Source organism: Coregonus lavaretus (assembly GCF_964263955.1).
Source record: "Coregonus lavaretus genome assembly, chromosome: 1".
Lineage (NCBI taxonomy): Eukaryota > Metazoa > Chordata > Actinopteri > Salmoniformes > Salmonidae > Coregonus > Coregonus lavaretus.
Window position 1 is genome coordinate 16,018,165 of NC_139988.1, and position 68,539 is coordinate 16,086,703.

General features: G+C 40.3%; 6 protein-coding genes across 6 annotated transcripts; all 6 read right to left on the reverse strand.

The window, feature by feature from the left end:
• Positions 1–3,026: 3,026 nt before the first annotated feature.
• LOC311130826 (hemoglobin subunit alpha-2-like) lies at positions 3,027–3,781 on the reverse strand (the record flags this gene model as incomplete). Its single annotated transcript, XM_084163627.1, has 3 exons — positions 3,027–3,155; positions 3,319–3,526; positions 3,687–3,781. The coding sequence occupies 3 exons, from the start codon at positions 3,779–3,781 to the stop codon at positions 3,027–3,029; spliced, it is 432 nt and encodes a 143-aa protein (XP_084019753.1).
• Positions 3,782–5,705: 1,924 nt separating this feature from the next.
• On the reverse strand, positions 5,706–6,407 carry LOC311135648 (hemoglobin subunit beta-2-like; the record flags this gene model as incomplete). The annotated part of the gene is made up of 3 exons (XM_084169674.1): positions 5,706–5,834; positions 5,977–6,199; positions 6,316–6,407. The coding sequence occupies 3 exons, from the start codon at positions 6,405–6,407 to the stop codon at positions 5,706–5,708; spliced, it is 444 nt and encodes a 147-aa protein (XP_084025800.1).
• Positions 6,408–13,218: 6,811 nt separating this feature from the next.
• Positions 13,219–13,974, reverse strand: LOC311098604 (hemoglobin subunit alpha-2-like; the record flags this gene model as incomplete). The annotated part of the gene is made up of 3 exons (XM_084139136.1): positions 13,219–13,347; positions 13,512–13,719; positions 13,880–13,974. 3 exons carry the CDS (start codon positions 13,972–13,974, stop codon positions 13,219–13,221), a joined length of 432 nt encoding a protein of 143 aa, XP_083995262.1.
• Positions 13,975–15,956: 1,982 nt separating this feature from the next.
• LOC311139480 (hemoglobin subunit beta-2-like) lies at positions 15,957–16,658 on the reverse strand (the record flags this gene model as incomplete). The annotated part of the gene is made up of 3 exons (XM_084174363.1): positions 15,957–16,085; positions 16,228–16,450; positions 16,567–16,658. 3 exons carry the CDS (start codon positions 16,656–16,658, stop codon positions 15,957–15,959), a joined length of 444 nt encoding a protein of 147 aa, XP_084030489.1.
• A 6,866-nt stretch (positions 16,659–23,524) lies between these two features.
• Positions 23,525–24,280, reverse strand: LOC311110237 (hemoglobin subunit alpha-2-like; the record flags this gene model as incomplete). The annotated part of the gene is made up of 3 exons (XM_084152985.1): positions 23,525–23,653; positions 23,818–24,025; positions 24,186–24,280. 3 exons carry the CDS (start codon positions 24,278–24,280, stop codon positions 23,525–23,527), a joined length of 432 nt encoding a protein of 143 aa, XP_084009111.1.
• Positions 24,281–26,153: 1,873 nt separating this feature from the next.
• LOC311139571 (hemoglobin subunit beta-2-like) lies at positions 26,154–26,855 on the reverse strand (the record flags this gene model as incomplete). The annotated part of the gene is made up of 3 exons (XM_084174471.1): positions 26,154–26,282; positions 26,424–26,646; positions 26,764–26,855. The coding sequence occupies 3 exons, from the start codon at positions 26,853–26,855 to the stop codon at positions 26,154–26,156; spliced, it is 444 nt and encodes a 147-aa protein (XP_084030597.1).
• Positions 26,856–68,539: the final 41,684 nt, after the last annotated feature.

Genomic DNA, 68,539 nt, shown 5'->3' on the forward strand with positions numbered 1-68,539 from the left:
CGCCCGGGCAACGAAGGAGTGGCTTCGTAAGAAGCATTTCAAGGTCCTGCAGTGGCCTAGCCAGTCTCCAGATCTCAACCCCATAGAAAATCTTTGGAGGGAGTTAAAAGTCTGTGTTGCCCAGCGACAGCCCCAAAACATCACTGCTCTAGAGGAGATCTGCATGGAGGAATGGGCCAAAATACCAGCAACAGTGTGTGAAAACCTTGTGAAGACTTACAGAAAACGTATGACCTGTGTCATTGCCAACAAAGGGTATATAACAAAGTATTGAGAAACTTTTGTTATTGACCAAATACTTATATTCCACCATAATTTGCAAATAAATTCATTACAAATCCTACAATGTAATTTCCTGGATTTTTTTTCTTCTCAATTTGTCTGTCATAGTTGACGTGTACCTATGATGAAAATTACAGGCCTCTCTCATCTTTTTAAGTGGGAGAACTTGCACAATTGGTGGCTGACTAAATACTTTTATCCCCCACTGTATATCATGGGCCTACATTCCACATTATGTCATTTGGTCCTATTGTTCAGGAGAATAAGACTTTTGAAGTATTTATAGCATATTTGAGCATACTAGCATATGTGGGAAAAACATACAAACATAAATTCAAAGCCCCATCAACTCAGATAAAAAGAAGAAAAAAAAAGAATCTCTGATGTGCTAATATGCATCTACTGGTGGCCATCTTTGAATGCATCAACATAATCTTCAAAATTTGGAGTGAATCTGACTTTTAGTCCATGAGATGATTTGTTATGATTATTTTAAGCATTAGCATTACATAGTCAAAAAAGTTCATTGTTAATCGTTTCCTTGTTTTTTAAGATATCAATGCCAAATGTATGGTCATGTCTTTGATGACTGTAAAAAGTTTCAGGTTGATAAGCCATGGTGGAGTGGATTCACAACAGATTTAAATAGACACCTAAAATCAGATTTCCTGATGTATCAATAACTCAGCCATCTCTTAACAAATCCCTTAGCTTTTCTCAAACTAAGTTAAGAGATGTACCATTGGCCTACATGGTTCATGAGAATACGTTTTTCAAATGTTTAGCAACATTTCCAAGATGGAGGAAAGTCTATGCTGACAGACGTTATGGGTCCATCTGGCAAATTTGTTCAGCATGAGGAAAGACCACTTGCATACAAAGTTTCAATTCTCTAGGTCAAACCGGGCGATGGCTACGAGGGTTTAAGTGAGACTACTTATAACAGTGCCACCTATAGGCTAATCAGTGTTAATTAACTTGGGCCAATCAGTGTAATTTTGTATATGCCGGATCTCTATGGTAAGACGCATCATACACCCAAGTTTGGTTAATATCGGGCCAGTGCTGTCTGAGATATTGGGTGTGGCTAACTAATGAACGAACGCACTAACGTGCTAATGGACGGAGACAGATCCACAGTCCCGTTCCCGGTTTCAACCTGGGGGACAATAATAGTAAGAATTCAGAGAATAACAATTTAACCGTTTTGCTGTGAACCCCTAATAACAAATTATAGGTTTTTCGTTTTAATAAACTGTTATTTAATAGGGAATCATATTACTGCAAAACATTTGTTTTTATAAATTGTACAAAAATACTGGGGGTAGCAATTCATCGGGGCATGGATTCTACAAGGTGTCGGAAGCGTTCCAAAGGGACGCTGGCCCATTTTGACTCCAATGCTTCCCACAGTTGTGTCAAGTTGGCTGGATGTCCTTTGGGTGGTGGCCCATTCTTGATTCACATAGAAAACTGTTGAGCATGAAAAACCCAGCAGTGTTGTAGTTCTTGACACAAACCGGTGAGCCTGGGGCCTGTTACCTACTACCATACCTGTTCAAAGGCACTTAAATATTTTGTCTTGCCCATTCACCCTCTGAATGGCACACATAAACAATCCACGTCTCAATTGTCTCAAGGCTTAAAAATCATTCTTTAACCTGTCTCCTCCCCTTCATCTATACTGATTTAAGTGGATTTAACAAGTGACATCAATAAGGGATCAAATCTTTCACCTGGATTCACCTGGTCAGTCTATGTCATGGAAAGAGCAGGTGTTCTTAATGTTTTGTGCACTCAGTGTATGTACTGAATAGATAAACAAAAATTATTACAAAATATTTTAAATAACTTAAAAGCTCAATTTCTTGTCATTGGTGTTTTCACTTCAAAGAAATTGCAGTTTTGAAAACATACAACCTTGTGAAGTACGTCCTGTGGCAAATGGCTCATTGGAGGAGCTGCATTAATGGAAGAACATGATGAGTCTGCACACTCTTTTAATATATTACTAATTTAAAAATATATTTTGGGTAATTTCATGTGTCTAAGTCCAATGTCATTGGTGTTCGTCATTCTTACGCAAAGGAAAATATAATTATGAACAAAACAATTAATGAAATCACACAATTCAAAGAAGTTTGTATGGTTGATGAACTCTGGTTTGAGTGACTGTGGCCTTTTTCTGTTCAGATTTTAAGCTGGTGTTACTGCTCCACACTTGTATTACTGCTCTAGCTAGTAACACCAGTGACTATCATTAACAGCACTTTCCTTTTTTGTCTATGTAAGTTATTATCAAAGTTCCTATAAATATGCTATCAACAAAAATAAGCATGAAGTATTGTTACAGTATCTTAACCAAATCCTTTTGTGTTACTTTTGTCAGGTGTGGCCAACTTAAGTGCAGCAGAGAAGCAGAAGCTATACAACAACCCTTTTTTATTTCAGTTGAGTGCTGGGAGAGAAAGTGTAACATATTAATTGGTTGAAGTTGCTTTGAATAATAATGTGTCAAGTCATTGTTGTTACATTATGTGCGGTGTAACAGCACAGGTTATTGGTGTTTTCTATGTTATGTTTTTTTTTTACCAACCTTATTACAACATTGAAAGTAAACATATTAAGGAGAGAATTATTACATTTTGATGTAACTTTTTATTTCTCAATGAAGAAGACAATTTATTTCCACACTGAGGACCACAGCATGTGTGAGTGCTGGCGTGTTGGTGCTGATTGGTACTTTAGCGGTACTTCTCGGACAGAGCCAGGGCCAGGAGGGCCAAGAACTTGTCCACGGCAACATGAATCTGAGGGGTGAACTCCTCGGCGAACAGCATGGACAAGACCACCAGGATGCAGTGGGACAGGATCTGACGAGGGACAAACAGAGCTAAGAGTCAGTACTTTGATTATCCTGAAAAAGTGCAATGGCGCCTTCTGCAAACGCTTAGTATAGGCATAGGCCACTACTACATTGCCCATACGCCTATAGCGCATTATGGGAACATTGGCTATAGTTGTGGTGATAATTACTTTGAAGTTGACGGGGTCAACTCTAAGCATGAAGGCGTGCAGCTCGCTCAGGGTCAGGAGACCACCAGCTAGGTCATCGATCTTGCTCACGGCCTCGTACACGCCACCCATGACGGTGATGCCGTGCTTCCTAACCGGAGCGCCTTTGGGGCTCAGGTCCTTCCAGTGGGCGAAGTAGGACTTGGTCTGGGGGTACACCACGATCAGCCTGAATGGAGGAACGAGAGAAATGATTGGTTAGTGGTAATTGCTCTGTCGAGCATATAAATTACTCAGTATCAATAACATTCTGTATCTGATAAGTGATGCATTTCATCCTCAATTATGCAGTACAGCCTAACTGATGATAAAGTCTCTTGGATCTTTACCTGGCGAGAGCCTCGGCGCCGATCTCGTCAGACCTGGTGGAGACCTTCTCAAAGAAGTCCTTGACGATTACTTTTTCCTTAGCTGACAGGCTCATTTTGACTAAAGGCTCTGTTGTACCACACAAGCTATTTAGAGGGTAAATTAAGCTTTAGAAGGGTCTGAATCTAGACGGACCCTGACACCTCTTTTATGGTTCAAGACATGTCACCAAACCCCACCTCTACTTGTTTTCTATTGGCTATGAGGAGATAATTGAGTAAAATTATCAGTGAGATAGAGCATCAGTTCTGTGAATTTTAGGGTGTTGTCTTGTGTTATCTCTTTCGGCTATATATGGTAGCACAGCAAATCTATATGCATTTGCATAGACTTCTAAGAGCAACCATTGCTAGGCATGGCCGCCATATCTATTAGAGATAAATATAGCCTAGAAACAATTCTCTAAAAACGTCCTTATATTGAAAAGAGGGACTAATATCTTACTATGAAACAGGTATGATCTGTTATGGATATATAATGCAATTATATATTTTACACAATGATGATGAAGACTTATTGCTTGCTATTTGACAATGAGTTAAATATGACAGCTGGGCTGTTCTTATTCAAATAAATCCTACTTTGCACCAATTTCTACTTATAAAAATAGTGCACAATGAAGAAAAAAGGAAAGTGACCGTTTCATAATTGATTGAGTTGCTAACAGCGGAGTTGTGACTTGATATTAGCAGATGGGGGAAAGACAGAATGACAACCAACATTCGATAGATTCTCAACGAATACAATGATTTCTAGAATGAAGAACCTGATATTGCGATACCGAGGAAATGGTATGTCACTTTCTTCATGAAGGTGTTATGTATGTGGCAGCAAATATATGACTTCTCCTACAGCATCCTGGGGGATGATGAGCAATCATCTAATAGGGAAGAGTATAGACACACTGGAGAGACCTATGGTTATACATGCTATTAGGACGCTTTCATTAAATAAATGTAAAGGCATAGATATGCCTTTTACTCATAGATTTTCTCAGATAATGTGTGGGCCTACTTTATGTGGTTAAAGATAACACTAGGTGTTGCCATTTTTATATTCTGAAACCCCATGTAGGATCGTAGCTGGAGAGGCCAGCTGCTGCAGGGGCCTGCATGGACTAGGTTGCTGTGGTTCATGTCATATAGGCTACTGTAATGATATAGCTCATGTAGGGTTCTGGTGTTGGAAACTTGAATCTCATCCCCTTACAAAAAATGGGACCACTATGTCAACAACAACAAATTATGAATATGGGGCAGTTTCCTGCACCAAACAAACTAGCTTTTTCTAAATGTACAAGTGGAGGTCAATTGCATCAAACAAAACGGAAAACAATCTTAGCAGGGGATTCAACATTTCTGGAATTATGTTTTACATTTGGATATCAATAGCACAACAGCTACAGTAAACTCGTGTCAATATAAGGGCAATACTTTTGACAAATGCATATTAACTGTTAAAGACTCAAACGACAATAATGATATTTATTTAAAAAAAATGAATTAGCGCATTTCATCCATGATGCTTTGATGTTCGTTTTATGACCCACTTTTTCTTATTAGTCAATAAATACAGTGGTCACTTCATAGTTTTGTTTTTGTACCTTTTATGTGTTAATAGTCATATGAATGTGTGTCACGTGTTTTACAGCCAGCAACAGTATACAATTCAGCTGGGTCAACTCTGTAGGCTTTTAGACAATGTGCATCCATTCACCAACTTGTTCATGTTGGCTAATGTATTATTTATAATGTGTAGATCTAACATCTATATATGAAATAACCATTGAAACCTTTAAAGTTGTCTTATTATATTAGCCATGCTTAAAGTGCAATTCGTCTAGGCATATATATATACGCACGCAATTACGCACGCATAAAATAAACAAACATAATCAACAAACAGATGCTTCTATACTTCTTTTATTTTTTCATTGAGGAGTGAAACACGTCTCCTCTGTCAGGTATGGAGGACTGACTCTAGTGGTACTGCTTGCCCAGAGCAGAAACCACCACAGACAAGAACTTCTGGAAGGATGCCTGATACTCGGGGGTGAAGGTGGTGCCCATCTTAGCGGCGATGACGATGGTCAGACAGTCAGACAGCAGCTGTAAAAGTGAACAAACCAAAACAGAAGTGAGACGTTTAGAATGTCTTTGGGGGTAGCTTGATCGAGTGGTGTAATTACAAAGTATTGTATACCTTGCACGCACAAAAAAAAGTACACTTCAATGTTCTTTTGTATTTTACCTTGAAGTTGTCGGGATCCACGTGCAGTTTCTCGGAGTGCAGAACGCTCAGCTCCGCGTAGGTGTTCTTTATGTCGTCCATGTTATTCAGAGCTCTCTCCAGACCGCGCAACACCGTGGTGCCGTGCTTAGCGATCAGAGGGTTGTTCATGATGGCCTCTGCGTTGTACAGGTTGCCGAAGGCCCCGAAGTACCTCTGGGTCCAGGGGTACACGATCAGACACCTGAGGGGAGCGGAGAGAACAGTGTGAGGCTGAACATCAACATAAAATGATGAAGATGATGAAGATTAAGGGGACTAACACTCCAAATTAAATTAAAGCTAAGCTTATTGTCTTACCTTGACAGGCACTTTTGGCCAACTTCGTCATAGTCTAGCTTGGAGAAGATGTCGGAGATGGCTGCGCGCTCTTCATCTGTCCACTCAACCATGTTTGCTCGTGATGATTTAGCTAAGGTTCTAGTGATAATCAGAATCATGAACACATTTGTAAAACATCTTTCTTTTTATGGTATTTGTGCACTCCGCCCCCAAGACGAGAAAGTGCATTATGATTGGTTGGAGATAACCCAATACGAAAAAGTTAATGTGATTGGTTGGATATAGGTCATGTTTTAGATCATAAAGATCTTTGAATGGGTCCTCCTGTAGTTCTACTTACTATATGTGGTTTTCCGTGAAACAGCAGAAACCGTTGACCACAAATAGATTCTGAAGTGTCCATAAGGAGTAGCCTATTTAGTAACATACACTGCACTACATATGTATTTGGACAGTGAAGCTAGACATTGTAATGTGGCTCTACATTCCAGCATTTTGGATTTAAGATATCATGTTTCATATGAGGCAACAGTAGAATGACACATTTCATTTGAGGGTATTTTCATACATATCTGTTTAACCGAAATGAAGGCATATAGTCGTCGTCGTCGTCGTCCCCCCCCCCCCCAAATTCACTTAATGTGCACAGTCAAACTTTTTGTATTTTGTCCCATATTCCTTGCACGCAACGATTACATCAAACGTGTGACACTACAAACTCGTTGGATGCATTTGCAGTTTGTTTTGTTTGTGTTTTGGATTATGTTTTGCCCTATAGAAACTGAATGGTGAAAGATGACTGGAGTAATTGTATTTCGAAGTGAGTACATGAGATGTTTCTGAACACTTCTAAATTAATACGGATAATGAAATTATTAGGAAAAATCATGAATGAATCATGAATAATGACGAGTGAGATGCCATGCAGAGGCTGCAACAAGACATGCTAACCTCTCACTATTACCAATAACAGGGTAGGTTAGTATCTTTAGCGGGTATGAGATTTTTGCCCCTTTAACCCTCTCACTCATCATTATTCATGATTAATTCATGATTATCCATAATATTGGTAGCATCCACATGAATGTAGAATTGTTCAGAAACATCTATTTTTACTTACAATAAAAGGCACTTCAAAATGACACAATACATTATTCACCATTCAGGTCCAATTGGGCAAAACAAAATCCAAAACACAACCAAAACAAACTGCAAATGTATCCAACAAGGTTGTAGTCACGTTACGTGCTAGGAATATGGGACCAAATACTAAACTTTTAACTACTTTAATAATACGAATCTCCAATCTAAAATGTATGGCATTGGCATTGCATTAGTTTCATTCCAACACTGCCTCCTGAGGGTGCACTTGTGCCATAGTTGATGGGCTGTAATTTCAGATCAATTTGATGCCATAGTTTAAGATTTCATTAGGCCTAATTAAGCGTTTGAAATATACTTTTAGTTACAATCATAGAAATCGGGACCATGCTTTCCCACCCTCTGACGTGTTATCTGCAACAAACACGCATCTGTGTAATCTCCTACAACAAGACTCTCCACCCATTAGTGACTCTAAATTAAGCGCATTTGTATTAGGACACTTCTCGAATGTCATTCGTGCCGTGATATACATGCGTGCGTGTTCATTTTTTAAATTGATAGGACATTCATTTATTGAATCTGTTAATAATCAAAATGTAAATAAGCGTGAATAGAATACAATAAAATAAAAGGAAACACGAAAGGATATTAGGGTTATTTATACTTTGTAGCCTGTATTACATGCCTGGCCCAAATATATATATATATATAAATATATATCTTTAGATTTTTCACTTCGAGGTAAAACAAAAAATGTCCTGGACCAGATTATTCAGAATTTGGTTGGAGGCAGGGGATTCACGTTTACTGTGTAATTTGGGTCATGTGGGTAATTATTTAATTGTGGTGGAAATGCTGTCCATGGACTTTGGCACCATGTAAAACACGTTCAAATTACAAAAAAATATAGCTGCGAGAAGCAATGAACGGGTTCACAGGATGACAGAAAGAACAGAAGATCAGTTAGATAACAAAGCAAGTGTTCTATCATGAAGGAACTACACTATATATATAAAAGTATGTGGACACCCCTTCAAATGAGTGAATTCGGCTATTTCAGCGACACCCGTTGCTGACAGGTGTATAGAGTGTATGGCAGTAGAATGGCCTTACTGAAGAGCTCAGCGACTTTTAACGTGGCAACATAGGACGCCACCTTTCCAAGAAGTAAGTTCGTCAAATTGCTGCCCTGCTAGAGCTGACCCGGTCGACTGTAAATGCTGTTATGGTGAAGGGGAAACGTCTAGGAGCAACAATGGCTCAGCCGAGAAGTCGTAGGCCACACAAGCTCACAGAACTGGACCGTCAAGTGCTGAAGCATGTAGTGTGTAAAAATCGTCTGTCCTCGGTTGCAACACTCACTACCAAGTTCCAAACTGCCTCTGGAAGCAATGTCAGCACAATAACTGTTTGTCGGGAGCTTCATGAAATAGGTTTCCATGGCTGAGCAGCCGCACACAAGCCTAAGAAGTGGAAAAGCGTTCTCTGTAGTGATGAATCATGCTTCACCATCTGGTAGTCTGACAGACAAATCTGGGTTTGGCAGATGCCAGGAGAATGCTACCTGCCCCAATGCATAGTGCCAAATGTAAAGTTAGGTGGAGGAGGAATAATGGTCTGGTGTTGTTTTTCATGGTTCGGGCTAGGCCCCTTAGTTCCAGTGAAGGGAAATCTTAACGCTACAGCATACAATAATATTCTAGACGATTCTTTGTTTCCAACTTTGTGGCAACAGTTTTTGGGAAGGCCCTTTCCTGTTTAATGCTCTTGTGGCTGAATGGAAGCACGTCCCCACAGCAATGTTCCAATGTCTAGTGGAAAGCCTTCCCAGAAGAGTGGAGGCTGTTATAGCAGTAAAGGGGGGACCAACTCCATATTAATGCTCATGATTTTGGAATGAGATGTTCGACAAACAGGTGTCCACATACTTCTGGTCATGTAGTGTATCTTCCTTGATGTGCAATCAATGAAAGCATTACTATGTTTATCTCTCAATACCTCAAGTATGATGCAACTTAAGTTTAGTCTAGTGCTGTAAATTGGTTTTATTTTAATGCAACAGGTAATCATTCTTAAAGTCATTAATTAATATATTGAGTTTATATACCAATTCTGGGGTCAATTCGACTAATGGTTTATTTTAAGATTTGTGAAATATTTTCAGTGTTAGTGTATTGGTATATTGCAGTCATCTTTGAATCTGGGCCTTTATTTTGTGGAAATCTGTTTGTGTAAATGATTTAAATCTCAGTTAGTGCACTCCAGTGTTCCAAAATACTTCAATACACTCTCACAGCTGTAATACACTGACTGCCCAAGCAGCAGGACTTACGGTTTCACATTTTCCAGAATAAAATATCCACTTTTCACTACATTCAGACAACATAAGGGCAACAATATGTGATTATACAGCTATACTAAGCACGATATTTAACTTTGTTCGTCTGCATAATTTAAATCTAACATTAATTTGCATGAGACAAAGTCCACTTGATCAATAGTTATTGCTCTAGTATCCTATGGTGACACTGGTGCCAATGACATTTATAGTGCCATCAACTGGTCTGGTGCAGCCATCTAACTTTGCAGCGACTTTATATTCACACATCTTCTAAGGACACATATATAAGGTTTACATACCAGATTTCATGGCTCCATGTCCATCGGTTCAGTTCTTATGCCCTATTGTGATATGGTGCCTTCTTGTGGTGTGGCGTGGCTGACTTTAAATGCAGCAACTAATCATTCTCAAATTCATTAGAAGCTAATTCATTGAGTCTATATACCAAATCTGGAGTCAATCTGATTAATGGTTCATGAGAAGAAGATTTTTGAAGTATCTTTATCATTAGCATATGTGCTAACTTGCATCTATAGGTACAGTGCGGCCATATTTGAATGCAGCAACTATTCTTGCTCAAAACCCTTAAAGATGGATTTCATGATTCTAAATACAACATCTGGAGTGAATCGGACTTATGGTTTATGAGGAGAAGATGATTGCAGATGATTTTTAGCATTGGTGTTAAACATGCAAAGAATGAGTTGTTAATAGTTTCCTTGTTTTTTAAGATATCAATACCAACTTAAGTGTGGTTCTTCTTAGGGACGTCCATGAAAGCAATGACAATTGTCAAGTTGACCGGCCACTGTGGAGTGGATTTACAGTGGTTTAAATTGAGACTTAAAATCATATTTTTTATTTGTTGATAACTCAGCCATCTTTTGACCAATACCTTAGCTTTTCTAAAAACGATGTTAAGACATATATCATGGGCCTACATTCCACATGATGTCATTTGGTCCTATTGTTCAGGAGAATAAGACTTTTGATGTATTTCTAGCATATTTGAGCATACTAGCATATGTGGGAAAAACATACAAACATAAAATCAAAGCCCCATCAACTCAGATAAAAAGAAGAAAAAAAAGAATCTCTGATGTGCTAATATGCATCTACTGGTGGCCATCTTTGAATGCATCAACATAATCTTCCAAATTTGGAGTGAATCTGACTTTTAGTCTATGAGATGATTTGTTATGATTATTTTAAGCATTAGCATTACATAGTCAAAAAAGTTCATTGTTAATCGTTTCCTTGTTTTTTAAGATATCAATGCCAAATGTATGGTCATGTCTTTGATGACTGTAAAAAGTTTCAGGTTGATAAGCCATGGTGGAGTGGATTCACAACAGATTTAAATAGACACCTAAAATCAGATTTCCTGATGTATCAATAACTCAGCCATCTCTTAACAATCCCTTAGCTTTTCTCAAACTAAGTTAAGAGATATACCATTGGCCTACATACTGAATTGGTGTCATTTGGACTCATGGTTCATGAGAATACGTATTTCAAATGTTTAGCAACATTTCCAAGATGGAGGAAAGTCTATGCTGACAGACGTTATGGGTCCATCTGGCACATTTGTTCAGCATGAGGAAAGACCACTTGCATACAAAGTTTCAATTCTCTAGGTCAAACCGGGCGATGGCTATGAGGGTTTAAGTGAGACTGCTTATAACAGTGCCACCTATAGGCTAATCAGTGTTAATTAACTTGAGCCAATCAGTGTAATTTTGTATGTGCCGGATCTCTATGGTAAGACGCATCATACACCCAAGTTTGGTTAATATCGGGCCAGTGCTGTCTGAGATATCGGGTGTGGCTAACTAATGAACGAACGCACTAACGTGCTAATGGACGGAGACAGATCCACAGTCCCGTTCCCGGATTCAACCTGGGGGACAATAATAGTAAGAATTCAGAGAATAACAATTTAACAGTTTTGCTGTGAACCCCTAATAACAAATTATAGGTTTTTAGTTTTAATAAACTGTTATTTAATAGGGAATCATATTACTGCAAAACATTTGTTTTCATAAATTGTACAAAAATACTGGGGGTAGCAATTCATCGGGGCATGGATTCTACAAGGTGTCGGAAGCGTTCCAAAGGGACGCTGGCCCATTTTGACTCCAATGCTTCCCACAGTTGTGTCAAGTTGGCTGGATGTCCTTTGGGTGGTGGCCCATTCTTGATACACATAGAAAACTGTTGAGCATGAAAAACCAGCAGTGTTGTAGTTCTTGACACAAACCGGTGAGCCTGGGGCCTGTTACCTACTACCATACCCGTTCAAAGGCACTTAAATATTTTGTCTTGCCCATTCACCCTCTGAATGGCACACATAAACAATCCACATCTCAATTGTCTCAAGGCTTAAAAATCCTTCTTTAACCTGTCTCCTCCCCTTCATCTATACTGATTTAAGTGGATTTAACAGGTGACATCAATAAGGGATCAAATCTTTCACCTGGATTCACCTGGTCAGTCTATGTCATGGAAAGAGCAGGTGTTCTTAATGTTTTGTGCACTCAGTGTATGTACTGAATAGATAAACAAAAATGATTACAAAATATTTTTAATAACTTAAAAGCTCAATTTCTTGTCATTGGTGTTTTCACTTCAAAGAAATTGCAGTTTTGAAAACATACAACCTTGTGAAGTATGTCCTGTGGCAAATGGCTCATTGGAGGAGCAGCATTAATGGAAGAACATGATGAGTCTGCACACTCTTTTAATATATTACTAATTTAAATATATTTTGGGTAATTTCATGTGTCTAAGTCCAATGTCATTGGTGTTCGTCATTCTTACGCAAAGGAAAATATAATTATGAACAAACCAATTAATGAAATCACACAATTCAAAGAAGTTTGTATGGTTGATGAACTCTGGTTTGAGTGACTGTGGCCTTTTTCTGTTCAGATTTTAAGCTGGTGTTACTGCTCCACACTTGTATTACTGCTCTAGCTAGTAACACCAGTGACAATCAGTAACAGCACTTTCCTTTTTTGTCTATGTAAGTTATTATCAAAGTTCCTATAAATATGCTATCAACACAAATAAGCATGAAGTATTGTTACAGTATCTTAACCAAATCCTTTTGTGTTACCTTTGTCAGGTGTGGCCAACTTAAGTGCAGCAGAGAAGCAGAAGCTATACAACAACCCTTTTTTTATTTCAGTTGAGTGCTGGGAGAGAAAGTGTAACATATTCATTGGTTGAAGTTGCTTTGAATAATAATGTGTCAAGTCATTGTTGTTACATTATGTGCGGTTATTGGGGTTTTCCATCTTATGTTTTTTTTTTTTTACCAACCTTATTACAACATTATTGAAAAGTAAATATATTAAGGAGAGAATTATTACATTTTGATGTAACTTTTTATTTCTCAATGAAGAAGACAATTTATTTCCACACTGAGGACCACAGCATGTGTGAGTGCTGGCGTGTTGGTGCTGATTGTTCCTTTAGCGGTACTTCTCGGACAGAGCCAGGGCCAGGAGGGCCAAGAACTTGTCCACGGCAACATGAATCTGAGGGGTGAACTCCTCGGCGAACAGCATGGACAAGACCACCAGGATGCAGTGGGACAGGATCTGACGAGGGACAAACAGAGCTAAGAGTCAGTACTTTGATTATCCTGAAAAAAGTGCAATGGCGCCTTCTGCAAACGCTTAGAATAGGCATAGGCTACTACTACATTGCCCATACGCCTATAGCGCATTATGGGAACATTGGCTATAGTTGTGGTGATAATTACTTTGAAGTTGACGGGGTCAACTCTAAGCATGAAGGCGTGCAGCTCGCTCAGGGTCAGGAGACCACCAGCTAGGTCATCGATCTTGCTCACGGCCTCGTACACGCCACCCATGACGGTGATGCCGTGCTTCCTAACCGGAGCGCCTTTGGGGCTCAGGTCCTTCCAGTGGGCGAAGTAGGACTTGGTCTGGGGGTACACCACGATCAGCCTGAATGGAGGAACGAGAGAAATGATTGGTTAGTGGTAATTGCTCTGTCGAGCATATAAATTACTCAGTATCAATAACATTTTGTATTTAATAAGTGATGCATTTCATCCTCAATTATGCAGTACAGCCTAACTGATGATAAAGTCTCTTGCATCTTTACCTGGCGAGAGCCTCGGCGCCGATCTCGTCGGACCTGGTGGAGACCTTCTCAAAGAAGTCCTTGACGATGACTTTTTCCTTAGCTGACAGGCTCATTTTGACTAAAGGCTCTGTTGTACCACACAAGCTATTCAGAGGGTAAATTAAGCTTTAGAAGGGTCTGAATTTAGACGGACCCTGACACCTCTTTTATGGTTCAAGACATGTCACCAAACCCCACCTCTACTTGTTTTCTATTGGCTATGAGGAGATAATTGAGTAAAATTATCAGTGAGATAGAGCATCAGTTCTGTGAATTTTAGGGTGTTGTCTTGTGTTATCTCTTTCGGCTATATATGGTAGCACAGCAAATCTATATGCGTTTGCATAGACTTCTAAGAGCAACCATTGCTAGGCATGGCCGCCATATCTATTAGAGATAAATATAGCCTAGAAACAATTCTCTAAAAACGTCCTTATATTGAAAAGAGGGACTAATATCTTACTATGAAACAGGTATGATCTGTTATGGATATATAATGCAATTATTTATTTTACACAATGATGATGAAGACTTATTGCTTGCTATTTGACAATGAGTTAAATATGACAACTGGGCTGTTCTTATTCAAATAAATCCTACTTTGCACCAATTTCTACTTATAAAAATAGTGCACAATGAAGAAAAAAGGAAAGTGACCGTTTTATAATTGATTGAGTTGCTAACAGCGGAGTTGTGACTTGATATTAGCAGATGGGGGAAAGACAGAATGACAACCAACATTCGATAAGTTCTCAACGAATACAATGATTTCTAGAATGAAGAACCTGATATCGCGATACCGAGGAAATGGTATGTCACTTTCTTCATGAAGGTGTTATGTATGTGGCAGCAAATATATGACTTCTCCTACAGCATCCTGGGGGATGATGAGGAATCATCTAATAGGGAAGAGTATAGACACACTGGAGAGACCTATGGTTATACATGCTATTAGGACGCTTTCATTAAATAAATGTAAAGGCAAAGATATGCCTTTTACTCATAGATTTTCTCAGATAATGCGTGGGCCTACTGTATGTGGTTAAAGATAACACTAGGTGTTGCCATTTTTATATTCTAAAACCCCATGTAGGATCGTAGCTGGAGAGGCCAGCTGCTGCAGGGGCATGCATGGACTAGGTTGCTGTGGTTCATGTCATATAGGCTACTGAAATGATATAGCTCATGTAGGGTTCTGGTGTAGGAAACTTGAATCTCATCCCCTTATAATACAAAAAATGGGACCACTATGTCAACAACAACAAATTATGAATATGGGGCAGTTTCCTGCACCAAACAAACTAGCTTTTTCTAAATGTACAAGTGGAGGTCAATTGCATCAAACAAAACGGAAAACAATCTTATCAGGGGATTCAACATTTCTGGAATTATGTTTTACATTTGGATATCAATAGCACAACAGCTACAGTAAACTCGTGTCAATATAAGGTCAATACTTTTGACAAATGCATATTAACTGTTAAAGACTCAAACGACAATAATGATATTTATTTTAAAAAAATGAATTAGCGCATTCCATCCATGATGCTTTGATGTTCGTTTTATGACCCACTTTTTCTTATTAGTCAATAAATACAGTTGTCACTTCATAGTTTTGTTTTTGTACCTTTTATGTGTTAATAGTCATATGAATGTGTGTCACGTGTTTTACAGCCAGCAACAGTATACAATTCAGCTGGGTCAACTCTGTAGGCTTTTAGACAATGTGCATCCATTCACCAACTTGTTCATGTTGGCTAATGTATTATTTATAATGTGTAGATATGAAATAACCATTGAAACCTTTAAAGTTGTCTTATTATATTAGCCATGCTTAAAGTGCAATTCGTCTAGGCCTATATATATATATATATATATATATATATATATATATATATATATATATATATATATATATATATATATATATATATGGACACAATTACGCACGCATAAAATAAACAAACATAATCAACAAACAGATGCTTCTATACTTCTTTTATTTTTTCATTGAGGAGTGAAACACGTCTCCTCTGTCAGGTATGGAGGACTGACTCTAGTGGTACTGCTTGCCCAGAGCAGAAACCACCACAGACAAGAACTTCTGGAAGGATGCCTGATACTCGGGGGTGAAGGTGGTGCCCATCTTAGCGGCGATGACGATGGTCAGACAGTCAGACAGCAGCTGTAAAAGTGAACAAACCAAAACAGAAGTGAGACGTTTAGAATGTCTTTGGGGGTAGCTTGATCGAGTAGTGTAATTACAAAGTATTGTATACCTTGCACGCACAAAAAAAAGTACACTTCAATGTTCTTTTGTATTTTACCTTGAAGTTGTCGGGATCCACGTGCAGTTTCTCGGAGTGCAGAACGCTCAGCTCCGCGTAGGTGTTCTTTATGTCGTCCATGTTATTCAGAGCTCTCTCCAGACCGCGCAACACCGTGGTGCCGTGCTTAGCGATCAGAGGGTTGTTCATGATGGCCTCTGCGTTGTACAGGTTGCCGAAGGCCCCGAAGTACCTCTGGGTCCAGGGGTACACGATCAGACACCTGAGGGGAGCGGAGAGAACAGTGTGAGGCTGAACAACAACATAAAATGATGAAGATGATGAAGATTAAGGGGACTAACACTCCAAATTAAATTAAAGCTAAGCTTATTGTCTTACCTTGACAGGCACTTTTGGCCAACTTCGTCATAGTCTAGCTTGGAGAAGATGTCGGAGATGGCTGCGCGCTCTTCATCTGTCCACTCAACCATGTTTGCTCGTGATGATTTAGCTAAGGTTCTAGTGAGAATCAGAATCATGAACACATTTGTAAAACATCTTTCTTTTTATGGTATTTGTGCACTCCGCCCCCAAGACGAGAAAGTGCATTATGATTGGTTGGCGATAACCAAAGACGAAAAAGTTAATGTGATTGGTTGGATATAGGTCATGTTTTAGATCATAAAGATCTTTGAATGGGTCCTCCTGTAGTTCTACTTACTATATGTGGTTTTCCGTGAAACAGCAGAAACTGTTGACCACAAATAGATTCTGAAGTGTCCATAAGGAGTAGCCTATTTAGTAACATACACTGCACTACATATGTATTTGGACAGTGAAGCTAAACATTTTAATGTGGCTCTACATTCCAGCATTTTGGATTTAAGATATCATGTTTCATATGAGGCAACAGTAGAATGACACCTTTCATTTGAGGGTATTTTCATACATATCTGTTTAACCGAAATGAAGGCATATAGTCGTCGTCGTCGTCGTCGTCCCCCCCCCCCCCCCCCCCCCCCCCCAAATTCACTTAATGTGCACAGTCAAACTTTTTGTATTTTGTCCCATATTCCTTGCACGCAACGATTACATCAAACGTGTGACACTACAAACTCGTTGGATGCATTTGCAGTTTGTTTTGGTTGTGTTTTGGATTATGTTTTGCCCTATAGAAACTGAATGGTGAAAGATGACTGGAGTAATTGTATTTCGAAGTGAGTACATGAGATGTTTCTGAACACTTCTAAATTAATACGGATAATGAAATTATTAGGAAAAATCATGAATGAATCATGAATAATGACGAGTGAGATGCCATGCAGAGGCTGCAACAAGACATGCTAACCTCTCACTATTACCAATAACAGGGGAGGTTAGTATTTTTAGCGGGTATGATATTTTTGCCCCTTTAACCCTCTCACTCATCATTATTCATGATTAATTCATGATTATCCATAATATTGGTAGCATCCACATGAATGTAGAATTATTCAGAAACATCTATTTTTACTTACAATAAAAGGCACTTCAAAATGACACAATACATTATTCACCATTCAGGTCCAATTGGGCAAAACATAATCCAAAACACAACCAAAACAAACTGCAAATGTATCGAACAAGTTTGTAGTCACGTTACGTGCTAGGAATATGGGACCAAATACTAAACTTTTAACTACTTTAATAATACGAATCTCCAATCTTAAATGTATGGCATTGGCATTGCATTAGTTTCATTCCAACACTGCCTCCTGAGGGTGCACTTGTGCCATAGTTGATGGGCTGTAATTTCAGATCAATTTGATGCCATAGTTTAAGATTTCATTAGGCCTAATTAAGCTTTTGAAATATACTTTTAGTTACAATCATAGAAATCGGGACCATGCTTTCACACCCTCTGACGTGTTATCTGCAACAAACACGCATCTGTGTAATCTCCTACAACAAGACTCTCCACCCATTAGTGACTCTAAATGAAGCGCATTTGTATTAGGACACTTCTCGAATGTCATTCGTGCCGTGATATACATGCGTGCGTGTTCATTTTTTAAATTGATAGGACATTCATTTATTGAATCTGTCAATAATCAAAATGTAAATAAGCGTGAATAGAATACAATAAAATAAAAGGAAACACGAAAGGATATTAGGGTTATTTATACTTTGTAGCCTGTATTACATGCCTGGCCCAAATATATATATATATATATATATATCTATATATAAATATATATCTTTAGATTTTTCACTTCGAGGTAAAAAAAAAAAAAATGTCCTGGACCAGATTATTCAGAATTTGTTTGGAGGCAGGGGATTCTCGTTTACTGTGTAATTTGGGTCATGTGGGTAATTATTTAATTGTGGTGGAAATGCTGTCCCTGGACTTTGGCACCATGTAAAACACTTTCAAATTACAAAAAAATATAGCTGCGAGAAGCAATGAACGGGTTCACAGGATGACAGAAAGAACAGAAGATCAGTTAGATAACAAAGCAAGTGTTCTATCATGAAGGAACTACACTATATATACAAAAGTATGTGGACACCCCTTCAAATGAGTGAATTCGGATATTTCAGCGACACCCGTTGCTGACAGGTGTATAGAGTGTATGGCAGTAGAATGGCCTTACTGAAGAGCTCAGCGACTTTTAACGTGGCAACATAGGACGCCACCTTTCCAAGAAGTAAGTTCGTCAAATTGCTGCCCTGCTAGAGCTGCCCCGGTCGACTGTAAATGCTGTTATGGTGTAGTGGAAAAGTCTAGGAGCAACAATGGCTCAGCCGAGAAGTCGTAGGCCACACAAGCGCACAGAACTGGACCGCCAAGTGCTGAAGCATGTAGTGTGTAAAAATCGTCTGTCCTCGGTTGCAACACTCACTACCAAGTTCCAAACTGCCTCTGGAAGCAATGTCAGCACAATAACTGTTTGTCGGGAGCTTCATGAAATAGGTTTCCATGGCTGAGCAGCCCCACACAAGCCTAAGAAGTGGAAAAGCGTTCTCTGTAGTGATGAATCATGCTTCACCATCTGGTAGTCTGAAAGACAATTCTGGGTTTGGCAGATGCCAGGAGAATGCTACCTGCCCCTATGCATAGTGCCAACTGTAAAGTTTGGTGGAGGAGGAATAATGGTCTGGTGTTGTTTTTCATGGTTCGGGCTAGGCTTCCATGGCTGAGTTCCAGTGAAGGGAAATCTTAACGCTACAGCATACAATAATATTCTAGACGATTCTTTGTTTCCAACTTTGTGGCAACAGTTTGGGGAAGGCCCTTTCCTGTTTAATGCTCTTGTGGCTGAATGGAAGCACGTCCCCACAGCAATGTTCCAACGTCTAGTGGAAAGCCTTCCCAGAAGAGTGGAGGCTGTTATAGCAGCAAAGGGGGGACCAAATCCATATTAATGCCCATGATTTTGGAATGAGATGTTCGACAAGCAGGTGTCCACATACTTCTGGTCATGTAGTGTATCTTCCTTGATGTGCAATCAATGAAAGCATTACTATGTTTATCTCTCAATACCTCAAGTATGATGCAACTGAAGTTTAGTCTAGTGCTGTAAGTTGGTTTTATTTTAATGCAACAGGTAATCATTCTTAAAGTCATTAATTAATATATTGAGTTTATATACAAATTCTGGGGTCAATTCGACTAATGGTTTATTTTAAGATTTGTGAAATATTTTCAGTGTTAGTGTATTGGTATATTGCAGTCATCTTTGAATCTGGGCCTTTATTTTGTGGAAATCTGTTTGTGGAAATGATTTAAATCTCAGTTAGTGCACTCCAGTGTTCCAAAATACTTCAATACACTCTCACAGCTGTAATACACTGACTGCCCAAGCAGCAGGACTTACGGTTTCAAATTTTCCAGAATAAAATATCCACTTTTCACTACATTCAGACAACATAAGGGCAACAATATGTGATTATACAGCTATACTAAGCACGATATTTAACTTTGTTCGTCTGCATAATTTAAATCTAACACTAATTTGCATGAGACAAAGTTCACTTGATCAATAGTTATTGCTCTAGTATCCTATGGTGTCACTGGTGCCAATGACATTTATAGTGCCATCAACTGGTCTGGTGCAGCCATCTAAGTTTGCAGTGACTTTATATCCACACATCTTCTAAGGACACATATATAAGGTTTATATACCAGATTTCATGGCTCCATGTCCATCGGTTCAGTTCTTATGCCCTGTTGTGATATGGTGCCTTCTTGTGGTGTAGCGTGGCTGACTTTAAATGAAGCAACTAATCATTCTCAAATTCATTCGAAGCTAATTCATTGAGTCTATATACCAAATCTGGAGTCAATCTGATTAATGGTTCATGAGAAGAAGATTTTTGAAGTATCTTTATCATTAGCATATGTGCTAACTTGCATCTATAGGTACAGTGTGGCCATATTTGAATACAGCAACTATTCTTGCTCAAAACCATTAAAGATGGATTTCATGATTCTAAATGCAACATCTGGAGTGAATCGGACTTATGGTTTATGAGGAGAAGATGATTGCAGATGATTTTTAGCATTGGTGTTAAACATGCAAAGAATGAGTTGTTAATAGTTTCCTTGTTTTTTAAGATATCAATACCAACTTAAGTGTGGTTCTTCTTAGGGACGTCCATGAACGCAATTACAATTTTCACGTTGACCGGCCACTGTGGAGTGGATTTACAGTGGTTTGAATTGAGACTTAAAATCATATTTTTTATTTGTTAATAACTCAGCCATCTTTTGACCAATACCTGAGCTTTTCTAAAAACTATGTTAAGACATATATCATGGGCCTACATTCCACATGATGTCATTTTGTCCTATTGTTCAGGAGAATAAGACTTTTGATGTATTTCTAGCATATTTGAGCATACTAGCATATGTGGGAAAAACATACAAACATAAAATCAAAGCCCCATCAACTCAGATAAAAAGAAGAAAAAAAAGAATCTCTGATGTGCTAATATGCATCTACTGGTGGCCATCTTTGAATGCATCAACATAATCTTCCAAATTTGGAGTGAATCTGACTTTTAGTCCATGAGATGATTTGTTATGATTATTTTAAGCATTAGCATTACATAGTCAAAAAAGTTAATTGTTAATCGTTTCCTTGTTTTTTAAGATATCAATGCCAAATGTATGGTCATGTCTTTGATGACTGTAAAAAGTTTCAGGTTGATAAGCCATGGTGGAGTGGATTCACAACAGATTTAAATAGACACCTAAAATCAGATTTCCTGATGTATCAATAACTCAGCCATCTCTTAACAAATCCCTTAGCTTTTCTCAAACTAAGTTAAGAGATATACCATTGGCCTACATACCGAATTGGTGTCATTTGGACTCATGGTTCATGAGAATACGTTTTTCAAATGTTTAGCAACATTTCCAAGATGGAGGAAAGTCTATGCTGACAGACGTTATGGGTCCATCTGGCAAATTTGTTCAGCATGAGGAAAGACCACTTGCATACAAAGTTTCAATTCTCTAGGTCAAACCGGGCGATGGCTATGAGGGTTTAAGTGAGACTGCTTATAACAGTGCCACCTATAGGCTAATCAGTGTTAATTAACTTGGGCCAATCAGTGTAATTTTGTATATGCCGGATCTCTATGGTAAGACGCATCATACACCCAAGTTTGGTTAATATCGGGCCAGTGCTGTCTGAGATATTGGGTGTGGCTAACTAATGAACGAACGCACTAACGTGCTAATGGACGGAGACAGATCCACAGTCCCGTTCCCGGTTTCAACCTGGGGGACAATAATAGTAAGAATTCAGAGAATAACAATTTAACAGTTTTGCTGTGAACCCCTAATAACAAATTATAGGTTTTTCGTTTTAATAAACTGTTATTTAATAGGGAATCATATTACTGCAAAACATTTGTTTTCATAAATTGTACAAAAATACTGGGGGTAGCAATTCATCGGGGCATGGATTCTACAAGGTGTCGGAAGCGTTCCAAAGGGACGCTGGCCCATTTTGACTCCAATGCTTCCCACAGTTGTGTCAAGTTGGCTGGATGTCCTTTGGGTGGTGACCCATTCTTGATACACATAGAAAACTGTTGAGCATGAAAAACCCAGCAGTGTTGTAGTTCTTGACACAAACCGGTGAGCCTGGGGCCTGTTACCTACTACCATACCCGTTCAAAGGCACTTAAATATTTTGTCTTGCCCATTCACCCTCTGAATGGCACACATAAACAATCCACGTCTCAATTGTCTCAAGGCTTAAAAATCCTTCTTTAACCTGTCTCCTCCCCTTCATCTATACTGATTTAAGTGGATTTAACAGGTGACATCAATAAGGGATCAAATCTTTCACCTGGATTCACCTGGTCAGTCTATGTCATGGAAAGAGCAGGTGTTCTTAATGTTTTGTGCACTCAGTGTATGTACTGAATAGATAAGCAAAAATGATTACAAAATATTTTTAATAACTTAAAAGCTCAATTTCTTGTCATTGGTGTTTTCACTTCAAAGAAATTGCAGTTTTGAAAACATACAACTTTGTGAAGTATGTCCTGTGGCAAATGGCTCATTGGAGGAGCAGCATTAATGGAAGAACATGATGAGTCTGCACACTCTTTTAATATATTACTAATTTAAATATATTTTGGGTAATTTCATGTGTCTAAGTCCAATGTCATTGGTGTTCGTCATTCTTACGCAAAGGAAAATATAATTATGAACAAAACAATTAATGAAATCACACAATTCAAAGAAGTTTGTATGGTTGATGAACTCTGGTTTGAGTGACTGTGGCCTTTTTCTGTTCAGATTTTAAGCTGGTGTTACTGCTCCACACTTGTATTACTGCTCTAGCTAGTAACACCAGTGACAATCAGTAACAGCACTTTCCTTTTTTGTCTATGTAAGTTATTATCAAAGTTCCTATAAATATGCTATCAACAAAAATAAGCATGAAGTATTGTTACAGTATCTTAACCAAATCCTTTTGTGTTACTTTTGTCAGGTGTGGCCAACTTAAGTGCAGCAGAGAAGCAGAAGCTATACAACAACCCTTTTTTATTTCAGTTGAGTGCTGGGAGAGAAAGTGTAACATATTCATTGGTTGAAGTTGCTTTGAATAATAATGTGTCAAGTCATTGTTGTTACATTATGTGCGGTGTAACAGCACAGGTTATTGGTGTTTTCCATGTTATGTTTTTTTTTTTTAACCAACCTTATTACAACATTATTGAAAAGTAAACATATTAAGGAGAGAATTATTACATTTTGATGTAACTTTTTATTTCTCAATGAAGAAGACAATTTATTTCCACACTGAGGACCACAGCATGTGTGAGTGCTGGCGTGTTGGTGCTGATTGGTCCTTTAGCGGTACTTCTCGGACAGAGCCAGGGCCAGGAGGGCCAAGAACTTGTCCACGGCAACATGAATCTGAGGGGTGAACTCCTCGGCGAACAGCATGGACAAGACCACCAGGATGCAGTGGGACAGGATCTGACGAGGGACAAACAGAGCTAAGAGTCAGTACTTTGATTATCCTGAAAAAAGTGCAATGGCGCCTTCTGCAAACGCTTAGTATAGGCATAGGCTACTACTACATTGCCCATACGCCTATAGCGCATTATGGGAACATTGGCTATAGTTGTGGTGATAATTACTTTGAAGTTGACGGGGTCAACTCTAAGCATGAAGGCGTGCAGCTCGCTCAGGGTCAGGAGACCACCAGCTAGGTCATCGATCTTGCTCACGGCCTCGTACACGCCACCCATGACGGTGATGCCGTGCTTCCTAACCGGAGCGCCTTTGGGGCTCAGGTCCTTCCAGTGGGCGAAGTAGGACTTGGTCTGGGGGTACACCACGATCAGCCTGAATGGAGGAACGAGAGAAATGATTGGTTAGTGGTAATTGCTCTGTCGAGCATATAAATTACTCAGTATCAATAACATTTTGTATCTAATAAGTGACGCATTTCATCCTCAATTATGCAGTACAGCCTAACTGATGATAAAGTCTCTTGCATCTTTACCTAGCGAGAGCCTCGGCGCCGATCTCTTCTGACCTGCTGGAGACCTTCTCAAAGAAGTCCTTGACGATGACTTTTTCCTTAGCTGACAGGCTCATTTTGACTAAAGGCTCTGTTGTACCACACAAGCTATTCAGAGGGTAAATTAAGCTTTAGAAGGGTCTGAATTTAGACGGACCCTGACACCTCTTTTATGGTTCAAGACATGTCACCAAACCCCACCTCTACTTGTTTTCTATTGGCTATGAGGAGATAATTGAGTAAAATGATCAGTGAGATAGAGCATCAGTTCTGTGAATTTTAGGGTGTTGTCTTGTGTTATCTCTTTCGGCTATATATGGTAGCACAGCAAATCTATATGCGTTTGCATAGACTTCTAAGAGCAACCATTGCTAGGCATGGCCGCCATATCTATTAGAGATAAATATAGCCTAGAAACACTTCTATAAAAACGTCCTTATATTGAAAAGATGGACTAATATCTTACTATGAAACAGGTATGATCTGTTATGGATATATAATGCAATTATATATTTTACACAATGATGATGAAGACTTATTGCTTGCTATTTGACAATGAGTTAAATATGACAACTGGGCTGTTCTTATTCAAATAAATCCTACTTTGCACCAATTTCTACTTATAAAAATAGTGCACAATGACTTGTTGTGACTTGATATTAGCAGATGGGGGAAAGACAGAATGACAACCAACATTCGATAGGTTCTCAACGAATACAATGATTTCTAGAATGAAGAACCTGATATCGCGATACCGAGGAAATGGTATGTCACTTTCTTCATGAAGGTGTTATGTATGTGGCAGCAAATATATGGCTTCTCCTACAGCATCCTGGGGGATGATGAGGAATCATCTAATAGGGAAGAGTATAGACACACTGGAGAGACCTATGGTTATACATGCTATTAGGACGCTTTCATTAAATAAATGTAAAGGCATAGATATGCCTTTTACTCATAGATTTTCTCAGATAATGTGTGGGCCTACTTTATATGGTTAAAGATAACACTAGGTGTTGCCATTTTTATATTCTGAAACCCCATGTAGGATCGTAGCTGGAGAGGCCAGCTGCTGCAGGGGCATGCATGGACTAGGTTGCTGTGGTTCATGTCATATAGGCTACTGTAATGATATAGCTCATGTAGGGTTCTGGTGTTGGAAACTTGAATCTCATCCCCTTATAATACAAAAAATGGGACCACTATGTCAACAACAACAAATTATGAATATGGTGCAGTTTCCTGCACCAAACAAACTAGCTTTTGCTAAATGTACAAGTGGAGGTCAATTGCATCAAACAAAACGGAAAACAATCTGAACAGTGGATTCAACATTTCTGGAATTATGTTTTACATTTGGATATCAATAGGACAACAGCTACAGTAAACTCGTGTCAATATAATGTCAATACTTTTGACAAATGCATATTAACTGTTAAAGACTCAAACGACAATAATTATATGTATTTTTTATTTTTTTAATGAAATTGCGCATTCCAACCATGATGCTTTGATGTTTGTTTTATGACCCACTTTTTCGTATTAGTCAAAAAAGACAGTGGTCACTTCATAGTTTTGTTTTTGTACCTTTTATGTGTTAATAGTCATATGAATGTGTGTCACGTGTTTTACAGCCAGCAACAGTATACAATTCAGTCGGGTCAACTCTGTAGGCTTTTAGACAATGTGCATCCATTCACCAACTTGTTCATGTTGGCTAATGTATTATTTATAATGTGTAGATATGAAATAACCATTGAAACCTTTAAAGTTGTCTTATTATATTAGCCATGCTTAAAGTGCAATTCGTCTAGGCCTATATATAAATGGATACAATTACGCACACATAAAATAAACAAACATAATCAACAAACAGATGCTTCTATACTTCTTTTATTTTTTCATTGAGGAGTGAAACACGTCTCCTCTGTCAGGTATGGAGGACTGACTCTAGTGGTATTGCCTGCCCAGAGCAGAAACCACCACAGACAAGAACTTCTGTAAGGATGCCTGATACTCGGGGGTGAAGGCGGTGCCCATCTTTGCGGCGATGACGATGGTCAGACAGTCAGACAGCAGCTGTAAAAGTGAACAAACCAAAACAGAAGTGAGACGTTTAGAATGCCTTTGGGGGTAGCTTGATCGAGTGGTGTAATTACATAATATGTTATACTTTGCACGCATTAAAGAAGTGCACTTCAATGTTCATTTGTATCTTACCCTGAAGTTGCCGGGATCTACGCGAAGTTTCTCGGAGTGCAGAACGCTCAGTTCGGCGTAGGTGTTCCTGATGTCATCCATGTTCTTCAGAGCTCGTTCCAGACTTTGCATCACCGTGGTGCCGTGCTTAGCGATCATAGGGTTGTTCATGATGGCCTCTGCGTTGTACAGGTTGCCGAAGGCCCCGAAGTACCTCTGGGTCCAGGGGTAAACGATCAGACACCTGAGGGGAACGGAGAAAACAGTGTGAGGCTGAACAACAAGATAACATGACGAAGAAGATAGGAGATTAAGGGGACTAACACTCCAAATTAAAGTAAAGCTAAGCTTATTGTCTTACCTTGACAGGCACTTTTGGCCAACGTCGTCATAGTCTAGCTTGGAGAAGATGTCGGAGATGGCTGCGCGCTCTTTATCTGTCCACACAACCATGTTTGCTCGTGATGATTTAGCTTAGGTTCTAGTGAGAATCAGAATTATGAACATATTCGGAAAAATCTTTATTTTTATGGTATTTTTGCACTCCGCCCACAAGACGAAAAAGTGAATGTGATTGGTTGGAGATAACCCATATTTTAGATAAGACATTGTTGAACATTGTTGAACATTGTTGATTGAATGGGCCCTCCTTTAGGACTATAGGCCTACTATCAATTGGTTTACCGTGAAACCATTTCGGAAACCATAAATAGATCCTGACGGTAAACTGCGACATATCGGAGGTATACATATGCAGTAGCCTATTTAGTAATACAGTTCTACTCTCCATTAGTCTAATTTCACCATAATTTTGGTATTTTAAATAATTGTCATTGCATTTGAATGAATTCGCATTGCTAATCATTAATAAGTCACGATGTCTCTTATGATCGCAAAAGAAAAGTATGTATGGCACTGGCATGGCAATCCTGCCTCCTGATGGTGCACTTGTTCCATAGTTGAAATAACTTGTAAAGTTCTAGCAGGACAATAATAATTTTCGTTATTTCATTTCTATTAATCATTTTTTATATATGGTATTTCCTTACACTTTGATATTATTTTGTGTAGATTGTTGACAAAAAAAAATACAATTAAATGAAGTTTGAAATAAGGGCATGGGCTGTAATTTCAGATCAATTTGATGCCATCGTTTGAGATTTCAAAGAGTATTTTAAATAATCCCACAGCACCCTCCTCGCACCACTTTCCTGAACTAACACTCTCCCCCCACCCCTTTAGCACTAACCCTGCTGATATTATTGAGGAAAATGTACTTAATATGACTGTGATATGTGGCTGACCCACCTAGCTATCTTAAGATGAATGCACAAACTGTAAATCGCTCTGGATAAAAGCGTCTGCTAAATGACTAAAATGTAAAAATGTCAATTAAATGAAAAGCGTTACAAATAAAATGTTAGTTACAATCCCGAAAATCGGGACCAATCTTCTGACGCGTTATCTGCAACAAACATGCATCTGTGTAATGCATCATTAGTGACTCCACATTCAGCTCCTTTAGGGGGGAGTGGGGTAAATTGATCCATTTCTTTCCAAAAAAAAAGTGGTTTCTTGGCACAACTTACCCCGAGCATGGGACAGGTTAAATTAAGCCCCCTACACATTTCTGTACTGAATGAAATATTACCAATACCTTTCTAAAACCATGTCTATCTTTATTTCCCAATTAAAAGCATGAGCTGGCGCACACCCAGATAACATTATTTAGTGTAGAGATGCTGACTAACGGGGAATTAACTGGAAGTTATAAAAACAAAGAGAGTCGCACACTCCAGATGTATAACCTCCCATTAATTTATTGGGTAAAAAACAGTGATGCAGAAACGTTGGTGTTTTTGTACCCAATAAATTACTGGGAGGTTATACATCTGGAGTGTGTGACTCTTTGTTTTTATAGCTCAGTTGGTAGAGCATGACGCTTGCAACGCCAGGGTTGTGGGTTCGATTCCCACGGGGGGCCAGTATGAAAAAAATGTATGCACTCACTAACTGTAAGTTCTGCTAAATGACGTAAAATGTAAACGTAAAAAAACCCACAATCAAAATAGTTTTTTTGTCTTTGAATCATTTTAAGCATATTTTAACACAGGCTTAACACCTAACAAACACTTTGTACTTTTTAAAAATACTTTTAACATAGACCAGGCCCTGTTGTTACCTCATAATGTATTGCATTATGCCTGAGAAGAAAACACTTAAATATGCTTAGTTTGCGTTGGCTCAAACTTTGCCTCAATTTACCCATTGGCCATTGGCTCAACTTACTCCAAGGCAAACATTTTGTCTATATGCGGTCCCCTGTGGCTCAGTTGGTAGAGCACGGCGCTTGCAACGCCAGAGTTGTGGGTTCGTTTCCCACGGGGTGTTCAGTACGGGAAAAAAATTATGGAAATGTATGCATTCACTACTGTAACTCGCATTGGATAACAGTGCCTACTAAACTGTATAGGACCCCACACAGCTACAAGGATGCACTTTCATGCTAGGTTTAGGACCCCATTTTGAAGCTCATAGAGACGCCAACTGATGTACAGATCAATCTTAAAATGATCTACCTTGGTTTAGATACAAGCATCATAAAACCTCTAACACAATAAATGAAATTCACTTGGCGAAAATTAGTTTTTTGCCATAAATTACTTACCACTTTTTCCATGTGGTTTCTTCCTTCACAGACTCCATGAAATTATGATCTCTTCATAAATACACTGTAAGTGGTTAAATTATTAACAATCGTCATTCCTGCCATGATAAACATGCGTGCGTGTTCATTTCCCCCCTAAAATGTTAAGACATTCAATCAATTAATGTCGTATCAAAATGTAAATCAAATTTAAATCAAACTTTAAATCATTGGTGAATCAAAACATTTGCTGGAGCCACAAAATTATAACAAGGTTATAATTATTTATTATTTATTTATTTGTTAGGTTATTTATACTTTAGTAGCCCATAAAAATAGACTTATTGCAGGAAAATCAAAACTTCACTCTACGCAATGATAGTCAACTTGAAAACGCTTTAGGCACAGTATAATAATAATATAATATGCCATTTAGCAGTATGCGTGCATACATTTTTACGTATGGGTGGTCCCGGGGATCGAACCCACTACCTTGGCGTTACAAGCACCGTGCTCTACCAGCTGAGCTACAGAGGACCACAGCGCCAATTGCTCTCTGCCAGGCATTAACCCTGAGGTTATAGACTACATTTTCACCTCTTTCCGAAGTATACATACGCAATAGCCTATTTATTAATATACCTTCCATTACTTTCGCCATCATTTTGAGGTAGTGAATATGTTTAATTGCATTTGAATGATTTTGCATTGCTAATCTGGTATGCTGATCTAGTCAAGGGCATGGGCTGTAATTTCAGATCAATTTGATGCCATCGTTTATTGAAAGCTTTACAAACAAACCTTTAGTTACAATCCTTAAATTGGTACCAAGTTTCCCGATCCTCTGACGTGTCAGTAGTGACAGACTTGTTTAGTTAGAACCTACTCAAAAATACATTTTTAATACACTTTATACTTAATTGTGGCTTCAACAAATGATATCCATCTGTTGTCAATTAGAAATGTATGGTCCACCTTAGATGGTTTAGTTTATATCAGTATAGTTTGCAACTCTGTCACTACTGACGCTAGCAGGCTATACGCTACATCGACAGGATAGAACGGCAGACTCCGGTAAGACAAGGGGTGGCGGTCTCTGTATATTTGTAAACAACAGCTGGTGCACAAAATCAAATACTAAGGAAGTCTCGAGGTTTTGCTCGCCTGAGGTAGAGTATCTTATGATAAGCTGTAGACCACACTATTTACCAAGAGAGTTTTCATCTATATTTTTCATAGCTGTCTATTTACCACCACAAACCAATGCTGGCATTAAGATTGCACTGAATGAGTTGTACAAGGCCATTAATCAACAGGAAAACGCTCATCCAGATGCAGCGCTCCTAGTAGCCGGGGACTTTAATGCAGGGAAACTTAAATCCGTTCTACCTAATTTCTACCAGCATGTTAAATGTGCAACCAGAGGGAAAAAAACTCTAGACCACCTTTACTCCACACACAGAGACGCATACAAAGCTCTCCCTCGCCCTCCATTTGGCAAATCTGACCATAACTCTATCCTCCTGATTCCTGCTTATAAGCAAAAACTGAAGCAGGAAGCACCAGTGATTCGGTTAATAAAAAAGTGGTCAGATGACGCAGATGCTAAGCTACAGGACTGTTTTGCTAGCACAGACTGGAACATGTTCCGGGATTCTTCAGACAGCATTGAGGAGTACACCACATCAGTCACTGGCTTCATCAATAAGTGCATCGATGATGTCGTCCCCACAGTGACCGTACGTACATACCCCAACCAGAAGCCATGGATTACAGGAAACATCCGCACTGAGCTAAAGGGTAGAGCTGCCGCTTTCAAGGAACGGGACTCTAACCCGGACGCTTATAAGAAATCCCGCTATGACCTCTGACGAACCATCAAACAGGCAAAGAGTCAATACAGGTCTAAGATTGAATCATACTACACTGGCTCTGACGCTCGTCGGATGTGGCAGGGCTTGAAAACTATTACAGACTACAAAGGGAAGCACAGCCGCGAGCTGCCCAGTGACACAAGCCTACCAGACGAGCTAAACCACTTCTATGCTCGCTTCGAGGCAAGCAACACTGAAGCATGCATGAGAGCACCAGCTGTTCCGGACGACTATGTGATCACGCTCTCCGTAGCCGATGTGAGTAAGACTTTTAAGCAGGTCAACATTCACAAGGCCGCAGGGCCAGACGGATTACCAGGACGTGTACTCCGAGCATGTGCTGACCAACTGGCAAGTGTCTTCACTGACATTTTCAACATGTCCCTGACTGAGTCTGTAATACCAACATGTTTCAAGCAGACCACCATAGTCCCCGTGCCCAAGAACTCTAAGATAACCTGCCTAAATGACTACCGACCCGTAGCACTGACGTCTGTAGCCATGAAGTGCTTTGAAAGACTGGTCATGGCTCACATCAACAGCATAATCCCAGAAACCCTAGACCCACTCCAATTTGCATACCGCCCCAACAGATCCACAGATGATGCAATCTCTATCGCACTCCACACTGCCCTTTCCCACCTGGACAAGAGGAACACCTACGTGAGAATGCTATTCATTGACTACAGCTCAGCATTCAACACCATAGTGCCCTCTAAGCTCATCACTAAGCTAAGGATCCTGGGACTAAACACCTCCCTCTGCAACTGGATCCTGGACTTCCTGACGGGCCGCCCCCAGGTGGTAAGGGTAGGTAACAACACATCTGCCACACTGATCCTCAACACGGGGGCCCCTCAGGGGTGCGTGCTCAGTCCCCTCCTGTACTCTCTGTTCACCCATGACTGCATGGCCAGGCACGACTCCAACACCATCATTAAGTTTGCCGACGACACAACAGTGGTAGGCCTGATCACCGACAACGATGAGACAGCCTATAGGGAGGAGGTCAGAGATCTGGCCGTGTGGTGCCAGGACAACAACCTCTCCCTCAACGTGACCAAGACAAAGGAGATGATTGTGGACTACAGGAAAAAAAAGAGGACTGAGCACGCCCCCATTCTCATCGACGGGGCTGTAGTGGAACAGGTTGAGAGCTTCAAGTTCCTTGGTGTCCACATCACCAACGAACTATCATGGTCCAAACACACCAAGACAGTCGTGAAGAGGGCACGACAAAGCCTATTCCCCCTCAGGAGACTAAAAAGATTTGGCATGGGTCCTCAGATCCTCAAAAAATTCTACAGCTGCACCATCGAGAGCATCCTGACTGGTTGCATCACCGCCTGGTATGGCAACTGCTTGGCCTCTGACCGCAAGGCACTACAGAGGGTAGTGCGTACGGCCCAGTACATCACTGGGGCAAAGCTCCCTGCCATCCAGGACCTCTATACCAGGCGGTGTCAGAGGAAGGCCCTCAAAATTGTCAAAGACTCCAGCCACCCTAGTCATAGACTGTTCTCTCTGCTACCGCACGGCAAGCGGTACCGGAGTGCCAAGTCTAGGTCCAAAAGACTTCTCAACAGCTTCTACCCCCAAGCCATAAGACTCCTGAACAGCTAATCATGGCTACCCGGACTATTTGCACTGCCCCCCCACCCCATCCTTCTTACGCTGCTGCTACTCTGTTAAGTAAGTATTTATGCATAGTCACTTTAACTCTACCCACATGTACATATTACCTCAACTACCTCAACTAGCCGGTGCCCCCGCACATTGACTCTGCAACGGTACCCCCCTGTATATATAGCCTCCCTACTGTCACTTTATTTTACTGTATATATAGCCTCCCTACTGTCACTTTATTTTACTTCTGCTCTTTTTTTCTCAACACTTTTTTTGTTGTTGTTTTATTCTTACTTTTTTTGTTTAAAATAAATGCACTGTTGGTTAAGGGCTGTAAGTAAGCATTTAACTGTAATGTCTGCACCTGTTGTATTCGGCGCATGTGACCAATACAATTTGATTTGATTTGATTTGACTGACCGACATAATTTAATACAGCTGAACAAGTAACGCTTTCCTCCACATTATAGTGTTAGTGACATAAGAGAACTCATGAGGGTTTTTGTCATGTTTTATTAAAAACACACGAATAAAAGACTATATGTATAATAAACTACTGGAACGGTGTTACTACAACCTCCACTCTGTTGATGTACATGCGTAAACGTGGGTGGAGGAGGATGTTTGGAGTAGTGGACACGTTTTGGTAACGTGATATCCTCACCGGTCCCACTCCCATTCACAAGGGGGCGTAAGCAAAAGTATTTTCTTTTTGTATTTACATTTTGTGTAAACAAGGAAGAGTTGCCTTCCCTTGGTAGTAGTAGCAACATGGCAGCTTGGCTTTACCCTGGCTAAAAACATAGCAAGCTAGCTAGCCAGCCTTTTTAGCTTCCCACATCTCCATGTGAAATAATCAGATTTATAATTTTAAAAAATATGCCGGCAAATATTATTCGACTTGTCGGTGTAACCTAAAACATTATCCCAGTTTGATATGCTGCTTATGTATTCATTTCCATATCAGCTAAAAATAGAACGTCATGTTTTGGTCATGGAGAAAGAAAGCACATGGCTAGGTAGTTGGCTAGAGCAGGTTCTACCATTTCACAATAGCCTGTAATCACTACATTTCAGTCATTTAGCAGACGCTCTTATCCAGAGCGATTTACAGTTAGTGAGTGCATACATACATTTTTTATTTTTCATACTGGCCCCCACAACCCTGGCGTTGCAAACACCATGCCAACTGAGCTACATCCCTGCCGGCCATTCCCTCCCCTACCCTGGACGACTTGTGCGCTGCCCCATGGGTCTCCCGGTCGCGGCTGGCTACAACAGAGCCTGGATTCGAACCAGGATTACTAGTGGCACAGCTAGCACTGCGATGCAGTTAGACCACTGCGCCACTCGGGACTTCTAAACAAAATACCTTTTTGGGTGGATTCTTGGGTTTTCTTGTTGTCTTCTCATTTGTTGTGAAGAAGAGTCTCTTGTCTCCTGTAGCTCAGTTGGTAGAGCATGGCGCTTGCAACGCCAGGGTTGTTGGTTCGTTTCCCACGGGGGGGCCAGTATGAAAAAATGTATGCACTCACTAACTGTAAGTCGCTCTGGATAAGAGCTTCTGCTAAATGACAAAAAGGTCTTGTCTTCCCTTGCTAGCAAGTTGGCTAAACACTACAAGCTAGCTAGCTTTTGACATTTCCACTTGAAGTAATCAGATTTATAGTTAAATAATATTCCTTGGCAAATATTATTATACTTGCCAGTGTAACCTACAACATTATCCCAGTGTAACCTACAACATTATCCTAGTATAACCTACAACATTATCCTAATGTAATTTACAACATTATCCTAATTTGAAATGCTGCTTCAATGTATTGCTCTCATATCAGCTAAAAATAGAATGTCATCATTTTAGTCAGGGAGAAAAAAAAAGCACATGGCTATCTGTTTTAGCCTATAACAACATTATTTTTAACATTTACATTTAAGTCATTTAGCAGACGCTCTTATCCAGAGCTACATACAAATTGGTGCATTCAACTTAGGATAGCCAGTGGGACAACCACATCTTGATCACAGTAAGTACACTTCTTCAAACAAGCAGCTGTTGATCACAGTAAGTACACTTCTTCAAACAAGCAGCTGTGAGCAAAGTCAGCGCAATCACTTCTAAACAAAATAATTTTGGGGGGTATTGCTGTAGGAGATAGCACAGATGCTTGTTTTTTTTATAAAGGGATCTACAAAGAATACGCAAACGGAGCCGACAGAGTGTATAGCGCAGTGTCTCAATGTCGTTTTTCGGGGCTGCTCGTTGTAGTGCGCTCCGACATTCGACTTTTCCAGTGTCGCATGAAAATTGTAACGCGCTGTATCATCCCTTCCGTAGCAGTGGGGCAGTGTTGTATAGGCAATGAAGCTTGCTTAGTTCCTTGAACTGATCTATAGGCTATGCATCAAAGTAGCCTGTCTTGCATTGATAACCAAATATACTCTCAGCGGTTGTTCAAACAATAAACCAAACAAAATTGTAGCCTTATATTTTGTTTGGTTTATTGTTTGAACAACCGCTGAGAATATATTTGGTTATCAATGCAAAACAGGCTACTTTGGGGATGATACAGCGCGTTACAATTTTCATGCGACACTGGAAAAGTCGAATGTCGGAGCGCACTACAACGAGCAGCCCCTTTTGTGACGAAAAACGACATTGAGACACTGCGCTATACGCTCTGTCGGCTCCGTTTGCGTATTCTTTGTAGATCCCTTTATCTGCTGTCGTATCTGATGAATGGTGGTCATTATTGCTGTCAACAAAGAGTCCGTTTTATGCTGCATCGTGTTAGAGGCTTTTATTAAAATCACGAGGTTACAGCATAAATGACAGGTGACATGACACCCGGAGAACGGCTCCCCCGATTGCCATGGCCGTTCTGACGTCTTCCTCGCCTAACCCCCTTATTTATAAACAATGAAACTCCCTCTTCTGGCCAATCCCCAGTCTCCCCTGTCTACAAGACACTTCCGGTCTGTTGTATTTGGCGTCACACCCAAAACATTCCCTCTTGCTACTAACACAAACAACATTCAATTTCTTCATGAAAAACATTTAACAAAGGCATAATCTTCAGATACTATATTCCCCCCTTCGAGACGAACTAAACGTCTCGAAAACAAACAGAATAGGATTATGACTAGTAACAATTTATCTTATTGAGTATCTTTAACATTAAACCAAAAACATTCTTCTCTAGAGTGTAAATACCTTTCTATGCAATAACTGTTTATGAAGTGGGAATACATTACTATGACATATGAAGTGTGAATACATTACTATGACATATGAAGAAATCTCTATGGAGTGTAAGAGCGAAAAACTGTCCGGCAGCCATCCATCCATATCAATCAAGACAGTAAAATTCTCTCACGGTCCCTCTGCCCCAGGCAACCAACGTCGGTACTCCAGATAACCTCATTAACCATGTAAATGCATTTGAAACTATGATGCAATTAAATACACATGTAAGCCCCTGCAAACAAAATCCTATCCATAAACATCCACTCTAAAGGCTGGTCAACCCATTGGACCCCAAAAGTGGAACTCTCCCTACCTAGACTTTCTGTCCCTAAGCATTCAGCGAAATAAACAAAAACATCTAAGATCCTCACATGTATTCAATAACATCAAACATCATTCTACAAAAATTAATACCTGAGACTATTACACAATTATGTATTACACGTCTATATTTCATTGCAGACACTGGAATGTAGTCCACTACACTTCATCTCCCTGTAGTCTCGACTTCCAATGTATTGTTGATGATGGAATCGGCCACACCCTCCTTGTTTCATCTCCTCCAGTCATATTGTCCCTTCATATTGTCTTTGTTTGAGTATTTCAATCTCCACATGTTCTCCCAAATGCTTCTGGAATGAAAAGAAAAGAAACGACCAACCAGTATCTTTTGCAAAACAACCCTTTCAAATTAAACATCAATATCCACTAAGAATATAACAATGATATATAAATGATGCATGAATCACATAAACCTATTCCCCCCTTTGATTCATAAATCATACCAACATCACCCCAATATTGAAAAAAAAATTGAAAAATCATCAAATAATCAAAATGATATTTATCCATCAGTTCCACTTGTCCATTTTTATCCAGATCAGGAACAGTCACCACCGGCATCTGAGTGTTGTCTCCAGGCATCACTCTCCAACCTATCTCAATATCATAACTTTCTCAAAGGTCAGTAACAAATTACAAACATCACACAGTGTTATCAAAGCTGAAACTAAAATCTGACCCATCACTGCCCCTACTGGCCTAATTGATCTTGCAACCAAATCCTCTCAGATCTCCCAAACACATCCCTTATAATGCATCTATAACCCCAGTGATCTTATCTGAACTATCTGGACTCAAAGTATAACTAATATTTATCAATATGATCTTCCCAAATGTTACACCATACCATGAATAAAGTCCCCCCTTCTCCCTTAGACTTATCCTTCAATGATAGGCTTGAAGCCTATGACATGTCGCTTTTCATCCTATTTTGAACTCTAGTTTCAAATTGATCTGTGTTCGGTGCTACTCCTCTTTTAATAGTAAAAGCCTCATATGAAAGCTTCAACGTTGACATGTAACCAAATCCCTTCATCCATAATGTAAGAATATATATGCTTTATCACCCCAAACCCTCTAAATATCTCTTAAAATTCCCCATAGTCACATTGTCAGGCACAAGCTAATCTTTGAACCATCAAAGTCCTGCTTTCCTACTACCTGGTACATAAAAAGTAACCTTATATTTCTCATTACTACCCTTAATGTCATGCTTATCCAAAGTCATCATATAATCATCACAATCTGATATTCCCATAAACATACCCTTTACCTCATATGTTTTATTAGAACAAAAATAACTTTTAGCCCTCAATGTTTCCCCTGAATACTTCAGGGTTCCGTTGTTACCTGATTTCCTTTCCATCTAACAAATGCACCCAAATTAATTCACTTAACCCAATTCCACCTAACCCTAGGCTTAAACCACTGTTCTGACAACGACATTATTTTATCTGTCAATGACTGTTGCTGATACCACAGTCATGACAAAGCATAAGACTGACCCATACCTGATAGAGGCCGCGCGACCGTCTAACATGTTTGGTGCTGGAATCCTCAACAGACATGGACCCTCAAGATTCCTCACTGATCTTACAGAATGAGTTAATCTATCTCTAATTTCCACAACAGAAGAACAAGCGGTACTGATCAGATACCTCTCCTTGTCTGTCATCAAAATCAAAGATCTCATCCTGTCCTCCATGATGAATCTATATTCTCTCTACTACTATCTGTTCTCCTATTTTAACCCCATTCGTACTATCATTGACAGCACTCTCCATCCGTAACATAACCCATTTAATTTCAGAAAAGTTGTTGTCGATGTCATACTCCCTCTTTTGCTATTGCCATCGTATCACTAATCCCTTCCAAAGTTACCATTAAAGTAGTTGACTTAATTGCTGTATCAACCCTAATTACTTCTAGTGCAAAAGTTCCCATTATCCTCTGTGTATTATCTACTGTTGGAGTGACTACTGTAATCTACTCCTCCTGAACTCCTTCGGTGACTGCGGAAGCTTCAACAGATTTCAAATCTTCCATTATAGGCATCACTTTACGAATTACATAGCCTTTTAACCAATAATTCTTAACCGGAACAACTTCTAATGCTTGCCCTAGATAAGTATACATATCTTCTCCCTGACCTTTCTCTGTAACATTACGCCAAATAAGTGAACAGTCACTCCTAACCTCTTCCACTTCATATCGTTGTACAACCTATCCCTCCTTTGACTAGGTGCAACAGCTTCTACTCCTGGTCCTGATAACAATACTTATTCTCCATAATTATCTCTCCATATGGGAGGAACGTCCCCATCCTAACCCTAATAAGTATTCTTTCCCCTAAAATTGGTGCTGTATTGGTTCCCTTATAACCAAATGCGCTATATTTATGGCTTTAATACCTATCAATGTTGAAAGAGTTAAATTGCTTCTCACTGTTGTTATAATAGACTGAAGTGTTAATGTCCTTATTGTTGTTACTTTTAATTTCCCCAGTTTTCCCCTAAGACTTTGAACTCTTTACTTGTACTTCCCTCTATCACCACTAGTGTCACTTTTTCCCCAAATCTCAGTCCTTTCTCTAAATCCCTGACTTTCAAACTTTTGATTACACAAAATACACCTATAATTACCTTGATCTTCCTGCTGGGAACTGTAACTATAGATACTCAATCACCCTCAATCTTTTCTTATCATTCAGCAACACATACTTTCTCAATGCATCTGCCCCTAACAGATCTAACCTCCTACCATATCTTCCCACTAAACTTCTAAAAATGTCATTCACCACTGTTCTCTCTCTGTCTTACTACTAACTTTGAAACTTAGCTTACTGTCTCAGAGTTCCTTCAACCCTAATCTACTCCTAACTTATTTTAATCTAATCTTTTCTCTCATAACATTTACAACTTTTCCCCCTGATTTTTCACACAATCCCTTACCACCAAATGTTTAGAATATGTGATTGGGAAAGTTCCCCACCTGCCTTTGACTTTTTACACACACTTGGCAAACGACTAAACACCTTTTAGCCTAGCCTGAAATCTCTTAGTGTAAGAATGTAACCCAGAATAATAGTCACCCCTTTTAACTTTATTTTTCCAGACAGATTGTCTAATAGACAGAACAATAGATTATCATCCTTCCTATGATATTATCGTTTTTAAGCAAATGATTCCCAAAAACCCAGTCGTCTAGTGTACATCTTATTGTACAATTCAATTTAAACAATGCATCTCTTCCCAACACTGCCATAACAGTATCTTCTAATATTAGTATGTCTATTTTGATTTCTCTTTGATTTTTATAGCAGAGCTCCATTGATTCCCTAACTTCAATTGTTAGCTATTTTCTCTTCTTCTCTAATCGATTCTCTCAGCTGACACCCCCCTTCGTCTCTTCTAGACACTAACAGGTGATCTTCACTTGCTCCTTTATCTTCCTCTGTTGTTTTCTCCTGGCGCATTTCCATCCCAGGTAAAGTAACCAATCTGTCCACAATTATAACAGTCTTCTGAAAGTTGCTGAAAGTGTAGCTGAAATCTTCCTCCTCCTTCTATTTTTCTCGTCAATTCTGTGTCTGTCCAGAAACTGGCTTTGGATATGAATCACCTGGTACCCCCTTGGCTGGTACAATTGCATTTGATATTGTTCAGTTAAAGCTGTAACAGTGATTGTTGATTTGGTTCACTCTGATTCTTCATAACCAAAACTTATCTTCTCCACCCGTTGTATGATTGAGTTTTCAGAGTTTCTTCGTCCTGTTCTTTCTTCTTCTCCAATTCTTGGACTCCTCTCAGCAGTTTCTCCTCTTCTGTATCTTCAGCTGTGTTACTTCTAAACTATTTGCTTTATCCAGGCATGATAAGCATCGGTCTATATCTCCTATTTCTTCTTCGCCAGTCATTGGAGGATAAAATCCTCTTGAACATAAAGCACCCTTAATCTCCCTCTTTTCTTCATCTTCAACTTCCATCAGAGATCAAATCTCGTGTATCCTTCTTCCTTCAACTTCCATCTGATCACAGAGTCATATCCACCCATGCATGACCTCTTCATCATCACTCTCATCTTCATCCTCCTCGTCTTCTTTAACCTCACTCTTCTCTTCCATACATCACATTTTCTTCCTTCTGGAGTTTTGAATTCATCTTCATCGTCGTTTCTGCTTGTCCTCTATCTATTATTCGTCTTCATCTCTGATGCCATAATCACCCTGCTGGATGATCACTGAAAGCTGAGGATAAACATCCCTAAGCTGTACTTTTTGCTGAATCCGTATGTGAGAAAGGTGTACTAACTTCTGCCATTAGTTTTTCTAACCCTACTTTCTAACCCTACTTTAATTAAAGGATTACTATTTCACCCCTATATCAATCGGTGTAATCACCTTCCTCTAGCCTTGCTGTCCTTTCTCCCCCTTGTAACAACTCTTTTATATTCCTTTATTATGAATTAGCTTATTTTAGACTGTATAGCCTAAGGCTTCCCCCCTTAAATTATTAATATAAAACTAACAAATCCATAAAAAATCCTGAATAATTAAACCCAATTTTTATTCCTATGTCACCAATATCAATTAGTGTTGGCTATCTTACCACAACCCATCAAATGCAAGTAAATGAAGTTAGTCAACTTCAAAGCAATCCCCCAAAAACAAAGCCTCTAACCCTATCATTACTCCAATTCCCATAAACCCCTTACTCTATCAGCTCTAATTATCTTAAATTTACAGAACAATCCTCAATCCATCCTTGATTCCCAACACATCTGTAATCAAACCCCAGTGATACAGAGCTTCCAAAATGCAATTTTTAATGAAATAGTATTTGCCAAGCCTATGTAAAATTGTCATAACATCACATATCTTGTAACAGTCTCAAAACCTTATTTTTTGACTTGATCCTCTGCCGCGTCACGTGATCACTTCCTGTATCTCCTCGCTCCCCCTCTCTCCTGTCTCTCATGACAAGGGACAAAGACACAGAAACAGCTTTTAGTAGTTAATGCCATCACTGAGTATTTCCAACCATTCAATATTCCTTCGTTCACCCATTATTCACTCTAAGACTAAAATCAGAACTAAATAGATCGCTCAAAAACATTTTTATTTAATTTTAATCGTCTTTTAATTATTTAATTCAATTCCTTATACTTCGCCAACATATATTTAATGTATAAATTCAATAGGTCACAAAACAAGTTTCATCTTTAACCATCGCCGTTTAAACTAGAATATTCGTGTTAAAATCTCTCCTCTTTTGTCTGTGTCCATTTCCCCCTTGCAGGGTAACGCCAAATGGGACCTATGACCTGTACCCACCATTTTGTTTTGTAGGCTTAGCACAACCGCATGTCGTAGTTTTAGCCCCGTAAAATCAAGCACATGCGCACATCCATTCAAAAATACCTTTTCACCGTGAAAGGAAGATTCTCTACTCTCTCTCCCCAAACAGATAGAATAACACTCCAGCTGTAACTCCCGTTTCCCCCTTATAGTCAAACAACATTTAACAGCGCTCACAAAACATATAACCTGACTTACACACAGAGACACATTTAAGAGACTTTAATCCATCGCAATGGAGTCTCTAAGGATACGTTAGCATGTAGCACACAACACAATTAGCATTTAGCATTAGCCTCTAGCTAACTGCGGCCTACCCAGCCCTAAGTAACCTGCACTGCCCTATCAATTTTAAACATATTTATCCTACCGTTTTTGCTACCGGGACTAATGACCATTACACCGAGAAATCAGACCCAATCAAACACCCCGTCGGACGAGAGTCAAATCATAATCACAATCAGATAAACCTCCTTAATCCGAGCTCTCTTTAAAAAGAAAAAACCCACGGTCCACCCATTCTATCGTGTAAACGGATTGCCGGCCCAACATCTAAAATGGCCCCCCCTGGAGGTCTTAAATGGTACAGTGCCCTAAAGAATGTGCATATCTGCCTTAATCGTACACTTCAATACTTAAATCCTACCGTTTTATGCTCTACATTCCAATTATCTGCCGTTTCAATGGAATAACATTTTAGCAGACTCTAGTCAACAGCAACAACACCACCCGAGGCAAGGTCGAAATGGTACATCTCTCCAGTGTACACAAGTCGTATCCAATCTAACAAACTCCGAAGCGGTAAGAAACACTCACCATTTTTGGCCATGCTTCAAAGGGAGTTAGCCTGGCGGTTGACTGAAACAAGGAAGAGACGCAAACCCAGCCCCACGTTGGGCGCCATTATGTCGTATCTGATGAATGGTGGTCATTATTGCTGTCAACAAAGAGTCCGTTTTATGCTGCATCGTGTTAGAGGCTTTTATTAAAATCACGAGGTTACAGCATAAATGACAGGTGACATGACACCCGGAGAACGGCTCCCCCGATTGCCAAGGCCGTTCTGACGTCTTCCTCGCCTAACCCCCTTATTTATAAACAATGAAACTCCCTCTTCTGGCCAATCCCCAGTCTCCCCTGTCTACAAGACACTTCCGGTCTGTTGTATTTGGCGTCACACCCAAAACATTCCCTCTTGCTACTAACACAAACAACATTCCATTTCTTCATGAAAAACATTTAACAAAGGCATAATCTTCAGATACTATACTGCAAAAAAAAACAAGCATCTGTGCTATCTCCTACAGCAATACCTTCACCCATTAGCGACTCCAAATGAAGCTTATAAAGGAGAACTCTCGAACTTCATTCGTGCCATGATAAACATGCCTGAGTGTTCATTTAAAAAAGAATAATGATTGGACATTAATTTATTAAACGTGCCAATAATCACAATTTAAATTAGTGATGAATAAAACATTTGCCAAAAGGAGACACAAATTATAACAAGGTTATTTATAGTTTCAGATGGTATATGTTTACATACGTGATGGGCCTCACATTGGCCGGATGCGCCTCAGATAGGCCTAGTTGCGCTATAATATATTGGCACCCTTGCACGATTCATTATTTCCTAAATAAGTTGACGTTGAAAAAAACGTTTGGTGTTCACGCATGTATTTGTTTGATTTACAACAGCACAGGACAACAATAAAAAACACTGAGATTGAGATTTTCACTTCAAGTAAAAAAAATGGCCTGGACTAGGTGATTCTCCTTTACTGTGTAATTTATCAACTGTGGTAAATTGCAGGGGCATATAGGGTAAAAATAGCCATTCAACCAGAACATTCTGGTCCATTGCACTACATTGTAAAGTGCAAGGGTGCCAATATATTACCAGCAGGATAATCAAAACATCACTTTACGAAATGATAGCCCACTTTGAAACGTGTCCTTTACGCACGATGCCATTTGGCTTTCTACCTGGGGCATGGAGTGCCCATGCGCCACAATGATGTCAATAATGATTTGTTCAGTAAAAACCTAATTAAAATACATTTTTAATACACTTTATACTTAATTGGGGCTCCAACAAATGATATTATTCTGTTGTCAATTAGAAATGTATGGTCCACAGCAGATGGTTTAGTTTATATCAGTACAGTTGGCAACTCTGTCACTACTGACCGACAGAACTTAATACAGCTGAACAAGTAACGCTTTCCTCCACATTATAGTGTTATTGACACAAGATAAATCATAATGGTTTTTGTCATGTTTTATTACAAAATAAAAGCACACAAATAAAATACTATATGTATAATAAGTTAATGGAACAGCAACATTTGGTTTCTATGATTATCCTTATCGGTATTTCTCTGCCAGGACGGCTGCGAAGGCCGAGAGGTACTTGTCCATGGCTGCGTGCGCAACAGGTGTGAACTCATCACCCATGTGAGCCGCCAAAGTCAAGAGGATACAGTGAGAAAGAAGCTGTGAGAGAAATAAACAAAACACCAAGGTATGATGTGGGCCTGTGATTGAGCTATAAGAAGGAGGAGGAGCTATGGGCTGCATATTAACATTTTAGCTCAATATGTGAAAACAGTAATTTTCACTTTTTTTTGTAAGGGAAGTACTGAAATGTGTATGTATGTGGGTTTTAAGGTAAGTGGTATGCTGTTCAGCTAAAAATAGTGTACAAATATTTCATCAATGACAATATGATTACATTTGACATGATCACTAGTACTAACGTTTTCAATATGACCCCTACTGGAATTTGAACTCACAAACTCTGGATTTGCGGTACGCTGATCTTTCTGCTGCGCCATAAAGTCCGTAGCGTTCTCTGAAGTCCCCTAAACATTCATTACCTATAGTACATCTCTGCACTTAGCAACAGAGTACCATCTGACTGTTATTTTAGTTATCAGTTAATCTGACTATTCTCTCATCATTGATTTCATTGACTTATTTCAGCAATTTGAGGGTTTTCTGTATAGTTGTCTAATGTTGGTGGTGCATATTATTCTGTTTTAATGTTACTCCTGAATATGATAAATATAATAGTATTTCATGAGTTTATTTTTAACAAAGCTGAGATTCCTTTTGAAGTCTAATGAGTAGGAATACTGGTTAAATCAGATATTAACACAGGCGTGGTGGTATAGCAGAAATATCGGAATGCCGTGAACCAAGAATTTGTGAGTTCAAATCCCAGGTGAGGAAATGTTGAATAATAATTACTGTAGAAATGAACACATTGTAATCATGGGTGTCAAATATGTAAGTTGAAAACATTTTCGCTATTTCATGACGTTCTGGGAACATCCTAACGACTCATTTTTGTTTGCAGGGCATTATGTGAACATTTGAATCCACATATTGAAGTTTACGTGATCGCATGTGAAAATCCACATGTAAAACTTAATGTGAATTATCATCACATGGAAGTGCTCCAAAACCACATGGTTTCACACAATTTCACATGTGAAATCATGGGATTTTCCACATGTGAAATCATGTGTTTTTTTTCCTTAAGGGAGGGCAAATATCTGTTGGAACAGTTCATCAAAATAAATAGGGGAGGCACCTTGAAGTTGCAAGGGTCTATTCTCAGTTGGTAGGCATGCAGTGTTTGGAGCGGTGCCAGGGTGACCATCATCGAACTGATGTCTTTGGAACACTCTGCTATCGCAAGAACGATCGTCTTCCCATGTGACAGCAGGTGTGGGGACCGGGGTCTGATGTCCAGGTGGGCGAAGTATGTCTTTGTCCCGGGAAAAGTCGTCATCATCCTGTGATACAGTGGTAAAGTCAAGGTCTTGGATTGGGCATACTATTATACTAGGGCTGCATGCACATTATGGGCAAATAATCTAATTGTGATTTTTTTGTTGTTGTTTACAAATAATTGCTATTTTTATTTTATTTTTATTTTTATATTTAACCTTTATTTAACCAGGTAAGCCAGTTGAGGACACGTTGTCATTTACAACTGCGACCTGGCCAAGATAAAGCAAAGCAGTGCGATAAAAACAACAACAACACAGAGTTACATATGGGATAAACAAAACGTAGAGTCAATAACACAATAGAAAATCTATATACAGTGTGTGCAAATGTAGTAAGTTATGGAGGTAGGGCAATAAATAGGCCATAGTGCAAAATAATTACAATTTAGTATTAACACTGGAATGATAGATGTGCAGAAGATGATGTGCAAATAGAGATACTGGGGTGCAAATGAGCAAAATAAATAACAATATGGGGATGAGATAGTTGGGTGGGCTAATCACAGATGGGCTGTGTACAGGTGCAGTGATCGGTAAGCTGCTCTGACACCTGATGCTCAAAGTTAGTGAGGGAGATAAGAGTCTCCAGCTTCAGAGATTTTTGCAGTTCGTTCCAGTCATTGGCAGCAGAGAACTGGAAGGAATGGCGGCCAAAGGAGGTGTTGGTTTTGGGGATGACCAGTAAGATATACCTGCTGGAGCGCATATTACAGGTGGATGTTGCTATGGTGACCAATGAGCTAGAATAAGGCAGGGATTTGCCTAGCAGTGATTTATAGATGACCTGGAGCCAGTGGGTTCGGCGATGAATATGTAGTGAGGGCCAGCCAACGACAGCGTACAGGTCACAATGGTGGGTAGTACAGTGAGGGAAAAAGTATTTGATCCCCTGCTGATTTTGTACGTTACTGACAAAGACATGATCAGTCTATAATTTTAATGGTAGGTTTATTTGAACAGTGAGACACAGAATAACACAAAAAAATCCAGAAAAACATATGTCAGAAATGTTATGAATTGATTTGCATTTTAATGAGGAAAATAAGTATTTGACCTCTGCAAAACATGACAGTACTTGGTGGCAAAACCCTTGTTGGCAATCACAGAGGTCAGATGTTTCTTGTAGTTGGCCACCAGGTTTGCACACATCTCAGGAGGGATTTTGTCCCACTCCTCTTTGCAGATCTTCTCCAAGTCATTAAGGTTTCGAGGCTGACGTTTGGCAACTCGAACCTTCAGCTCCACAGATTTTCTATGTGATTAAGGTCTGGAGACTGGCTAGGCCACTCCAGGACCTTAATGTGCGTCTTCTTGAGCCACTCCTTTGTTGCCTTGGCCGTGTGTTTTGGGTCATTGTCATGCTGGAATACCCATCCATTACCCATTTTCAATGCCCTGGCTGAGGGAAGGAGGTTCTCACCCAAGATTTGACGGTACATGGCCCTGTCCATCGTCCCTTTGATGCGGTGAAGTTGTCCTGTCCCCTTAGCAGAAAACCCCCCCAAAGCATAATGTTTCCACCTCAATGTTTGACGGTGGGGATGGTGTTCTTGGGGTCATAGGCAGCATTCCTCCTCCTCCAAACACGGCGAGTTGAGTTGATGCCAAAGAGCTTGATTTGAGGTTATTTTGAGTTTCTTCCATTTGCGAATAATCGCACCAACTGTTTTCACCTTCTCACCAAGCTGCTTGGCGATGGTCTTGTAGCCCATTCCAGCCTTGGGTAGGTCTACAATCTTGTCCCTGACATCCTTGGAGAGCTCTTTGGTCTTGGCCATGGTGGAGAGTTTGGAATCTGATTGATTGATTGCTTCTGTGGACAGGTGTCTTTTATACAGGTAACAAGCTGAGATTAGGAGCACTCCCTTTAAGAGTGTGCTCCTAATGTCAGCTCGTTACCTGTATAAAAGACACCTGGGAGCCAGAAATCTGTCTGATTGAGAGGGGGTGAAATACTTATTTCCCTCATTAAAATGCAAATCAATTTATAATATTTTTGACATGCGTTTTTTTCTGGATTTTTTTGTTGTTATTCTGTCTCTCACTGTTCAAATAAACCTACGATTAAAATGATAGACTGATCATTTCTTTGTCAGTGGGAAAACGTACAAAATCAGTAGGGGATCAAATACTTTTTTCCCTCATTGTATATGGGGCTTTGGTGACAAAACGGATGGCACTGTGATAGACGACATCCAATTTGCTTAGTAGAGTGTTGGAGGCTATTTTGTAAATGACATCGCCGAAGTCAAGGATCGGTAGGATAGTCAGTTTTACGAGGGCATGTTTGGCAGCATGAGTGAAGGAGGGTTTGTTGTGAAATAGGAAGCCGATTCTAGATGTAACTTTGGATTGGAGATGCTTAATGTGAGTCTGGAAGGAGAGTTTATGGTCTAACCAGACACCTAGGTATTTGTAGTTGTCCACATATTCTAAGTCAGACCCGCCGAGAGTAGTGATTCTAGTCAGGCGGGCGGGTGCAAGCAACGTTCGATTGAAGAGCATGCATTTAGTTTTACTAGCGTTTAAGAGCAGTTGGTGGCTACGGAAGGAGTGCTGTAAGGCATTGAAGCTCGTTTGGAGGTTTGTTAACACAGTGTCCAATGAAGGGCCAGATGTATACAAAATGGTGTCGTCTGCGTAGAGGTGGATCTGAGAGTCACCAGCAGCAAGAGCAACATCATTGATATACACAGAGAATAGAGTTGGCCCGAGAATTGAACCCTGTGGCACCCCCATAGAGACTGCCAGAGGTCCAGACAACAGGCCCTCCGATTTGACACATTGAACTCTATCTGAGAAGTAGTTGGTGAACCAGGCGAGGCAGTCATTTGAGAAACCAAGGCTATTTAGTCTGCCAATGAGAATGCAGTGATTGACAGAGTCGAAAGCCTTGGCCAGGTCGATGAAGACGGCTGCACAGTACTGTCTTTTTTCGATCGCGGTTATAATATTGTTTAGGACCTTGAGTGTGGCTGAGGTGCACCCATGACCAGCTCGGAAACCAGATTGCATAGCGGAGAAGGTACGGTGGGTTTCGAAATGGTCGGTGATCTGTTTGTTAACTTGGCTTTCAAATACTTTCGAAAGGCAGGGCAGGATGGATATAGGTCTGTAACAGTTTGGATCTAGAGTGTCACCGCGGCAGCTTTCCAATCTCTGGGGATCTCAGACGGTACGAAAGAGAGGTTGAACAGGCTGGTAATAGGGGTTGCGACAATTTCGGCGGCTAATTTTAGAAGATTGTCTAGCCCAGCTGATTTGTAGGGGTCCAGATTTTGCAGCTCTTTCAGAACATCAGCTATCTGAATTTGGGTGAAGGAGAAGCGGGGGGGGCATGGGCAAGTTGCAGTGGAGGGTGCAGAGCTGGTGGCCGGGGTAGGGGTAGCCAGGTGGAAAGCATGGCCAGCCATAGCAAAATGCTTGTTGAAATTTTCGATGATCATAGATTTATGGGTAGTGACAGTGTTTCCTAGCCTCAGTGCAGTAGGCAGCTGGGAGGAGGTGCTCTTATTCTCCATGGACTTTACAGTGTCCCAAAACTTTTTGGAGTTAGTGCTTCAGGATGCAAATTTCTGTTTGAAAAAGCTAGCCTTTGCTTTCCTAACTGATTGTGTATATTGGTTCCTGACTTCCCTGAAAAGTTGCATATCGCGGGTGCTGTTCTATGCTAATGCAGTACGCAACAGGATGTTTTTGTGCTGGTCAAGGGCAGTCAAGTCTGGGGTGAACCAGGGGCTATATCTGTTCTTAGTTCTGAATTTTTTGAATGGGTCATGCTTATTTAAGATGGAGAGAAAGGCACTTTTAAAGAACAACCAGGCATCCCCTACTGACGGAATGAGGTCAATATCCATTCAGGATACCCGGGCCAGGTCAATTAGAAAGGCCAGTTCGCTGAAGTGTTTTAGGGAGCATTTGACAGTGATGAGGGGTGGTCGTTTGACCGCGTACCCATTACGGACGCAGGCAATGAGGCAGTGATCGCTGAGATCCTGGTTGAAGACAGCAGAAGTGTATTTAGAGGGTAAATTAGTCAGGATGATATCTATGAAGGTGCCCATGTTTACAGATTTAGGGTTGAACCTGGTAGGTTCCTTGATAATTTGTGTGAGATTGAGGGCATCTAGTTTAGATTGAAGGACGGCCGGGGTGTTAAGCATATCCCAGTTTAGGTCACCAAGCAATACAAACTCTGAGGATAAATGGGGGGCAATCAATTCACATATGGTGTCCAGGGCACAGCTGGGGGCTGAGGGGGGGCTGTAGCAAGCAGCAACAGTGAGAGACTTATTTCTGGAAAGGTGGATTTTTAGAAGTAGAAGCTCAAACTGTTTGGGCACAGACCTGGATAGTATGATAGAGCTCTACAGTAGATTGCAACTCCGCCACCTCTGGCAGTTCTATCTAGATGGAAAATGTTGTAGTTGGGAATGGACATTTCTGAATATTTGGTGGCCTTCCTAAGCCAGGATTCAGACACTGCTAGAACATCAGGGTTGGCGGAGTGTGCTAACGCAGTGAATAACTCAAACTTAGGGAGGAGGCTTCTGATGTTAACATGCAAGAAACCAAGGCTTTTTCGGTTACAGAAGTCAACAAATGATAGCGCCTGGGGAGTAGGAGTGATACTGGGAGCTACAGGGCCTGGGTTAACCTTTACATCAGCAGAGGAACAGAGGATGAATAGAATAAGGATATGGCTAAAGGCTTTAAGAACTGGTCTTCTAGTGCATTGGGTACAGAGAATAAAAGGGGCAGATTTCCGGACGTTGTAGATTAGATTCAGGGCAATATATACAGACAAGGATATGGAAGGATATGAGTACAGTGGAGGTAAACCTACGCATTGGGTAATGATGAAAGAGATAGCATCAATGGAGGCACTGATTGAGCCGGTCTCCGCGTGTGTGGGGGGTGGGACAAAGGAGCTATCTGAGGCAGGTTGAGCGGGACTGGGGGCTCTACAGTGAAAAAGTACAGTAAGCACTAACCGAAACAGCAATAGGCAAGGCATATTGACATGGGAGAGAGGCATAAAGCACAGGCACAGGCGAGCAGGAGGCACGGCTGTTGATTGCGTGTGCTAGCGGGCCGGGGCTAGCAGATTGATCTTCATGGTCATCGTAACGGGAAGCCTGTTGAAACCACATCAGACGATTACGTCGGCAGACCAGTTGTGATGGATCGGCGGGGCTCCGTGTCAACACTAGGAGGTCCCGTCCGGTTGACAGAGAGGTAGATAGCCGAGAGATGGGCCTGGCTCAAGGCTAACTGGGGCTTGCTTCTGGAGAGTGGTGATTAGCCAACAACAGCCATTCGGTTGCAGCTAGCTAGTTGCGATGATCCGGTGTTAACGTCCAGTGATTCAGTGATTCCGGCAGAAAATCCGATATGCTCTGGCTCGATAGCGCGATGTGCAGACTGGCCGATAATTGTCCAGGCTAGAGCTGGCTGGTAGCTAGTGCAGGCCACGGACAATGGTGAAGACCGCTAACGGTGGCTAATAGCAAGTAGCTGGCTAGTTTCAGCCGGATGTTCTAGATACGAAGGTATAAAGAAATAATATAATCCATTCCACATTGGGTGAGGCGGGTTGCAGGAAAGTATATTTAGTTAATGGATGGAAAGTGAGATTGAGAAATATATATTTTAAAAAAACTAAAAAACAGGCTATTTACATGAGGACACTACAGAAAACACGATCGCTATTGCGATTTTACTTGCGATTTAGATCAAAACACTTGGGTGACCTGTTGGAATCATAGTAATAACATTTGTATTCTAATTCTATGGTATTTTGTTCAGAAGTAATACCTAGTGATTCCAGGCTATTGTGAAATGGTAGAACCTGCTGTAGCCAACTAGCTAGCCATGTGCTTTTTTCTCCATGACCAAAACATGACTTTATATTTTTAGCTGATATGGAAATGAATACATAAGCAGCATATCAAACTGGGATAATGTTTTAGGTTACACCGGCAAGTATATATTTTTTAAGTATAAATGTGATTATTTCACATGGAGATATGTTTTTTCTTACACTTTGACATTATTTTGTGTAGATTGTTGACAAAAAAATACAATTAAATCAAGTTTAATCCCACTTTGTAACACAATAAAATGTGAAAAAATCCAAGGGGTATGATACCATTGCAAGACTGTATTTCGCAGCTGTTTTTACCAGTAGCCTGGAATCACTAGTTATTACTTCCAAACAAAATACATTTTGGGGGAGATTCTAAGAAGGCTACAATTTTGTTTGGTTTATTGTTTGAACATTCGCTGAGATTATATTTGTTTATCAATGCAAAACAGGCTACTTTGATGAATAGCCTATAGATCAGATCAAGGAACTAAGCAAGCTTCATTGCCTACACAACACTGCCCCACCGCTACGGAAGGGATGATACAGCGCTTTACAATTTTCATGTGACACGGGAATAGTCGAATGTCGGAGCGCACTACAACGAGCAGCCCCTTTTGTGACGAAAAACGACATTGAGACACTGCGCCATATGCTCTGTCGGCTCCGTTTGCGTATTCTTTGTAGATCCCTTTATCTGCAAAAAAAAAAACAAGCATCTGTGCTATCTCCTACAGCAATACCTTCACCCATTAGGGACTCCAAATGAAGCTCAAAAAGAAGAACTCTCTAACTTAATTCGTGCCATGATAAATATGCCTGCGTGTTCATTTAAAAAATAATAATGATTGGACATTAATTTATTAAACGTGCCAATAATCACAATTTAAATCAGTGATGAATAAAACATTTGCCAAAAAGAGACACAAATGATAACAAGGTATTTATAGTTTCAGATGGTATATGTTTACATACGTGTTGGGCCTCACATTGGCCCGATGCGCCTCAGATAGGCCTAGTTGCGCTATAATATTGACTTTGAATTTTTTTTTTTGTTGTTCACGCATGTATTTGTTTGATTTACAACAGCACAGGACAACAATAAAAAACACTGAGATTGAGATTTTCACTTCAAGTAAAAAAAAATGGCCTGGACTAGGTGATTCTCCTTTACTGTGTAATTTATCAACTGTGGTAAGTTGCAGGGGCATATAGGGTAAAAATAGCCATTCAACCAGAACATTCTGGTCCATTGCACTACATTGTAAAGTGCAAGGGTGCCAATATATTACCAGCAGGATAATCAAAACATCACTTTACGAAATGATAGCCCACTTTGAAACGTGTCCTTTACGCACGGTGCGCCACAATGATGTCAATAATAATTTGTTCAGTAAAAACCTAATTAAAATACATTTTTAATACACTTTATACTTAATTGGGGCTCCAACAAATGATATTATTCTGTTGTCAATTAGAACTGTATGGTCCACAGCAGATGGTTTAGTTTATATCAGTACAGTTGGCAACTCTGTCACTACTGACCGACAGAACTTAATACAGCTGAACAAGTAACGCTTTCCTCCACATTATAGTGTTATTGACACAAGATAAATCATAATGGTTTTTGTCATGTTTTATTACAAAATAAAAGCACACGAATAAAATACTATATGTATAATAAGTTAATGGAACAGCAACATTTGGTTTCTATGATTATCCTTATCGGTATTTCTCTGCCAGGACGGCTGCGAAGGCCGAGAGGTACTTGTCCATGGCTGCGTGCGCAACAGGTGTGAACTCATCACCCATGTGAGCCGCCAAAGTCAAGAGGATACAGTGAGAAAGAAGCTGTGAGAGAAATAAACAAAACACCAAGGTATGATGTGGGCCTGTGATTGAGCTATAAGAAGGAGGAGGAGCTATGGGCTGCATATTAACATTTTAGCTCAATATGTGAAAACAGTAATTTTCACTTTTTTTGTAAGGGAAGTACTGAAATGTGTATGTATGTTGGTTTTAAGGTAAGTGGTATGCTGTTCAGCTAAAAATAGTGTACAAATATTTCATCAATGACAATATGATTACATTTGACATGATCACTAGTACTAACGTTTTCAATATGACCCCTACTGGAATTTGAACTCACAAACTCTGGATTTGCGGTACGCTGATCTTTCTGCTGCGCCATAAAGTCCGTAGCTTTCTCAGAAGTCCCCTAAACATTCATTACCTATAGTACATCTCTGCACTTAGCAACAGAGTGCCATCTGACTGCTATTTTAGTTATCAGTTAATCTGACTATTCTCTCATCATTGATTTCATTGACTTATTTCAGCAATTTGAGGGTTTTCTGTATAGTTGTCTAATGTTGGTGGTGCATATTATTCTGTTTTAATGTTACTCCTGAATCACTTTGATAAATATAATAGTATTTCATGAGTTTATTTTTAACAAAGCTGAGATTCCCTTTGAAGTCTAAAGAGTAGGAATACTGGTTAAATCAGATATTAACACAGGCGTGGTGGTATAGCAGAAATATCGGAATGCCGTGAACCAAGAATTTGTGAGTTCAAATCCCAGGTGAGGAAATGTTGAATAATAATTACTGTAGAAATGAACACATTGTAATCATGGGTGTCAAATATGTAAGTTGAAAACACTTTGGCTATTTCATGACGTTCTGGGAACATCCTAACGACTCATTTTTGTTTGCAGGGCATTATGTGAACATTTGAATCCACATATTGAAGTTTACGTGATCGCATGTGAAAATCCACATGTAAAACTTCATGTGAAATATCATCACATGGGAAGTGTTCCAAAACCACATGGTTTCACACAATTTCACATGTGAAATCATGGGATTTTCCACATGTGAAATCATGTGTTTTTTTCCTTAAGGGAGGGCAAATATCTGTTGGAACAGTTCATCAAAAGAAATAGGGGAGGCACCTTGAAGTTGCAAGGGTCTATTCTCAGTTGGTAGGCATGCAGTGTTTGGAGCGGTGCCAGGGTGACCATCATCGAACTGATGTCTTTGGAACACTCTGCTATCGCAAGAACGATCGTCTTCCCATGTGACAGCAGGTGTGGGGACCGGGGTCTGATGTCCAGGTGGGCGAAGTATGTCTTTGTCCCGGGAAAAGTCGTCATCATCCTGTGATACAGTGGTAAAGTAAAGGTCTGGAATTGGGCATAATATCATACAAGGCTGCATGCACGATATGGGCAAATAATCCATTTGTGATTTAAAATAAAAAAATGTTTTACAAATAATTGCTATTGCGATTTTACGTGCGAATTAGATCAAAACCCTTGGGTGAGTTGTTGGAATCATAGACATAACATTAGTATTCTAATTCTATGGTTGGTGTTGTTTGGCATGACAACTAATGAAAGGTACAGTAGAAGTTTCACAGGGGACCCTTATTACATTTGAACGTTACATTTGGCGTTAAAAAAATTGAAGCCTCTTGAGCTATAGCCTATGGATATATTTCACATGTCAGTACTGCAATTTCGATAAAAAATCGATGAATTGTGCAGCCCTACTGACAACAGGTCCAAGAGAGACCTCTGATGTCAGCTCCATTCCCACCAAGTTTGAGTAAATAGACCATGAACCCAATTGAATTGCAAAATTATTGGAACAGGTTAACCATATAATAGGCCTATTATAATAAGTGAATACATATATTAAGTGAAGTTCAGATGTTTGTTATTTATTTTATGTTATTTACAATTATCATATGCGTATCTTAAAAGGGATTCAGATCCGATGTCGCATGCCACGGGAATCATTTTGTCCCAGATTTGAGCGATCAGCTCCTTTTCGTGTTTTGTGAGCATATGGTAGGCTAACCTGTTGCACGACTCTTGAGACCAAATAGATAAATGTATGGAAGGATGCAGGGCACAGGTCTGCGTAAAGATGTTAGTCAACCATTTTTGCGCCACTATAACCCGTCTAAATCCAAGAAAATTAAAATTTCTGGCAATATTTACAATAATTGTCTATATGAGATTTTAATTGTTTTTAATTTGCGGTGGTTGTAGGCAGTAGGCTTACTCCTTGCTTCACGTTGTTTTCCTTCTGAATGCCGCGGAGAGATAACCACGTGAGGGTGGGCAAGTTGCGCAGAAGACAGGGTTTGACCGAACATCTTCTGATCTACGTCATGTAGTCCAGTGGGGGCCTCTTTTGGCACTACCACTGTTAATTTGACAATAAAAAAATATCAAAATAAATCTACCAAAATATATTGTGTGTGGTTGCTCATCATGGAATGGAATGAAATAAAATGTACTTAAGCCTAATGTATTGTAATACAATTAACATAAAATGCACAGAATACAGTGGTTTGGGTAAATGTGTGAAGTTGCAGTTGGTGTGTCACGAAGTAGCCCTTGATCATGACTCTCAGTTCCATTACATTACACATAAAAGTTATTGATAAAGGCGTCTTCTGTAGGTAGGCTACGCGGGAGTTTTGTTAAGAGCTAGGTCTGAACATTAGCACACATCACTTGCGGTACGGTTTTGGAAGCATAAGGACCTTATCTTTCTTATCAGTAAATTATTGATACACACCTTTATAGGGTTAGTGTTCCCACACTGACCATATCTCCATGTTACAGCATGTTTAGGAAAACTGACGGAAAAAAGTCAACTACCTGTGCTAATTAGATATCTGCATCTCTTAACACCTGTGTGTAAAAGCGTCTGCTAAATGGCATATTATTATTATTATTATTGTTATAAAAGGAAGACAGATGACACAAACATGTTGTCAGTGAAAAATACTATCAGCTGCAACTCTCTTAAAACCTGTTAAAACAGTGTACAGTAAGTATGTATTTTGCATTTGTGAAATTATTTTGATGTGATATGAAAGTAGAGGGATTTATGTTTCTAGAACCATACCACAATTGAGACTCGATTCACGTTTAGATTGAGTTTTTGGCTGTTTTGTCTTCCAGAGCCAATTCGCCTTTAAACACAACATGTAAGGTCCTTGGACTAAGGAGTAATGTTAGGCTCCTTGACCCATTATTGGGCTAGTCACGAAGTTACCCTAAACTACCCTGTAGAAATTCTGTGCTGTGGTGGTTTACTGATTTTGACCTCACCTCCCCTTCCCTTATCGTAATCTACATATTACACTACGTTGCCAAAAGTATGTGGACACCCCTTCAAATTAGTGGATTCGGCTATTTCAGCCACACCCGTTGCTGACAACAAATGCCACCTTTCCAACAAGTCATTCCATAAAATGTATGCCCTGCTAGAGCTGCCTCAACTGTAAATGCTGTTATTGTGAAGTGGAAACGTCTAGGAGCAACAATGGCTCAGCCACGAAGTGGTAGGCCACACAAGCTCACAGAACGGGACCGCCAAGTGCTGAAGCATGTAGCACGTAAAAATAATCTGTCCTAGGTTGCAACACTCACTACCGAGTTCCAAACTTCCTCTGGAAGCAACTTCAGCACAATAACTGTTCGGCGGGAGCTTCATCAAATGGGTTTCCAAGGCCAAGCAGCCACACACAAGCCTAAGATCACCATACGCAATGCCAAGCGTTGACTGGAGTGGTGTAAAGCTCGCCACTATTGGACTCTGGAGCAGTGGAAACGCATTCTCTTGAGTGATGAATCCGCTGGACAAATCTGGGTTTGGTGGATGCCAGGAGAACTCTACCTGCCCCAATGCATAGTGCCAACTGTAAAGATTGGTGGAGGAGGAATAATGGTCTGGGGCTGTTTTTCATGGTTCGGGCCAGGCCCCTTAGTTCCAGTGAAGGGAAATCTTAACGCTACAGCATACAATAATATTCTAGACGTTTCTGTGCCTCCAACTTTGTGGCAACAGTTTGGGGAAGGCCCTTTCCTGTTTCAGCATGACAATGCTCCTGTGCACAAAGCGAGGTCCATACAGAAATGGTTTGTCAAGATCGGTGTGGAAGAACTTGACTGGCCTGCACAGAGCCCTGACCTCAACCCCATCGAACACCTTTGGTATGAGTTGGAACGCCGACTGCAAGCCAGGCCTGATCGCCCAATATCAGTGCCCGACCTCTCTAATGCTCTTGTGGCTGAATGGAAGCAAGTCCCCGCAGCAATGTTCCAACGTCTAGTGGAATACCTTCCCAGAAGAGTGGAGGCTATTAAAGCAGCAAAGGGGGGAACAACTCCATATTAATGCCCATGATTTTGGAATGAGATGTAGTCTCCCGAGTGGCGCAGAGAGATGTAGTCTCCTTAGAGTGGTCTAAGGCACTGCATCGCAGTGCTAGCTGTGCCACTAGAGATCCTGGTTCGAATCCAGGCTCTGTCGTAGCCGGCCGCGACCGGGAGACCCATGGGGCGGTGCATAATTGGCCCTGCGTCGTCCAGGGTAGGGGAGGGAATGGCTGTCAGGGATGTAGCTCAGTTGATAGAGCATGGCGTTTGCAACGCCAGGGTTGTGGGTTCGATTCCCACAGGGGGTATGACATTTTTTTATGTATGCACTAACTGTAAGTCACTCTGGATAAGAGCGTCTGCTAAATGACTAAAATTAAAAAATATGAACAGGTGTCCACATACTTTTGGCCAGGTAGTGTACCACCCAGGGCCACTGACTTGGCCATGAGCCCATATTGGAAAGGTATTCATGTGAGTGATTCTACAGAAATTGTGTAAATTCCTGTCCCACCCTAAAAAACGATTTAAAAAACTGTTACGTCTCCAAACTTAGGACATTTATTTACACCATAATATGTTCTAATTTATTCCAAGGCAATAACAAACATATTGCTAAATTAATATAGTACAAAGTTAATGTTTATACACCTACAGTTGAAGGCAGAAGTTTACATACACTTAGGTTGGAGTCATTAAAACTTGTTTTTCAACCACTCCACAAATTTCTTGTTAACAAACTATAGTTTTGGCAAGTCGGTTAGGACATCTAATTTGTTCATGATACAAGTAATTTTTCCAACAATTGTTTACAGACAGATTATTTCACTTATAATTCACTGTATCACAATTCCAGTGGGTCAGAAGTTTACATACACTAAGTTGACTGTGCCTTTAAACAGCTTGGAAAATTCCAGAAAATGATGTCATGGCTTTAGAAGCTTCTGCTAGGCTAATTGACATAATTTGAGTCAATTGGAGGTGTACCTGTGGATGTATTTCAAGGCCTACCTTCAAACTTAGTGCCTCTTTGCTTGACAAATTGTAGACCTCCACAAGTCTGGTTCATTCTTGGGAGCAATTTCCAAACGCCTGAAGGTACCACGTTCATCTGTACAAACAATAATACGCAAGTATAAACACCATGGGACCACGCAGCCGTCATACCGCTCAGGAAGGAGACGCGTTCTGTCTCCTAGAGATGAACATACTTTGGTGCGAAAAGTGCAAATCAATCCCAGAACAACAGCAAAGGACCTTGTGAAGATGCTGGAGGAAACAGGTACAAAAGTATCTATATCCACAGTAAAACAAGTCCTATATCGACATAACCTGAAAGGCCGCTTATCAAGGAAGAAGCCACTGCTCTAAAACCGCCATAAAAAAGCCAGATTACGGTTTGCAACTGCTCATGGGGACAAAGATCGTACTTTTTTGAGAAATTTCCTTTGGTCTGATGAAACAAAAACATAACTGTTTGGCCATAATGCCCATCGTTATGTTTGGAGGAAAAAGGGGGTGCTTGCAAGCCGAAGAACACCATCCCAACCGTGAAGCATGGGGGTGGCAGTATCATGCTGTGGGGGTGCTTTACTGCAGGAGGGACTGGTGCACTTCACAAAATAGATGGCATCATGAGGAAGGAAAATTGTGTGGATATATTGAAGCAACATCTCAAGACATGAGTCAGGAAGTTAAAGCTTCGTCGCAAATGGGTCTTCCTAATGGACAATGACCCCAAGCATACTTCCAAAGTTGTTGCAAAATGGCTTAAGGACAACAAAGTCAAGATATTGGAGTGGCCATCACAAAGCCCTGACCTCAATCCTATAGACAATTTGTGGGCAGAACTGAAAAAGCGTGTGCAAGCAAGGAGGCTTACAAACCTGACTCAGTTACACCAGCTCTGTATGGAGGAATGGGCCAAAATTCACCCAACATATTGTGGGAAGCTTGTGGAAGGCTACCCACAACTTTTGACCCAAGTTAAACAATTTAAAGGCAATGCTACCAAATACTAATTGAGTGTATGTAAACTTCTGACCCACTGGGAATGTGATGAAAGAAATAAAAGCTTAAATAAATAATTCTCTACTATTATTCTGACATTTCACATTCTTAAAATAAAGTGGTGATCCTAACTGACCTAAGACAGGACATTTTTACTAGGATTAAATGTCAGAAAAACTGAGTTTAAAATGTATTTGGCTAAGGTGTATGTAAACTTCCGACTTTAACTGTATTTCAATTGAGAGGTGGCTGTCCCAATCCCTGAGTCCTAAACTTCATGTTTGAAAATAAAGCAACCCTAATGTTTCAACAGAACATCTTGAGTTGTTCTATTATTACATTAAACGATACTGATCTAATTATTAGTTTAGTTTATTTTTCAACATTTCTCTGATAAATGCTGTCCCAAATTGTTATGTCACTACCAAACACACACATTAAAAGACTGTAGAATGAATGTGCTTTAAGCCACATGCCTACAAATATCACCCCTCTCCAGCATAGCTACCTGTCTATCTGCAAACATTTTGGAGAAGATGAGTGAGCAAGTTGGTAAATGTTCATGTATTTTTAAGAAGTGTTACTTAATATATTTCAAGAAATATGTGAAGAATGGTTTTGGGACTAAAATATATGTTTGCTGGGATGTACAGTGAGGGAAAAAAGTATTTGATCCCCTGCTGATTTTGTACGTTTGCCCACTGACAAAGAAATGATCAGTCTATAATTTTAATGGTAGGTTTATTTCAACAGTGAGAGACAGAATAACAACAAAAAAATCCAGAAAAACGCATGTCAAAAATGTTATAAATTGATTTGCATTTTAATGAGGGAAATAAGTATTTGAACCCTCTGCAAAACACGACTTAGTACTTGGTGGCAAAACCCTTGTTGGCAATCACAGAGGTCAGATGTTTCTTGTAGTTGGCCACCAGGTTTGCACACATCTCAGGAGGGATTTTGTCCCACTCCTCTTTGCAGATCTTCTCCAAGTCATTAAGGTTTCGAGGCTGACGTTTGGCAACTCGAACCTTCAGCTCCCTCCACAGATTTTCTATGGGATTATGGTCTGGAGACTGGCTAGGCCACTCCAGGACCTTAATGTGCTTCTTCTTGAGCCACTCCTTTGTTGCCTTGGCCGTGTGTTTTGGGTCATTGTCATGCTGGAATACCCATCCACAACCCATTTTCAATGCCCTGGCTGAGGGAAGGAGGTTCTCACCCAAGATTTGACGGTACATGGCCCCGTCCATCGTCCCTTTGATGCGGTGAAGTTGTCCTGTCCCCTTAGCAGAAAAACACCCCCAAAGCATAATGTTTCCACCTCCATGTTTGACGGTGGGGATGGTGTTCTTGGGGTCATAGGCAGCATTCCTCCTCCTCCAAACACGGCGAGTGGAGTTGATGCCAAAGAGCTCGATTTTGGTCTCATCTGACCACAACACGTTCACCCAGTTCTCCTCTGAATCATTCAGATGTTCATTGGCAAACTTCAGACGGGCATGTATATGTGCTTTCTTGAGCAGGGGGACCTTGCGGGTGCTGCAGGATTTCAGTCCTTCACGGCGTAGTGTGTTACCAATTGTTTTCTTGTTGACTATGGTCCCAGCTGCCTTGAGATCATTGACAAGATCCTCCCGTGTAGTTCTGGGCTGATTCCTCACCGATCTCATGATCATTGCAACTCCACGAGGTGAGATCTTGCATGGAGCCCCAGGCCGAGGGAGATTTACAGTCTTTTGTGTTTCTTCCATTTGCGAATAATCACACCAACTGTTGTCACCTTCTCACCAAGCTGCTTGGCGATGGTCTTGTAGCCCATTCCAGCCTTGTGTAGGTCTACAATCTTGTCCCTAACATCCTTGGAGAGCTCTTTGGTCTTGGCCATGGTGGAGAGTTTGGAATCTGATTGATTGATTGCTTCTGTGGACAGGTGTCTTTTATACAGGTAACAAGCTGAGATTAGGAGCACTCCCTTTAAGAGTGTGCTCCTAATCTCAGCTCATTACCTGTATAAAAGACACCTGGGAGCCAGAAATCTTTCTGATTGAGAGGGGGTCAAATACTTATTTCCCTCATTAAAATGCAAATCAATTTATAACATTTTTGACATGTGTTTTTCTGGATTTTGTTGTTGTTATTCTGTCTCTCACTGTTCAAATAAACCTTCCATAAAAATTATATACTGATAATTTCTTTGTCATTGGGCAAACGTACAAAATCAGCAGGGGATCAAATACTTTTTTTCCCTCACTGTACATCTGTCCAAATGAAAGCTAGTGAGTCATATGCTAGCTATAAGGATACATGAAAGTCTAAAACAGTCACAACAGAAAAAATGTACACCATAGAGATATATAGAGGTCTCGTCTTTGTATCTGTGCCATTATGGTGCCTGTGATGGCACGGAGCTATCTCCATTTTAAAGTTGCAAGCGCCATGCTCTACCAACTGAGCTACAGAGGACCACCATGTGGGTAGTTGAGAAGTGCACACTTCAGGAAAAAGTGTAAAGTATTGAGATGCATAACCAGCAGGGGGCTCCAACCCTCTAAGAGCCCAAACATACTGTACTGTACTGCACCCTACTCTACTGTACTTTACTGTACTGTGCTGAATTATACTCTACTCAACTTGACTGTACTGTACTGTACTGAACTATAATCCTTAACCAATAGAAATCCCCACCCAGTTGACTACTTTAAAATGGTGGAATCCCTCAATTGCAATGTCCATAGTAAAACGGGTTATATCCATCTATCTCTATGATTGACACAATTGTTAATCCACTGCAGAGGATGAAGTCTGACCCTGTGAGTACAGAGAGAGGGTGAAGTCTGACCCTGTGAGTACAGAGAGAGGATGAAGTCTGACCCTGTGAGTACAGAGAGAGGATGAAGTCTGACCCTGTGAGTACAGAGAGGATGAAGTCTGACCCTGTGAGTACAGAGAGAGGATGAAGTCTGACCCTGTGAGTACAGAGAGGATGAAGTCTGACCCTGTGAGTACAGAGAGAGGATGAAGTCTGACCCTGTGAGTACAGAGAGAGGATGAAGTCTGATCCTGTGAGTACAGAGAGAGGATGAAGTCTGACCCTGTGAGTACAGAGAGGATGAAGTCTGACGCTGTGCGATATCAAGAATATTTGAAAAAGGAAAGGGAAATACGTAAATGCTAAAAGAAAGGAAGAGGGTAAGGTCAAATTAGTACAAATATTTATCTGAGAGGGAGAAGATGTACACAAGATGGAGGCCAAGTCAAAGACAACACAGGGCAGCAGTTAAAGTCAGAAAGACACAGATAGAAAGTGGCGCAGTGGTCTAAGGCACTGCATCGCAGTGCTAACTGTGCCACTAGATCCTGGTTCGAATCCAGGCTCTGTCGCAGCCGGCCGTGACCGGGAGACTCATGGGCGGCGCACAATTGGCCCAGCGTCATCCAGGGTAGGGGAGGGAATGGCCGGCAGGGATGTAGCTCAGTTGATAGAGCATGGCGTTTGCAACGCCAGTGTTGTGGGTTTGATTCCCATGGGGGGCCAGTATAAAAAAAAGATGTATTCACTAACTGTAAGTCGCTCTGGATAAGAGCGTCTGCTAAATGACTAAAATGTAAAATGAGAAAGACTTGTGTCTTTTATTGATTGTGATAAATATGTCAATGCGGTCCTCTGTAGCTCAGCTGGTAGAGCACGGCGCTTGTAACGCCAAGGTAGTGGGATCGATCCCCGGGACCACCCATACAAAAAAATAATAATAATAATGTATGCACGCAAGACTGTAAGTCGCTTTGGATAAAAGCGTCTGCTAAATGGCATATTATTATTATATTTGTGGTCCTCTGTAGCTCAGCTGGTAGAGCACGGCGCTTGTAACGCCAAGGTAGTGGGTTCGATCCCCGGGACCACCCATACACAAAAATGTATGCACGCATGACTGTAAGTCGCTTTGGATAAAAGCGTCTGCTAAATGGCATATTATTATTATTATTATTATAATCACATGTGCCCCATTAGATATGGTAGCAATTAAGTAAGCAATTAAGTTCACAATGTATACGCCAGGTCACATCCAAAATAATGACGTCACTACCAAAACAACTGATATTATGCCACAATAAACATAGGAAATGTGACAATTTAGCATATAACAACATAATTAATTAGATGCATAAGTACTTAAATCAATCTATACGTTTTATATTAATTAAATCAACATTTTACATTTTACAGAAAAAAAATAGAGATTACATTTCTCTAAATTCAATTTAAAGGTTTCAAAAATTTGGTTTCTACTATTTTGTAGAAGTTGCATGCAAATATTTTTTTGTAAAATGTATATTTTATTTTTATTTATTTTATTTCACCTTTATTTAACCAGGTAAGCCAGTTGAGAACCTGGCCAAGATAAAGCAAAGCAGTGCGATAAAAACAACAACAACACAGAGTTACATATGGGATAAACAAAACGTACAGTCAATAACACAATAGAAAATCTATATACAGTGTGTGCAAATGTAGTAAGTTATGGAGGTAAGGCAATAAATAGGCCATAGTGCAAAATAATTACAATTTAGTATTAACACTGGAGTGATAGATGTGCAGAAGATGATGAGGTAGTTGGGTGGGCTAATTACAGATGGGCTGTGTACAGGTGCGGTGATCGGTAAGCTGCTCTGACAACAGATGCTTAAAGTTAGTGATTTAGATAAGAGTCTCCAGCTTCAGAGATTTTTGCAGTTCGTTCCAGTTATTGGAAGCAGAGAACTGGAAGGAATGGCGGCCAAAGGAGGTGTTGGCTTTGGGGATGACCAGTGAGATATACAGTGGGGCAAAAAAGTATTTAGTCAGCCACCAATTGTGCAAGTTCTCCCACTTAAAAAGATGAGAGAGGCCTGTAATTTTCATCATAGGTACACGTCAACTATGACAGACAAAATGAGAAGAAAAAAAATCCAGAAAATCACATTGTAGGATTTTTAATGAATTTATTTGCAAATTATGGTGGAAAATAAGTATTTGGTCAATAACAAAAGTTTCTCAATACTTTGTTATATACCCTTTGTTGGCAATGACACAGGTCAAACGTTTTCTGTAAGTCTTCACAAGGTTTTCACACACTGTTGCTGGTATTTTGGCCCATTCCTCCATGCAGATCTCCTCTAGAGCAGTGATGTTTTGGGGCTGTCGCTGGGCAACACGGACTTTCAACTCCCTCCAAAGATTTTCTATGGGGTTGAGATCTAGAGACTGGCTAGGTCACTCCAGGACCTTGAAATGCTTCTTACGAAGCCACTCCTTCGTTGCCCGGGCGGTGTGTTTGGGATCATTGTCATGCTGAAAGACCCACCCACGTTTCATCTTCAATGCCCTTGCTGATGGAAGGAGGTTTTCACTCAAAATCTCACGATACATGGCCCCATTCATTCTTTCCTTTACACGGATCAGGCGTCCTGGTCCCTTTGCAGAAAAACAGCCCCAAAGCATAATGTTTCCACCCCCATGCTTCACAGTAGGTATGGTGTTCTTTGGATGCAACTCAGCATTCTTTGTCCTCCAAACACGACGAGTTGAGTTTTTACCAAAAAGTTATATTTAGGTTTCATCTGACCATATGACATTCTCCCAATCCTCTTCTGGATCATCCAAATGCACTCTAGCAAACTTCAGACGGGCCTGGACATGTACTGGCTTAAGCAGGGGGACACGTCTGGCACTGCAGGATTTGAGTCCCTGGCGGCGTAGTGTGTAACTGATGGTAGGCTTTGTTACTTTGATCACAGCTCTCTGCAGGTCATTCACTAGGTCCCCCCGTGTGGTTCTGGGATTTTTGCTCACTGTTCTTGTGATCATTTTGACCCCACGGGGTGAGATCTTGCGTGGAGCCCCAGATCGAGGGAGATTATCAGTGATCTTGTATGTCTTCCATTTCCTAATAATTGCTCCCACAGTTGATTTATTCAAACCAAGCTGCTTACCTATTGCAGATTCAGTCTTCCCAGCCTGGTGCAGGTCTACAATTTTGTTTCTGGTGTCCTTTGACAGCTCTTTGGTCTTGGCCATAGTGGAGTTTGGAGTGTGACTGTTTGAGGTTGTGGACAGGTGTCTTTTATACTGATAACAAGTTCAAACAGGTGCCATTAATACAGGTAACGAGTGGAGGACAGAGGAGCCTCTTAAAGAAGAAGTTACAGGTCTGTGAGAGCCAGAAATCTTGCTTGTTTGTAGGTGACCAAATACTTATTTTCCACCATAATTTGCAAATAAATTCATTAAAAATCCTACAATGTGATTTTCAGGAATTATTTTTCTCAATTTGTCTGTCATAGTTGACGTGTACCTATGATGAAAATTACAGGCCTCTCTCATCTTTTTAAGTGGGAGAACTTGCACAATTGGTGGCTGACTAAATACTTTTTTCCCCCACTGTACCTGCTGGAGCGCATACTACTGGTGGGTGTTGCTATGATGACCAATGAGCTAAGATAAGGCTGGGATTTGCCTAGCAGTGATTTATAGATGAGCTGGAGCCAGTGGGTTTGGCGACGAATATGTAGTGAGGGCCAGCCAACGAGAGCATACAGGTCACAATGGTGGGTAGTATATGGGGCTTTGGTGACAAAACGGATGGCACTGTGATAGACTACATCCAATTTGCTGAGTAGAGTGTTGGAGGCTATTTTGTAAATGACATCGCCAAAGTCAAGGATCGGTAGGATAGTCAGTTTTACGAGGGCATGTTTGGTAGCATGAGTGAAGGAGGCTTTGTTGCGAAATAGGAAGCTGATTCTAGATTTAACTTTGGATTGGAGATGCTTAATGTGAGTCTGGAAGGAGAGTTTACGGTCTAACCAGACACCTAGGTATTTGTAGTTGTCCACATAATCTAAGTCAGACCTGCCGAGAGTAGTGATTCTAGTCGGGCGGGCGGGTGCAAGCAGCGTTCGATTGAAGAGCATGCATTTAGTTTTACTAGTGTTTAAGAGCAGATGGAGGCTACGGAAGGAGTGTTGCATGGCATTGAAGCTCGTTTGGAGGTTTGTTAACACAGTGTCCAATGAAGGGCCAGATGTATACAGAATGGTGTCGTCTGCGTAGAGGTGGATCTGAGAGTCACCAGCAGCAAGAGCGACATCATTGATATACACAGAGAATAGAGTCGGCCCGAGAATTGAACCCTGTGGCAACCCCATAGAGACTGCCAGAGGTCCAGACAACAGGCCCTCCGATTTGACACATTGAACTCTATCTGAGAAGTAGTTGGTGAACCAGGCGAGGCAGTCATTTGAGAAACCAAGGCTATTTAGTCTGCCAATAAGAATGCGGTGATTGACAGAGTCGAAAGCCTTGGCCAGGTCGATGAAGATGGCTGCACAGTACTGTCTTTTATCGATCGCGGTTATAATATTGTTTAGGACCTTGAGCGTGGCTGAGGTGCACCCATGACCAGCTCGGAAACCAGATTGCATAGCGGAGAAGGTACGGTGGGATTCGAAATGGTCGGTGATCTGTTTGTTAACTTGGCTTTCAAATACTTTGGAAAGGCAGGGCTTCTGTAATAGAAGGTTAATCAAAATGATCAATACTCTGCATGGCTCTCCCTTTATTGCAACGTTTCCCTCTATGTTTAGGAAGTGACACATTTAGTGGGGTGGTCAGTAGTTATGTCTATCTGACATATGTTGAAAGACGTGTGCTAAAAGTTTGAGAGAAATAGGATACACATTTGAATTGCTTTCCAACCCCCTATTTGCATCACTTCTCTACAATGGCCCATTTATGAGCCCTACTAGATGTATTTTTGTAGGTTTTCAACCCAAGTCAGGTTGCAGTAAAGGTTTGCTTATCTCCTGGATCAATGCGCCTACTAGTGGTTAAGATATTTGCACTGACCATGTTTCTAGTTTCCACAAAATCTTTGAAATAGAAGTCCAATTCAAGGGTCTCAACAAACATATTACAATAAAACCAAAATCCAAGAGAGCTTGCAACATCTTGTAGGGTCATAGTCTTTCTCCTACAGTAGTGTACAGTTGGCTAAACATAGGTTATACACACTCATACATATGTGTACAACAGTAGGGTTGGATCTTATACTGACATAAATGGAAAAAACAACAACATGCTCTGAGATACATCTATGTGGGTATTTATTACTTTATATTTACTGTAGAACCACATAATTTTTGTTAAAACCAGATGTGCCTAATTTCCATTTGTCTGTATATCTATGGTTGGAACTCCAGTGGGCATGGCTCAGGTCTGGGAGAGGAGAGGTCAGGTTTCTCAGAAAGGGAGGGAGGGGTCTGATAAAGGCCTCCAGCTGCCCCTATCAGCATCACCAGAATGGGGCTCGGGTCAGGGCAAGGCAGGGCCGCGGGGGCAAGGCGGGGCTGGGGCCAGGGCACTATGACACACTGTGTAGAAGTAGAAGGTAGAAGTCCCTAACCACAGATCTAGGATCAGTTTACCCCTACCTCCAATTTTAACCCTAACCATTAGGGAGTTTAAACATAGCTGACTCTGGACCTGTGGTTAGGGCAACTTCTACATACTGTATTTAGAGGCAGAAGCATGATTCAGCAGAAAGAGGGATCTCTCTGCTAACCTAATTACAGAGCATAGGATGAGCCTGATGAATCAGTAATATAATGTTATGTTTCTATTTACTCAATATTTACTTTTAAATTAAATTAAAAGGTTAAATTAAAAGGTTATTATCTAGTCATGATTATAATTACATAATCATGACTAGATAACAACTAGATAATGACAAAATAATGACAAAATATCCAATGCTGTCAGACAGAATATGGTTTGTCATCTGTTTAAATGTTTCCTCATACTGGAACCACAGTATCTATTTCCCTGAACATAATGACCAAATCGATTGACAAACATCCAGCTTTTCCTGTAACGTTGAACAAAGAAATCCCTAACAAGTCACATGTGCCGCTATTCCTGGTCAAAAGGAGAATTCCATTATAAGCTAGCTTTCTCTTTAGCGTTGTATCCAGGCCCTCAATGAGTCTTCCATTAAAGTCTTCTACTGCACACTACTGCTCTCACCCCTCCACACTGACTGGCTGTCATCATGCCAATCAATGCCCAGCTGAGCATGGCCCTGTCTGCATTTAATCAGACCCAAGAGCCCACCCACTAACACTCCACTCCCAAGAGTACTTTCCAT